Source organism: Lutra lutra, chromosome 8 (assembly GCF_902655055.1).
Source record: "Lutra lutra chromosome 8, mLutLut1.2, whole genome shotgun sequence".
Taxonomy (NCBI): Eukaryota; Metazoa; Chordata; class Mammalia; order Carnivora; family Mustelidae; genus Lutra; species Lutra lutra.
Genome location: NC_062285.1, coordinates 114,005,762 through 114,066,709, shown reverse-complemented (window position 1 = coordinate 114,066,709; position 60,948 = coordinate 114,005,762). Strand labels below are relative to the sequence as shown.

Below are 60,948 nucleotides of genomic sequence, written 5' to 3'. Positions count from 1 at the left end.
AAACGGAAACGCAGGATAAATGTGTGCCAGGACCCAAGCCGTAGCCAGCCGTCTCCGCCCCTGAGCCAGCCCTCTTTCCACTGGTCTCTGCTGCCTCCTTTACTTTGTATTTTAGTTCAAGACAGTAAACATATTTCAAAAACCATCAGGCTTTCAAATAATCATATGTTCAGTGGGGAAAAAAAAAGGAATATCATTCTTTATGTACAATAGGACTAGAACAGTAGTACATAATGCATTGAGAGAAGACTTTGGGTAGGGGCCTTAGGAAATGCTTTTTCTTCTTTTTTCCAGACTTTCTTAAATAATGACATATTAACTTCTATAATAAAATAAAACTCTCTTGTTAAGCATTCTAAGTTCATTGAAGCAGCTGCCTTACCTGGTCATGACAATCCCACTTCCCTTTGCCGGAAACTCACTTCCTCGCTTCCCTTATAGCTCAGATTGGCCCATGTGCTGCTGTCCTGGCTAATGGGGTGGAAGGGGACGTCTTCTGGTGGCTCAGGATTTTCAGGACCTGCAGTCTGAAACATAGTTCTATGAAAATGTCAAGCAAAATTCTGGAGGCAGAATTTTATCTTCTAATCTTGAGGGAACAGACCCTGAACCCAGTTTTAGATACCCCAGTAAAGAATGTCCTGTGGAGGGGCGCCTGGGTGGCTCAGTGGGTTAAGCCGCTGCCTTCGGCTCAGGTCATGATCCCAGGTCCTGGGTTCGAGCCCCACATCGGGCTTACTGCTCAGCAGGGAGCCTGCTTCCTCCTCTCTCTCTGCCTGCCTCTCTGCTTACTTGTGATTTCTGTCAAATAAATAAATAAATAAATAAATAAAAGAATGTCCTGTGGTTTATGTAATTATGTTTTCTATTACTTGCAGCCAAAAAAGTGAACATTTGAACATTTGAACATATGAACATTTACATTTTCTTTCAGTTAATCCATGTAAACACATTATCCAGAGTTCAAGGGTTTTTTTGTTTTTGTTTTTAACTTCCTTTCTCAATACTATCTAAGTAAATTGAAATGAGAGTCAATATTTCCAATAATCTCATCCAGTGAGAAGGGGCTGTCAGGAGATGAATAGAAGGCTCTATGCCATATTCCGTTTAAGAGAATGCAGATAATCATTCGTTTTAATTCAGGTCATAGGTTTGGTTCTAACAAGCCTTGGGTTTCATGGGGCTGATTAAGTAGGGAAATCTTTCCATCGATCATTCCGAAAATGGAAAGAAAATGGACATTTGATTTCCTATAAGTATTCGCATGAGGTAAGTCACCCTGCGGATAAAACGGACACAGGCTGGAAGGCAGAGCTGCGAGAACAACCAGTGTCCTGAGGCCCCACTACCTTCAGGTGGTTCCCTTCAGCCTCCCGAATGGCTCACACAGCCTTGGGGAAGAAGAAAACCAGGAGAAACACAAATGTCACTGGAGGACGCGGAATCAGTGTTAAATGAGAGGGAAAGCCTTCCATGGCCAAAGATGTCCGCAAAATACCAAATTACACAAAATGCAGGCATCTGTAAAACATTTACAAACTAACGCATACTCTAAGTGTCCTGGAAGTTTGTCAACTATACTTAACAACAACAACAACAACAAAAACTACTTAAAATAAGGGAATAAGTAACTGTCCAGGGAGGAGCTAGTGTAGGAAGCATGATATAGACTTCTTTAATCCAAGGACCAGATGGGGTTTGGGTTTCGTTTTCATAGAACACAAATTTTTTTGAGGAACACGGTTTGGGAAGCTCTGCTGAGTCATTCATTTTCAGGTTTTACACCTTGGTGAGTGAAATAGCGCACAAGAGAAGACAGGAAGCAGAATTTCTTCCTTCCCAGACCTACCCAAGAGCTCTCAGAACTGCCAAGACTTGCTTAAAGGGAACTGTGCCATGCTGGCTGTGAGCTGTCCTCTCTCTCCCCTGGAGCTTCTAGAAGCATCCTCGTGTTCTGACTTGGCAGTTCTACTAGATACCAGGCAAATCGCACACATGTACATATACACGGTAGATAGATGCTCCCTATCTATATCTTATATAGAATAACATAGATATAGATATTTGCCATTTGTTTTATGGCGATCGTGAACATTCTCATTTTAAGAATAATGGTAAGTAACCTAATGACTCTTGCTTTCCAAGACTCTTTAACATTTCTCTTTTTTTACTTTTTATTTTGGAATAATTTCAAAAGTTGAAAGAGTAACATGAAGCCATATACTTTTATTGTTAAGATTTTATTTTTGAGTAATCTCTTCACCGAAGGTGGGGCTAGAACTTACAGCCCTAAAATCAAGAGTTGAGAGCTCCATCGACTGAGCCATCCAGGCGCCCCAAAGCCATATCCTTTTTATCCAGGTTTCCAGAGTGCTAACATTTTGCCACTTTTGCTTTATTATCATCTATGGATCTATCATTCTTTCTATATCTATCATCTATCCACCCATCTTCTATCCATCTATCCTCTATCATCTGTCCCCCCCACATCTATTTTCCAGAAACAAGAGTTGCAGACACGACACCCAATCCCACTAGAAATGCTAGTGTGTATTTACAAGAAGACAAGAACATTTCCTCTATAACCACAGTTCAGCCATCAGACAAAGGAAGCTCACACACAGAACCACCATATAATCCACCTACCCCATCTGGATTTCACCTGTTGTTCTGCTACGTACAGAAAAACACTTTTTTAGTCTTCTGGATCCGGTCCACCATTATGTGTCACATTTCCTTTTGATGGCTCTGTAGTATTCCTCAATCATTCTTTATCTTTCATGACTTCAATGTTCTTGAAGATGTCACACCTTTTTTTTTTTTTTTTTTTTTTTTTGGTAGAATTTCCCTGAGTTTGGTTTTGTAGACTGGGTTTCTTTATGATACTATATGCATTTTGCCAGGAATATCATGGAAGTGGTGCCGTTACTCTGTGCGTGTCATACCGAAGGACATGTAATGTCAATCTGTCCCATTATTGACAATGCTCTTCTTGATCTCTGGTCAGGATTGGGCAGGTATAATCTTTTTATTTTAAGATTTTATTTATTTGACAGAGAGAGATCACAAGTAGGCAGAGAGGCAGAGATAGAAAGAGGAGGAAGCAGACTCCCTGCCAAGCAGAGAGCCCCTTGTGGGACTCGATCCCAGGGTCGGGCAGGTATATTTAAAACAACAGACGAGGTTAAATGCTGCCATTCCGGTGTAAAGGTGCCTTTGCTCCAGCCCTGCAGGAGAAGATGAGAGAAGAAAAGAACACGGGCTGAAAAAAAAAGCACAAGAAAGTGTGCTGAGGACAACCAGGTTTTCTCGTTCAAGAATTTCCTTGATCGTGAAGGAGAAGAAAAATAGAGTTTCCCTTTTTCTCCCTGCTAACAAAAAGGGGTGTGTTCTGGTTGACACATTCAGGAAGTTTCAAGTTTTCTGTTAAACAGATTATAAGACATGTTTTTGCCATATCAAACCATGAGATTATTCTGGGTCATGTTTTTACTGCTGACTCAGTCATCCATTTGCATGAATCAGTTTTAACCTCCAAATTCATCCAGTATAATCCCAACATTAATAGTGCATATGTTACAAATGGATCAGAGAAATGCCAGCTCGGGGCTGGAATTTGAATTCTGGAGCAGCTGTTTCAAAGGTAAGTGGTATGTTGTGCGCAGAAGAATCCTCAGAACTGCCGTGGGGTTAGGGGGGTGGGGCGGGCAGCACGCCAGAGCAGGGGTCTGGGGCAGCAATCTGGTTAAAACAGGGATGGCTGTAATCTTGCCATTTGCGACGACGTGGATGGAACTAGAGGGTATCATGCTTAGCGAAATAAGTCAATCGGAGAAAGACAACTATCATATGATCTCCCTGATATGAGGGAGAGGAGATGCAATATGGGGGGTTAAGGGGGTAGGAGAAGAATAAATGTAACAAGATGGGATTGGGAGGGAGACAAACCATAAGTGACTCTTAATCTCACAAAACAAACTGAGGGTTGATGGGGGGAGGGGGGTTGGGAGAGGGTGGTGGGGTTATGGACATTGGGGAGGGTATGTGCTGTGGTGAGTGCTGTGAAGTGTGTAAACCTGGCGATTCGCAGACCTGTACCCCTGGGGATAAAAATATATGTTTATAAAGGGAAAAAAAAAAAAAAACAGGGATGGCTGGGGGTTGTTTTAAACGTAGGTCATAGGCAGCGCACTTTTAAAGCTTAAATTTTGTACACAGGTCCAAAAGGTAGTAAAATTGTCTAAATATGCTTTTTTATCCACCTTATATACTACTGAGAAAATGTCTATTACATATATCAAACAAGAGGATTATTTTTACTTGTAGTGAATGGCACAAGTCAATATGATCAACAGAGATTATGAGGTTCTTCCTGGTAAATTGCAGTTTCTCCAACTAGCCAGTCGCCATTATTTGAGCCCAACCAGTTGGTAGGTCATGATCCAAGCAAGTCTCAGAGCAAATAGGTCAAACATATGCCTACAGGGGCACCTGGAGGGCTTGGTCGGTAGAGCAGATGACTCTTGATCCCAGGGTTGTGAGTTTAAGCCCCATGTTGGGCATCGAGTTTACTTAAAACACAAACAACAAAATCAACAGATGCACACATTTTAGCTAGCTAATGCAAGGCAGGAGCCCTCATGGCTCTGGACAGCTCCCTAGCTGCGGCCATACAGGTCAACCAGCATTTTACCAGACAATCATCTTACCTGGGGTCCGCTTCCTGACACACCCACAGGAGGATTGCCTGGGTAACATCTGAGTGAGACCAGGCAGGAAGGGTCATCTGTGGAGTGGAAGGACCCCGGGCTTAAGAAACTCCAGATCTGAGTGGGCGTGTGCAGCTGACCCCCGGAGCGTGTCACCCGTGCAAGGTCAATGGGTCCTGTTTCACCGCTGCTCACTCACAATTTCCCTACAAACATTGTTTCTAACACTCTTATGTTCATCAACTACCCTTAACTGTTGACCCACAGAAGCATGCTCCCTACGCTAAGTAACCAACCCCAAGGTGCTGATTTCAATTAGGACTCCTCACATCTAATTAATCTCCCCTTGCATTGATTTGAGTTAATGCCCCCCCAACAAAGGGCCTATATTATTTTAAAATAGATTACAAATAAAAATATCACATCATTTTTGGTGGAAGTGGTTTTAGTGGTCATGGTGTGGCTGGTGGGGGCTATAGGTAAGAACGTCCCCAGCCTGCGTCATGAGCAGGGTTAAGTTCCTTCTGTGTAAGGAAGCTCAGGGGAGGCTGAGGCTGCAGGACACCTTGAGTCACAGACACACTACAGGTGCCACGTAGCACAGAGACATGGGCACATCCCCATGTTGTTGCTTTCTCATTACAAATCTCTCACTCTGCTTTTTACGGAAAAGTCAGAAAACACAGCCAACAAAAAGAATCAGCAGTCCATTATCCAATTTGGTGGGGGTTTTCAATTTTAAAACAGAGATAACATAGGTAGATGCAAATTAATATTTTTTTTTTACAAACATGGAAGCTATCCTTTTTTTCTAAATATATGGTCAATAGTTTTTGATAGCAATGTATGCCTTTGAAAGGCTGCACTAATTAATAAATTGGTTAAATATAACCAGTCTGCTGTTGTGAGTCTCTTAGATCACGTCTAAATTTTTGCTCTTACAGACAGCCCTGCCAAAGAATTCCTGGCAAAGTTCCTTGATCATTTTCTTGTCTTTCTTTCTTTCTAAGTGCTCTCTACACCCTACACGGGGCTTGAACTCACGACCCCAAGATCAAGAGTTGCATGCCCTACGGACTGAGCCAGCCAACTAAGCCAACCCTGATCATTTTCTTAACAAAAATTCCTGGAAGTGATGTTGCCAAGTGAAAGAGCATGCATATTTCAGTTGTCATTCTTTCTTTAATTCCTTGTCCTTAACGAGTATCTGTTTATCTTCTTAATACTTGCTTCCTGTTTCAGTGAGAAATAGATGCGACCAGATCTTTCCACTGCCCTCACCACTATATCTACCCACCTTGCAATATGGCCATAAGCCCCGCCCTCCCTTCTCTTGCAGGAGACCTGGCCTCCCAGGGGGGCAGAGTTGGGATACCTCTTCATTGTTTAAAATCAGTCCTTTGGGGATCTCTGGTCTCATAGCCTTAATATAGATGTGTTGACAAACTCACAGACAAATGTCACTCCAGTCCCAGGCTCCTTCTCCTACCTTCCCCCCGCACCCCAAATCCTACTACCCCTTGACACTGCAAATCTAGCATGCCCCAAACGGAATCCCCAGTCTTCCTCCACATCTCCTCCTCCTACCGAGGTCCCTATCTCAGTCAGTGGCAACTCCAACGAGGCCAGAAAGCTCAGAGCCTTGCTTGATCTCTCAGACTACCCATGCAAACCTGCAGCAAATCCCATCAGGCACACTGTCAGAATAATTCTGGTCTCACACCACAGTCACCATCGCCCTGCTCTGAGCCCCCAGAACGTCTTGCCTGGATGAGTGAAAGAGCCTCGCAGCTGGTCTTCTTGTTTCTGCCCTTGATACCCTGCACCATCAGAGGGATACCATTAAAGAATGTGCCAGATGCTAAGTCTTCTGCTCAAAATCAGACAATGCTTTCCATGTCAGGATAGAACCATACTTCTTGTAAAGACCTTTGAAATCTCACATAATCAGTCCCCTTGCCTTGCTAACCTCAGGTCCTGTTACTTCCCCTGCCGTGCCTACTCTCCCCCTACTCAGGCCTTTGCAATGCTGTTCCTTCTGCATGAAAAGCATTCTCCCCTGACACTGAAAGCCTTCCTTTCTCACTTCCTTTCAGTCTTTGCTTAAACACCACTTTTCTCTGAGGCCTTTCTTGACACTTACTCATAAGTCACTCCCTCCCTGGTACCCTTGCTGGACTTCTCTATTTTTCTCCAAATCACTACATATTTTATGCATTTCCTTTGTTGCCTAGATCCCCTCATTAGAATCTAAGTGCCATGAGATTGGCTGCTGTGTCTCCTGTGCTTGGAACAACCCCCAGCATGGGACAGGTGCTCTATAAATGTTTAGTGAATACAGTTTTCAAAAAGAAAATTAAAAAGTAAAATCAGAGAATTTGGGGGGAGGGGCACCCATAAATTTAAAATGGCATATTAGCCATGAAAAGGAAGGGAGTGCTGCCATTTTTTTAAAACAGGGATGGACCTTGAGGCCATTCTGCTAAGTGAAATAAGTCCAATGGAGAAAAACAAATGCTGTATGAGATCACTTACAAGGGGAATCTAAATATACTGACAGAGAGACACCTGGTGGCTCAGTTGGTTAAGCATCTGCCCTTGGCTCAGGTCATGATCTCTGGGTCCCGAGATGGAGCCGCGCATCACACTCCCTGTCCAGCAGGGAGTCTGCTTTTCCCTCTGCCTCTGCAGCTCCCTCCACTCCTGCCCTCTCTCTCAAATAAATAAAACCTTTAAAAATAATAATAATTTAAAAATAAAAATGCTGATAGAAGAGGGAGTAGAGGGTAGTTACAGGGACTAGTGGGCGGGGGAAGTGGGGAGATGTTGGTCAAAAGGCAGAACTTCCAGTTATAAGTTCTGGGGATCTGAGTGCAGCATGGTGATTCTAGCTAATAATACTGTGGTGTATACTTGAAAGTTGCTAAGAGAACAGATCTTGAATGTTCTCGCTCCCAGAAAGAAATGGTAATTATGTAACATGATGATGTTAGTTCAAGTTCTAGTGATAATCAGTTTGCAAAATATATATTTATATGTCATTTTGCAAATCAACACGTTGTACACCTTAAATTTATATAGTGCTTTAGATCAAGTAGATCTCAATAAAGCCAGGGGGAAAAATCACCCATAACCACACTATCCAGAGAACCATCATTTAAATGCATACAAACACCATTCTTTTTCCTAGACATAGTTTTAAAGCCTGCTTTAAAATTATTTGTATGCGTATAATTTAAATTTTAAATACATAGCCGCATATAGCCTTTTAGAAATACCAGTCTTGCTGGGGGTTTATGAGGGTCCCTTTTGACATCTTCTCCTCCAAAACTTGATCTTATCAGATTTTTTTTATGTATAATCCAACCAATATAAGTTTGACTCTGATCTTAAAGTTTTTCTCAGCTGATGGCTTTCAGTGGCTTCCTGGGTTCCCCTGTCACTTTAATCGCTTGTCGCTATACACACACGCAATGCCTTTGTCCCTAATAATTATAAGGATCCAAGGGAATGAAAATTGAACACTCTTGCCAGAGAAAATTTTCAGAATTTGAAAATCTAACTTGCTAAAACTGAAGGAGCCTGATAGTTTGAGTCAGGATGCATGGGTTAGGATGCCTGAATTAGCCAAATATGGACAAGAGCTATTATTTCCTAGTGGATATTTAGGCAACCGTCATAAACCATAGCTGTGTCGTCAATGACTATGCATCGTATGCCTCCAGAGGATGCCACTTACACTGACCGCACGGTGAGGTCGCCCCCTGGAGTTGGACAATGTGATACCCTCCGCAATGGAGCACCTCACTCTCCTTGCCTGGGTCTCCTAGAACCCGTTACACCTATTACTCCATTGTTGTATAAACTGGCTGTTTTCTTGTTCCTCACCCCTCTGAGGAGAAGGATCATGTCATGCTCAGCTGTATCCCCAACTATTAAACACATAGTAGACATTTAATCAAACTTTTTTGAATAAAATGAATGGAGCCAGAAACTGCTGGCCATGGTTTTTTGTTTTGTTTTGTTTTGTTTTTTTAAATCTGGCTCAACCTCCAACAAGCCTATGATCTTGGGCAAAACATAACATCTCTGGCTTCAGCTTACTCATCTGTGACAAGAAAGACGTGGCACTCTCAAATGTCCTTCTGTACCTCTCTCTAGAAGTCATTCGTCTGTAGAAGCCTGGGTCTTCCCCAAAAGTCCTTGCCTGCACTTGTCAGTAGCAACACGGCAGCTGCAAGGGTGCTGGTCTTTTGCACAAGATGTGAGAGCAAAAGTGTGGAGCTCTCTGTAAGATGCCCTTTGGGCCAGATGATGGGTTTGAACTTATATTTTGCTGGGACTGAACCTAAAGGGCCATTTAGAGGCGAATTTCTCTGGTAATGCTGTCCTGGTTGGGAAACACAGGCATTGCCCTCTGAATAAATCAACATATGTTAAGAAATACTTTTCTCCTTCTGGTTCCCTTCCTGTTGGCCTGTTGCCTTTAAATATGGGGAAAGATGGTAGAAGTACAGAAAAGCACATTATGCTTTCCCACTGATGCAGCATCATTGAGTGCGATGGTCAAGAAAGAATTCTTGAGACTTTTTGGTGCAAAAACGCGCTTTAACTATAGCACAGGGACAGGACCTGTGGGCAGAAAGAGCTGCGCTGTGATTGTGCGGGGTGACTGATTATATATTTGGGGGAAGTCTCTGAAAGGATTCCTCTACAATCGAGAAAACTTCCTGGGTCTTGGTGGTCTGGCTCCTGTGGCATTAAGTTTGCTTTTAGTCTCTAGCAAAGCATTAACTCTAAGGCAGCTGTGAGTCCCTTGAGGAACGTCCCACTTGACAGGTCTTGGATATTCATTAATGGCCTGCCAGTTGTAAAGAAATTTAATTTTACCTGCATTTCTCTTGCCCTGGTTCTCCTCATCACCACTACCCAGGCTATGTTATCGAGAGGGAGGAAAAATCACACAAGACTGAAGCAGTTCATCGCAGGAATGGAAACGCATGGCCGCTGCCACCTACGTCTCTCTCCTCTGTCAGAGAGATCACCTCAGGGGGGAGCGCCGCCTACCCTGTTCCAGTCCTCAGTGAGTTTTTAGAGCCTTCCAGGAGAGAAAATATGAGCCAGTGCCCTGGGTTTGTTATGTAATCAACCCCCAGTCAGTCAGAACGGTGGTGGGGAGGGGTGGCGTCTGAAGGCAGACTTTGACAATCGTACCTCCTGTAGCCTTTGTAACTATCTTGCTGGGTTAGGTGTTAACGTCTCTAAAGTGCTGAGGCAGGGAGCAAAAGCCAATTAGAAAACGTTATGGGCATTCCGGGAGTGTTCGCACACAAGTTCTAATGTGTTTGAAAGGGATTACTTGACCTGGGGACGGTGAAGTTCAACTGGATAAGGAAATACTCTTCTCTGCCTTTCTCCCCCTCACGATGCAGGCCTTGGCTGGGCACCTGGCTTTATCGCACTGCCTCCCAGGAAGCGTCTGCCTGTTAGAAGATCTCACCGGGGTTTGGAAAGTCCAGTTGGGGAACTTAAAACAGGCCATCAGTTTAATTTTCGCACTGAATACGACTTAGGCCTTGCCAGCGAACCATCAGGAGCAAAGGTTTCCGAGTATTACGTGGTCGTTCCGAAAGCCCTGGTTTCATGGCCAAAATTCCCACCTGGCTCCAGGAGTTTTCTTTCTTCTTTCCAGAGGCGGGCTAGCTCCCGGCTGCTTCTGCCCCAGTGCTCCGGTGGAAAGCTGCCTCCTCTGTCCTTTTAAAGCCATAACCTTGAAATGGCAGCTTTGAAGCAGCAAAACCTGTAAAACTTGTTTGGTATTTCCTCTCTCCCGAGCTCCCTCTCCGTGTCTTTCTTCTTTCTTTTTTAATGAGTTTGCCCTGTTGTTGTTGTTCTACCTCTCCTCCCTCCTCCACCCTTGACCCCAGGCAGTGGGAAAAGGGGTTAGGATTTAACCATCCGTGAACAATGGCAATTTTGCAGTCTTGGAATGTGGAGGTCGTTTTCTGTAAAGGTCAAATAGGAGGCCAGAGGCAATACCCACAGCTTGTGCCTGACCCTCCCTCTGGAGCCATCCAACCTGCCTCCTGGGAAGCAGAGGAACTCCACAAAGCTCTCAAAGGTTTGTAAGATGTGCCCACGAGGTATTTCTAAATTTTAATAAAATTAAATGGCTCAAGAGACAACAGTGACCACCCAATATTTGCCGTGTTTGACATAGCTAGCAATCACATCAACATCAAGGGGGCATTTAAAAAAAGATGACTTTGTTTCTGTAAGATGATGATTAAAACTTCTATTCCAGAGTTGCTCAGTGAATTTTTTATTATCCAATGAAATCGTGATGGAATTACTGGGGCAGAGATTTTGAATATAAAAGGCAAATTATCATCGCAAAGTTTAAGAATATGAAATAGCAGAAAGATGGTATTTGATGAGGACCGTGGAACTTCTATGTAAGTGATCTGGATGGTTCCTTTATGCAAGCAGCCCATATTTGCTTTGAGTCAAGGGCATGTTTGTCTGCCTGGGTCTCAGGTCACAGCAGAGAGCACCATGCGTCTTTCCACGGCCACACAATCTTGCTAGTGCTGGAGGACAGAGCGCACCCGGGCTGACCAGTGAGTCAGCAGTGTCCCCCACTATTTAGAAACACTCTTTAGCGTTTCAGCAAACAATAGGGACAACAGCAGACCCCTAGGGAAGAAGGCAAATTAAGTAGAATCTCTGGTCCCTAGAAAAGGTTGTAATTCATTTGCACAAAAAGAAACCACCTTCAGGGGTGCCTGGGTGGCTCAGTCATTAAGCATCTGCCCTGGGCTGGCTCAGGTCATGATCCCAGAGTTGTGGGATCGAGCCCTGGATCAGGATCCCTGCTCAGCAAGAAGCCTGCTTCTCCCTCTCCCGCTCCCCCTGCTTGTGTTCCCTCTCTCACTGTATCTCTCTCTGTCAAATAAATAAATAAAATCTTTAAAAAAAAAAAAAAAAAGAACCCACCTCAGAGAACTCATCAGCCGCAAGTAGAAGATTTCTAAGACACCCAAGCACGGGGGTCGGAGAGGGGGATCTCGGGTCCCGTCGTATCTGTCTCTGACCTCCACCACCGCTCATACAAACCGGCGTGCCTCTCCCCACCTCCCCTCACCTAGGTAACTTCCATGTATGCCAGCTTTTCCAGGAAACCTGACACCCCAGAAAATGACGGTCTTTGTGCTTCTGCCCGTCTCTCTCCACGCTTCCCCTTAGTGCCCTTTATGGGGCTATCCTTTGTGTGTGGACTGTGACCTCCATGAGGGCAGTGCCTGGGGACTTACTCATCACGGAGTCCCAGGACTGAGCCTGGTGCCGAGCATAGGAAAAACCCAGCAATGATCAGAGCGCAAATCAATGGACAAACAACTGCTGAGGGTTTGCAATGACAAGGAAGAACGACGGGGTAATCAGGGGACACTTCTCAGAGGAGTTGAGTGCTGAGGAAAATTTTAAGGGTGTGGAGCATTTATGGCAAATGTCAGTAGCTGTGTCGTGTCACTCTCAGAGACCACTGTCCAGGGCATTAAAGAGAAGAGGATCAATCCACAAAAGAGGAGGGTATTTGGAGGACTTGAAAGTACTTTGTATTGTGGATTTGATGAGCAGACCGTGTAATTCTTTCTGCTACTGCAGGAGAGGGTGAGCCACTGCCAGTGTGCCCTGATCAGATTCTCACCAGAGAGTCTATATTCGGCTTATTTAAATCCCTCTGTGCTTTCAGTTTAATGCAGCATTTCCTTCGTTTCCTGCCGGAAATCCTTATGCATATTTCAGCAGTGGCTGTGGATGGCTTCTCTGCTCTAGTAAACCCATCTGCATAGAGGTCCAAGCCGATTCAAGTTTTTCCTTAAGGATGCACTTTCTTCATCCACGAGCAACTTTAATCTCACATTTACTATGACTCAAGCATCATTTCTCATGTACTCTCATGTCACGAAAGCCTTACTTGAGTCCTGCGATCACAAGGGCACCGTCAGGAAAAGGAAATGAGCAGGGTTGTGAAGGAGAACACGCTGTACCTTTTTAAACATTAACCATTGTTCAGGTCTGCAGACCTGGCTGCTAAAGGAAATGATGGGAATCAGGAATTAAATGAAAATAAGATCCGACCTATGGAAAATTTTAGAGTTCTCAGATCTGCCTTGATTTGCTAAAGTTTTATTTTATGTATATTATATGTAATATACATATATATAACACACATATAATATATATGTTACTTGTAATATATAACATATGTAATATATACTATCTGTAACATATATAACACATATATAATACATATGTTATCTGTAATGTAAATAACATATATATAATTTACATATTGAAGAAATAAAAGTATAACTGAATTGACCTCGTCTCTGAAAATAGCTCTGTCTGACCTATGTCATGTTCCGAAGAGTAAAGTCATTCCGTGTGACAGCATTCAAGCTTGGATGACATCATGGCATTAGAACATTACTATGGAAAGGGCTTTTGTTCCATGAGGAAGTTTGCTTTAGGAATTAGAAGGAATTTGATAATCTTCGCTATTTGCCAGCATAGCCTGGGCATATATGGGTCCCCATTGACTTCTATAATTCAAGGAGCACTTCTGGTGCTGTTTTGATTTTCTTTATTTTTTCTATAAATGTGCATCATGGAAACCAGTATTTAGATTATTCTATCAGCCATGTGATGGCTGCAGTCGTCATCATTGTTGTCTATTCTGTGCTGGGTACCATGCACGTGATTTCGATGCATTGGTTCATAGAACTTGGGGCTTACTTCTGTTACTGTACTTCTCAAGGTGAACTAAAATATGTCGTCTAAGCATCTGCCTCCACGCTATCCGCCTCCATTAACAGTCTCCTGAACACAGAGCCTGTATCTTCTTCATTCCAGTATCCTAGCACCATACACATCTGGGACACTCAGTAAATGTGTGTTACACAAAGAGAAACAACCAAGGTAACAAAATCATAGTGTTTCCAGGCTCTTAGACTATACTTTCAGGGATCATTTCTATAGTTTGTTTCCAGGCTCTTAAAAAAATTGTTTTTATATAGGGTTGTACTGCTTTGATACAGTGGTATTTTTAACAACAAAATCTGGAAGCAAACTATTTTCAAGCTATAGGGGAATAGTTAAGTACAAATAACAGCGCAACTAGTCTGTGATATTAGAGTGACTTTAGAAATAAAAATTTCTGGAGAGAAACCTGGCAACCCTGAAAAACTTGTGGAAACCTCAGGTAAAATGTACTCAGCTATACATACAGTTTATATACAGGTGGTATAAAGGCAACCCTGTGAAAGAAGGAATATTATTTGTAGAGATGGAAAAAGTACCTGAAAAAAAAAAACCACCAAAATTCTGATAGCAGTCAAAGTTGAATAATTATAGGTGCTTTTTTCTTCTTCACATTTTTTATTTAACTTTTTTTTTTAAAGATTTTATTTATTTATTTGACAGAGAGAAATCACAAGTAAGCAGAGAGGCAGGCAGAGAGAGAGGAGGAAGCAGGCTCCCTGCTGAGCAGAAAGCCCGATGTGGGGCTCGAACCCAGGACCTGGGATCATGACCTGAGCCGAAGGCAGCGGCTTAACCCAATGAGCCACCCAGGCGCCCCTTTTTTTAACTTTTATATTAAAAATATAAACACAGGTTTTTCTTCCATTTTTTGTAAACACAGTTTTAAAAGAAAAAACAGCAAGGTTATCATGGGTTAATGAGGTAACGGTTGATATATATTTAGCTGGTCCTCACGGCCACAATCTGTCACCATAAACATGTATACCTGTCTGATTAAAAAGTTTTCCGAAATAATACAGCAAGGACACGTGGCAATAAAACCTTTAAAATCCATGTCTGTCCCCCACCCACCCCGAGGGGCTCAAAAGAACCTTCTGGGTCAAATGTATCAACATCTCTGTAAAATCCCTCAAGATCAAGTTTGGTCTAAATGACAGCTTACATGACAGCTGTCACGGTCACATTACAATGCAGAACCTGGAAAATAACACCACCAAGAGTCTGGTTGTTTAATCCAATCTGGTTGGGTTTATAGGGAAATAGGAGATCTAAGCAAGACAGAAACACACTTACCGAGAAGGTGGCCACTATTCAGAAATATAAAGGCCTGTGTGTTGGGAGAGCTTCGCCTTCTGAGCCCCCATCAAGGTTTCAGGTCAGAATTTCTCCAGTCTTTGCCCCTTCGGGGGGGTCTCTGCATTGAGGGTTCTTTTCCCTTCACTCCACCCGGCCACTTGCATTTTATTTTATTTTACTTCATTGTATTGTATTAATTTATTTAAAATATATATTGCTTTGCTTCTTTCTCCCCACTACTCTTAGGTTTCCCAGGCACCATGCTCCAGGCTTATTTGTTCCCACAGTTCTACAGAAAACAGTGACATTGTTCACAGCAAGGTGTCCTGTTAGCGGGTAGTCCCTGTCTGGGTTGGAACAGCCCTTTCTTGTGTGTACTTCATGTAGTTCCTGAATTCAGTTGCCCTTCGTTGTCCAACAGGAGAGTTGCCCAATTTTTGGTGGGATAAAACTGGACCTTCCCACTGAGTAACAACAAAATAATAATAAATAAACGTACACCCTAAGGAAGCAGTTGCTTGGTTCTGCACAAATCCTAAGAGATTATTTGCACCCTTAGGATTAATGACAATGAATTAGCAGAATTCCTGATCCTATTAGAAATGCTAATCTCGTGAGAACAGAGAGCGCCATTTGCCTTGCGGAAGGGGCTGAGCTGTCCTGTGCCTATCTCCGTTGTCCTGGCTGCGTGAGAAACAAAGAGAAAGGAAAGGGAAAACAATCTTTGTTCAGCACCTACTGTATTCCAAACTTGGGCAATGGGCTCTTGCATACTCCCGGTGGTTAATCTTCACAGCAATCCATCAAAGCAGGATAATGACCAGTCTTGTTCCTGATGAAAAACCTGAAGATCAGTGAGATTAAGTCACCTGAGCTGGGCCACACAGCTAGGAAGGGGCGAACTTGGATGTGCGGACTTGAACTCAGGATTTTATGAGTCCAAAGTCTGTCATATCCTCATGGTAGCAGTTGCAGAAATTGGTTAGATAGCTGGCGGCAACATCTCAGGCTATTAAAGACCAAAAAGCAAGGTACAAGTTGACTCTGCAAGGCTGACCCCAGTCCCCTGATGTCACAGACTCCAGGACTCACTCTCACACTGACTGGATGGCACGTAGCAAGATGAGAAGTCATATTATCCCTGATAGACTCAAGGAACTCATGACCTTAGGAATCAGGACTTAGGGCCGCTGCCCTAATTCAGACTGACTGACGTGTCATTTGAGTAGTGGCTGGCCCAACGAGTAGAGGACCAATGGAGCCATTCTTTTTTTTTTTTCTTTTTTTTTCTTTTTCAGTCTTCCAAGATTCATTGTTTATGCACCACACCCAGTCAATGGAGCCATTCTTTATCCTTACCCATTATTACTATTCTTGGTTTGGGAATTCTACCATTAATGAAATCATTGGATGAGGCCCAAAATGCCAGGTGCTTGGGTGGAAAAGCAAAGTGAGAGTTCTGGAACAGAAACTTCACCTTTACCGCATGAACCCTCACCTTGTGTTCAGTCCTATATCTGTGTATCAGTTTTCCTCTTGGTCAAATATCAGTAATGATGGGAGACTGGGAATAGGAGTTGAAGCCAACCAGAAGTGGAAACCTGAAATGGACTCAAATGACTGGTTTTGCAGAGCCATGAGCCAAACTAACTTTTAACCTTTATTTTTTAATAAACATTTAATTTTAGAATAATTTTGGAGTTATAGAAAAATTGTGAAGATGGTACAGTGATTTCCCATATCCCCCATGCCTGGTTTCCCCTACTGTTAACATCTTTCATCAAACATGGCACATTTGTCACAGCTGCTGAATCAAAAAGAATACACCATTATCTACTGAAACCCATAGTTTATTCAGACTTAGTTTTTACCTGGTGTCCTTTTCTGATCTGGGATCCCATCTAGGACACCACATTACCTCAGTTGTCATGAGCATCTTTTGGCTTCTCTAGACCTCAGACTCTCTTTGTTTCTGATGACCTTGACAGTTTGAGGATTACTGGTTAGGTAATTTACAGGATGCTTTTCACTGGGTTGCTGGGTGCAAACTATAGGGTGTCTGATGTCTTTCTCATGGTTTGACAAGGATTATGGATTAGGGGGAGGACGTCTACAGAGGTAAAGCCGCCATCTCTTCGTATCAAGAGTCCATGACCTAGCGCTGTTGACCTAACATGGATGTCTAAAGAAAATAAATCACGTGGTCAGCCAGTCTGAACCGGAGCTGGACCTGTACCTTTTCTAAAATGACCCAACTGGTGCAAAATCGAAAGGAACCGATGTTTCATTCAGTCCAAGCCCCTGGTGGTACAGTTTATACAAGCTCCTTTTGCGACAAGATTTGGAGTCCCTAAGAAAAAACGACTATCTTAAATACAGAATGTAGCCAGGATGCCACGTAGGAGTGAACACTGTTGGTACAGAGCACCTGCTGTGGACCCCGCTGTTTAACCTCCAGGACTCCAGTCCCTAGAACACATTAGCAATGAACCAGACTCCCACATTTCCTGCCTCCTTTTACTTGGAAACATTTCCTAACGGTGGGGCTGCTCTCAGGAGCCTGTGCTATTACCTTGTAGGGAAGGCACGGGCAGATTCACTTTTCATTTGTGTTGCATAAGGACATGATCATCATTTCAATGATTTAATCCTGATTAAATTTAGCTGTCAGCTTTAAAGTTCTCTGAGAAGCTTTCAGACTAAGGAAGGGAAGGGGCAAGCCGGCAGGTTCTCTGCAATCACTCAGAAGGCTGTCCGTCCTGAGCCTGCTGGGAATGGACTGTCCCACCCAGCAGCCCTGTGGAAGGAGGGAGCCCTGCGCTGCCTGTTACTTTTACACTGTTTACATTTTTCTTTTTAAGATTTTATTTATTTATTTGACGGTGGGCGGGGAGGGAGTGCACAAGCAGGGAGAGCTGCAGAGGGAAAGGGAGAAACAGGCTCCCCGCTGAGCAGGGAACCCCATGTGGGCTCCATCCCGGGACCCCAGGATCATGACCTGAGCCAAAGGCAGATGCTTAACCGACTGAGCCACCCAGGCTCTTTTTCTGCTCTTTCTGTTTTTCCTTTCTTGGCCAAGCCATCTTGTGTTTTTCCTCCTTTTGTGCCCTCCCCCTCTGTCTCCAGCCTCGGGCTTTCACTGAACACAGAAGGACTCTTCCCCACCCCACCCGCCCCGGTGCCTTTCCGGTGCTTTCCTCCGCCATCTTGCGGTTAGGGAGTGTGAGGAGTGAAGAGTGAGGAGGTGGGACAGGAGTTGGGATGCAACAGCTCAGCCTTCCTCCCAGGAGAGGGCCCATCTAGGGTAGTACACACAGTGCCACAGGCCTCCTCCCACACCCCTCTGTGTGTGTGTGTGTGTGTGTGTGTGCGCACGTGTGTGTGTTTTGAAATAGTTGCAGGGGCGCATTGCATGTCAGTGTTTGCATCTCGTGCTTTCTGTGTGCTCACCATGTGGAAAACTAAGCAGAACTACAGAATAACTTGAAAAGAGATCCTAGGAATCCTTGGAGGGGATTGTAGCCATTATGGATAGCCCTGCCATCCACTTATCAGCATCCTAAGAGGATGTGTAAGGTGTTTTTCATCAGGCCCATGGACTCCAGGCTTGATCGATGATCAGGACAGATCTTAGATGTTACACAATCACCAACTGCTTTGATCTCCCTACTAGTCAGAATACCTAGCTGGATAAATGGCATTAGTCTAAGCATAGTTTCCTGGACAAATGGTTAAAATTGATAATGTCCTACATTTTTTTTTTTTTAGAAGCACAGTTGTTTCAGATCAATGGGGCTAATCTTGTGGAAACAACTAATACTAAGCCTTTTTATAAGACAAAGAGCTTTTGTGTTTACAGGTTCAGATTTGGGAGGTAAAATGAGTTTTCTGGGAACTAAAAATGTTCCTTTTAGAGCTAATGGATTGTTAACATCCAGCATGGTTATTGAGCTCTTTTTAAAAAAAAAAAAAAGGGAAGAAAAGGAAGACAGCCCCAACAACAAAAATAATAGAATCTGCATTATCACCATCAGCTTATTACAAGTTAACTTTCTGCTTATGAGTTCTTCAACGATGACTCCCCTGACAGCTTGAGAAAAACGCATGCTCTTATGAAACAGATAACCCTTCTCTCCAAGCTTGCTCTTCTCAGAACACATCCAAGTGGGATCGGGACTCCTGTTGGAAAACGGCTCCTTTACGATTGTTTAGAAGTGTTTCTTATAATTGAATCAATGCCCTCATCATTAGATTCTTGAGTGGACGGCATGGACTCAACTGTCCAAAGATATTCCTCTGTTGGAGGCAAATACCGAAGACTCATTCTAGATTTTCTTTCGTTGGGAGAAGTCCCGTGAAAGCAAAATCTCACTTGGCTGATGAGGACCTGTTGTGTGACTTGAAGAAGACCCTTCCTCCACCAGGACCTCTTGTGCTTTGTGCCTAAAGTAGGGAGTTGGGTGAAGGTCTGCCTTGAGTAGTCTGTGCCCTTAGTTAGAACAGTGATCAGGAAAGAGGCTCCTGTGGTCAGATAGCCCCAGGGTCAGCCCCTGGCTCTACCCTACATAGATTTTATGAATGAGCACACAGTTCACCTTTGGGGCCCCAATTTCCTCCTCTGTAAAACTGTTGTAATAATAGTTCCTACACGAACAGGTTGGGATAAAGGTTAAATGAGAGAATTACATAAAACACTCAGCCTAGGCGCTGGCTTACAATAGGGGTTAGATAAACTTAATCTTTCATTAGCAGAGGACGTATTATCCTTATATGTGCTGCCAAAGGGAGCACAGTAGAGGCTGTGTTATCACAACAAAGGTTTATCTGTGCGCGGTTTCTATCCTACTCTCATTAAATTAATCAATGTTATAGGGATGGAAGAATCAAGCCAATGGGTCATGGAGGGCCAAGACTCTCACTGTTACAAATCTGGAGGAAGGGTTGCTGGGATTAATATGACAGTCCCTAGTGTATGACGCAGAACAGTATTTGAGCTTGTAATGTCCTCTCTGGATTGCTCTATGACCATCCCTGCTGGGAAGGCCAGTGCCCCACTGGCAATGCGGTTCTTTTCCTCAGTTGTTTCTGAGCCAGGCAGAGAAAGCTTGAAAAGAACAATTTTTGACTAACGATGGCAGCAGATTATGGGGGTATATACTTTCTAGGAATGTGTGCACAGCGGGGGACGTGTTCTGTGTCCCAAATCAAAATATCGTGTCTAGTCCCGATCAAACCCACAGTAGCAGAGGACTTTGTGCCAGATGAGAAAGATGGCGATGAGACAGACAGAAAAGAAGTGCGGATGGTTACGTGGGCTGGAAGAGGGGACAGCCGGGCTGCAGGCACCCTGAAGCTAGCTGGGAACGATGGGAAAGCCAAGTGAGCCTCAGTCTCATCTGTGAAATCAGGGTAATATGGCGCCACCCTCCTTTCAGGACCAAATGGAAGGGTTTTGCACAAATCACAGAGCATTCTACAAAGGCAAGGAACTTGCTAGATTCCAAATGGGCAAAACAAAGAAATACTGAAATATGTCAGTGGAAGTAAGACCTTTCCTGAAAGATTTTCTTTCTTTGAACTTGGAATCAACAGTTTCCTGACAGTTTTCTGGCCTGAAGTGTTTGTCCTGACTGCTCCTTCACAAAAAGAACCATTTCTAGGAAAGTCAGGATGTCAGGCTCCCCTTAACCTGCTGGTTAGACTCAGGGGCTGCCCCGGCACCGAGCGGGTCTGAAATTGTGTTTGGTTCCATCTCCCTCCATTGGATTAGAAACTCCTCAGGGGTAAGCAGGGGTAAGCCCCTTACCTACCTCGTTTGCCACTGCCTGGTACAGATTATTGTGCTTGGCACTTAGTAAGTACTCAACAGATGTTGACAGAAATATATACAGAGACGCTGGATGCTGAAGTGGCACCTGCAGTGAAAATAAATTTTAAAAAGAAGAAATTTCAACCAGTTGAGGAGGGAGGGATCTGGTAAATGTTTCCGGAACCTCCTCTCCTATGGATGCCTTCCCCCTCCCTCCCTAAACTCCGTGAAGAGAAGGCTGGTTATTGCTAATTTAGGATACTTCGCAAACGAAAACTGAAAATAACTCCAAAAGCATGTGACATCTTAGGGATACAAAATGCCATCGCCAGGAGATGTTGCTTATAGGAAAGTAGAATACGGTCTCTTTTCCAGTCGCTGTTGTGCAGAAACAGTGGTTCCAGCTGACTGAAATTGCTGCCTCAAAGAAGGACTGAGGAGCTTCCGGGAACTGTAGGCCCCTAATGGAGGGTTGTGGTTTGAAAAGGTTCCCACGCAGTGATTTTTTAAATGCCTATTGACCTAACTGCAGTGGCTGCTTTCCCATCATAATCTGTTACATAATTACCATGCAACTTTGGCTCTGCCTCTTACAAGACTGATTTAAACTTACCCACCTAGATCAGCACCACTGACCTTCCGCTAGAATCTGTGGGGTTTATTGGAATTACACTGGCAGAAGTAGAGAATCTGGGGATTTCAACCAGATTAATCCTGGGAGAATGGGGCTCCTTTGCCTTCCCAGGCTTGTGGGGATTGTCACAAAGCCAACATATGGGATTTGAATGGCTTGAGAAAAAATTGAACTTGGTGCCTTAGTAAATGTTTGACCCCAAGTGACTCCTTCCACCTTCCAAATTTTAACCTTCAGCATTGCATAGTGGAACCTGTAGCGTTTGAGAAGCTATTTTAGTCTGAATTCTGTGATGGAAATAACAGAAGCTAAATCTGGATATCTTCAATAAACAAATGAATTTATTAGAAGGATATAGAGTAGCTCATAGAACAGGAGAATCCGAAGATCTGCTTCATGAGAGTTTAGGAGAAGCTCTAGGAATTCCAGGATTAGGGATAATGTAGGTTTCCTTGGCCATTGCTACCAGAGTAAATAATCTGGGACCATTCTGAATTTTTGTGTTACTTCTCTTGACATCAGAATTCCAGGTCAGGAGTATCTGACAGACCTACTTTCAATCACGTATGCATCCTCCCCTTGGTGGGATTAAGGGGAGGCACCATGATTGAAAGGCAATTCTCCTATCAGGGAAGAGTCCTTCTCCAAAGAAAAACCAAGCCTCTCTGTCTTCAGGCTACTGTGGCTCCCCTCTGGCAGGGGAAGACATGGTGTAGTTCTGCAGGGAGAGGTGTGGAGGTGGCTCATACTATTTTTAGCTCACTGTCATCCAGCTCTACTTCATACCTTCTCTCTCCTCCAAACCATGAATTAGCACACTCGGCATTCCCACACCAGGATAACATACGCTCTTCCCCAGGAACAATCTGCCATGTGTGAGCAGCTTAGAATTGGGGAGAACAAGAAAAGTGGGCAGGAGGAGTTATATTGGAGATAGATGAGGGGGATCATGCCCTCCTTTTGAGCTGTTGAGCTGATTTTATATCTCCTCAGCTCAACACATTTTTTAAAATTATTGTTATTATTATTTAATTTGAGAGAAACTTAAATTATCTTTCTACCGCAGTACCTTGAGTTTTTGGTGATTTCCTAAATGAGAAGAGAAAACAAAAATACAGTCATAGTCAATGTTTCCTTAATTCCTTTTTCTAGAACCGACCTCAGTATAATTTTTATCATATCACATAATTAATTATACTATACCTAATTTGACATGTTCTTTTATTGGTAAGATAAACCAAAAAAGAATGAGCATTCCAGAGGAGAGGAAAAAAGTTATTGAGCAGAGCCCCTCCCCCACCCCGACCCCACCAGGCAACGTGCTCATTTGAATGGTTGCTGACTCTCCCATCCTAGATCTACTCTGTCCTGGGGTTTTCATATGAGTGACCTCTCTGCTGGTAGTAGCTAGCAATTTATAAAACACTCAGGACTTCATCCCATGTATCCTGGAGTGAAACAAAAAACAATGCCACACACTAGAGAAGAAATCTCTTCCAATGTCATGCCTCTGCAGGTTCTAGTTTGGGGAATAGCCGATTCTGTAGCTTTAGAAATATATATGGGCTTGTTTCTCCCTTAAACCCACTTAAATTTTTTTTTAAATTTTTTATTTATTCATGTGAGAGAAAGAGTGGGAGGGTAAGGTAGAGAGACTCTGCAGCGGGACTCCATGCTGAGAGCAGAGCCTAACGTGGGGCTCGATCCCATGATCCATGAGACCATGACCTGAGCCAAAAACAAGAGTCTGATACTCAACTGACTGAACCACCCAGGCACCCTTATCATTTTTTAAACTTTGGTATGTTGTATGTAGTTCAGTGAAAAGTTAATAATTGAGTTTGATTCATGTTAGAGCCCATCATTACGTTCATTCTGCTTTTTTCTCCTTTTCCTTTCAGTTCAAATTACCTAGTCTAGCACTGCAAATTTCTCTCATGCCTGTCACTGTAAGCCACCAAAGCAGAATGGAGCTGATGTACCCTGAACACCTGTCACATGACAAGCATTTTGACAAGTGTTTTTGCATATATTATTTCATTTACCCTTGTAATATCTTCAGTGAACATATGTGTAACCCAAGATCCAGAGCAGTTTAAAAAAAAAAGTATCCAGGGTCACAAAGCTAGTAAATCGGTAGGTTCATATTGGAACCTACATCTGTTTGATTTCAAAACACATTCTTTCCATTCACTGTTTTATGTCAAGTAAGATAGGGAGATATCAGCTTATCAAGAATGACTAAGCATCCCAGGAAGAAATGCATGTTAGGGGTTCCTGAAGATCAAATGGTGACAGAAAATATGGTAGAATGGGAGCAGAAAGAATCTTGTATTTGGCATATAGTCTCTTGGTTCTCTCTCTCTCCCTTTGGGAACACCGAGGGGTTGAGTGGACTGAGTACTACTGAGTTCAGTGTTGAGAGGTTAGGTTAGAAAGAAGGATCACCGAAGGCTGGGGGACAATAAAGTAATTCCAGAAGCTGATAGACTAGACAAAACAAAGCTTTCATTTAAATGGACATTAATTCATTCTTTCATACAATGTACAATGAATATTTACTGTGTGCATCTGTGAGAGGCCAGGCATACAAAGATGAGTAAGACATGGTTCTTCCTTCAATGACTTCAGCGTCTATTGTTAAAGAGAGGTAAGTTAACAAGCTTACATCTTGTTAATTTATAAGTTAACAAAAGGATAATAGATACACTTCCATTGCCCTTGGGTGCCCCTTCTATAATCAACATATAGTAGGCACATGCTGATTTTTGATCATTCATTATCTACTCCCTTTAAAATTTTTTTTAAAGATTTCATTTATTTATTTGAGAGAGAGAGAGATCACAAGTAGGCAGAGAGGCAGGCAGAGAGAGCGGGGGGAAGCAGGCTCCCTGCTGAGCAGAGAGCCTGATGTGGGGCTCAATCCCAGGACCCTGAGATCATGACCTAAGCCAAAGGCAGAGGCTTAACCAACTGAGCCACCCAGGCACCCCTCCATTTAAAATTTTTTAAAAAGATGTTTATTTATTTATTTGAGAGAGAGAGAACATAAATGAGGGGAGAGGGAGAGGGAGAAGCAGACTCCCAGCTGAGCAGGGAGCCTGACATGCGACTTGATCCCAGAGCACTGGGATCATGACCTGAGCCAAAAGCAGACACTTAAATGACTGAGCCACCCAGGCACCCATATCTACTCCATTCTGATTTCCTTTTGAAGGATAATATCTCCCTCATTGGAAAGTGTGTTGAGACTGTTAAATCTAGGTGCCCTGAGCCCTCTACTCACCCACAAATAGCCACCTGACCAACTTGGAACAAATGTTCACTCTTTAGAATCAAAATATTGAAAAAAGGAGAGAGGGCATCTGGGTGGCTCAGTCAGTTAAGCGTCTCCTTTGGCTCAGGTCATGATCCTGGAGTCCCAGGACTGAGTCCCACCATCGGGCTCCCTGCTTGGCGAGGAGTCTGCTTCTCCCTCTTACCTCTCCCCTCTCATGCTCTCTTTCTCTCTCTCAAATATATAAAATTAAATAAATCTTAAAAAAAAAAAAAGAGGATAGAAAGCTAGGAAACAATTCCCCAGAAATGATGGAGGATCATTCATTTTGGGGCAGGGCACTGACAACGCTGTTGAATAGCTCCTACACCTATCCTGTCCCACCCCCAGCACTTTCTATCAATTTCTGAGTCATCTTGTCTATTCTGAGGGTTGAATGAAATACTCCCAATAAATTCCCATTATTAAATAATAAAAGATCCCCTTGATGAGGTATGGGTGGTAGGGGGAAAATGGAAAGCAGGAAGACCAGTTAAGAGACTGCCAAAGAAATTCAAGTGAAAGATGGTTAACAGAATGAACTCAGTGGCTGGAGGAATGGAGAAGGTGAAGATGGATTCCAGACTCAAAGGAGATAGAGTGAGTGGGACTTGGTGACTACTGGATGTGGAAAGCCAGGAATATGAAGAGTAGGATGAGGAGTTTTTCAGTGAAACAGAGTAGGACAGCTCCCCTCACCTCTTTTCTGTTGGTCTCGAGGGTATATTCTGAGTCAGCCTTGGTTTTGGCAGCATTTTCTTACTTGCTAAGGCTGTCTTCTTCCCACTCCACCCTCCCAGCCTCAGGATGAATATCATTTCCTCCTAAAAAAGGTCCTCCCCATTATCTAGAAATCTTGGCAAGGACACCAAATTCCTCTTTTCATCTGATCGCCTCAGCCCTGTAGGTACATGTGCAGTTGGTTCTTAGAAACAGTCCTGGACAGCACGTAGTAGTCCAACATCAACAAGCAAACTCTAATGATGACTATATGTCACAAGCATACCTACTACATTTGTGATCCCATTTATATGCTCATCTCTGCAACCACAACCCACGCAGTTCACACAGCCTCACCGATGGGGATTCCCAGAGTGCTCTGCGCTTACAGGCTTTGCTACAGAGGAAGGGTATTCATGTGTTTGCGGTCATGTGGAAAGAATCCAACAGCACTCAAGTGTACAGAGTTGGACTCGATGGACTGTCCTGTCCCTTCCAAAGGGACAGGCAGACAGCGACCTTTGTGAGTCAGTGCCCTCTCTGACTGTCTGTCCTTTGCACTAGTCTTTTGGACCAATAAATATTGTGACACCCATAGCTACAACCTCTTATCTGCAGGAAAATAAGCTGGTAGGTAAGACGTGTGAGACACACAATATCTACGAGACATAGAAAGTCCTAGAAAGCCCCTAAGCCCTGGATTTGGGGAGGCTCACTTTTGAGATGGAAAAGACGAATCGATAATAGCTCTAGCTGGATCTTTCTCTAGTTTCTCTTATTGGAAGATACCTTGGAACTTGAGTACCTTCAAAAAAAGAAAGGTACCTAGCATTTTCGCAAACATATTGCTAGTACTTGAAATATCCCATTATTTCCTGGGCAATCTTCTGAAAAATAAAAGCAAGGTATTGGTGTGTTCTAGTAAGTTTTGGATGCCCAGCATTTTCAAAACCGTGCTATTGAATAGCTCCCATATTTAATGCTGTCTAAGTAAACACTACGCTATAGACGCTCTCTGATTATAAAGGAAATCTTGATGGATGGGAGAAGCAAAAGAACAACATCCCATGTACAATTTCTGCTGTAAGGCGATTTCTGCTGGATGATTAGATTATTGTATTTGTTACAGCTTGATCACCTGTGTTTCATTTCAAATAAATTTTCTTCGGTCTCTTTGCCAACAAAGCGCATTTGAGAGAAATGCCTCAAAATCAATTTATGCCACTTCACCAGTTTTATGCATTTTAAATTTAAGGAAACAACAATTAGGATATTTGCAATGATGAAAAGAACTCTATTAAGCTGCCACAAATGTCAAAAGTTCCTGGCTATGCTAACACTTATGTAATTGTTCTGGAAACCCCACGCACCGGAATAGACCTACAACACTAGGCATGACTCACCGAATATTTCTATGCACATAGAAATTTAGAGCATCTCTCTAAAATGCTCTCCAGTTGGGATTTATTTTTTTCAAAGGAAAAAAAAAAGACAAAATATGGTACATCAAATCCCAAAGTTCTTTCTGTAATTTTTTCGGGAAACACTGCCTCAGATGAGAGCATTGGAAGACGTTGCTGTTGTCACTAATAAAGCAGCCAGATGGGCTAGCATTAGGACGGGTTGAAACGTTGCAATCTTTCCTGAAATAAATAAATAAATAAATAAAACGAAACATAAAACCCCCCCGAAGACATGTGGGCTCTCCAATTTCCAAATGGTCCCCATTTCCTCTTGTGACTTTATTCCCAAGTTTGTTTTTTGGAAAGTTGTGGCTGGTAGCGTACGACTGGTGTCCTCATCCCCTGAGTGATGTCAAGGAAAATGGGTCATGACACAAACAGCTTAGCAGGACAGACAGGCTTGCGCCCACAAAGCCAAGGCTCACCGGTACCATATATTCTGATGGTTTCTATTGGACACCTTGTGCAAGTCCAAATTCTTATGGGGATTTACAAAAGCTTATGGCATACCTGTGTCCCCCAAAGCTGATGTTTGGTGGTACTTTGAATATCGAGTGCATGCACTCATCATCAGCGATAGTCATGCAATTGGGCATTCACTCAGTGGTGAGGCAAACCAGTTTTGTGGATGGGAACGTTTCAGGGGACCGTTCCCCCAGGCAGGTGGGGCAGGTTGTAGACGGGAGTTTTTGTTGAGGCAGGAAAGAGGCAGGTCAGCCATTTGCAGACCGTTGGCAGGCCGCCCCAAAGAAGGTGAAGAGGAAAATCTTGTGGGCAATCACCTTGGATGGACCAAACAGCTCAGAGCGAGGCCCCCAGCCAAGGACAGGGCTTCAGAAGAAACCCCAAGCGCTGGGGAGGGCCGAAAAGAATGGGCAGAATTCCGGTTTTAGAGAAACTTAGAGGTGAAATGTGGAAGAAAGAACGGGCAAACTCAGTTGCTAGGACTGGCACACCAGGCGGAATCTGTAGCAGGAATAAGGCAGACACCTTCCAGCTGCCAGTGAAACAGGAGCTCAGAACAGACTCGAAAGGCCAGCGGACCAACGGATGAGTGAGGTGAGCTACTTGTGTTTCTACCCCCCAAGAGCAGACCTGGGCCAATACCTGGGCAGGCGAAAGGTCGAGCCTGAAGCAGGGCAGGGCCCCAGGCAGGTGGGAGGCACCGCCCACACCAAAGTCCTCGTGGCCCCCAGCCCTTTTGTTTTCACAACTTCAGTCCCATATTTTTCTTTCCTTCCTTCCTTCTTCCTTCCTTCCTTCTCCTTCTTTTTCTTAAATCTTTTAAGATATACTCTCTCAGTAGCTTCCCCCCGCTTCTATTAAAAAAGGTTTTATTTATTTGACAGAAAGCACAAGCAGGGAGAGCGGTAGGCAGAGGGAGAAGCAGGCTTCCCATGGAGCAGGGAGCCCAACATAGGACTCCATCCCAAGACCCCCGGATCATAACCTGAGCAGAAGGCAGATGCTTAACTGACTAAGCAGCTCAGGCGTCCCTCTCGCAGCAACTTTCAAATATACAATACAATATTATTACCTGTGGTCTGGAAGTTTGTGCCCTTTTGGCAAGCTGTTTTGTTACCTAAAATTCACAGCCCAAACTCCTCAGACTGACTATCTTTCATGGTTCCAGTTCTGAGAGCATCTTCTACACACAAATGGCTAACAGACACAGAAATAGATGTTCATCCTCATTAGCCATCAGGGAGATAAAAATCAAAACCACATTGAGATACCACCTTCCACCAGTTAGAATGGCAAAATTGACAAGGCAAGGAACAACAAATGTTGAAGAGGATATGGAGAAACGGGAACCCTCTTAGGCTGTTGGCAGGAATGCAAGCTAGAACAGCCACTTTGGAAAATAGTGTGGAGGTTCCTCAAAAATTAAAAATAGAGCTACCCTATGATCAAGCAACTGCACTACTGGACATTTATCCCAAAGGTACAGATGTAATGAAAAGAAGGGCCATATGCACCCAGTGTTCATAACAGCAATGTCCATAATAGCCTAAACATGGAAAGAGCCAAGATGCCCTTCAACAGACGAATGGATAAAGATGTGGTCCATATACACAATGGAATATTACTCAGCCATCAGAAAGGATGAATACCCAACTTTTGCATCAACATGGATGGGACTGGAGGAGATTATGCTAAGTGAAATAAGTCAAGCAGAGAAAGTCAATTATCATATGGTTTCACTTACTTGTGGAACATAAGGAATAGCATGGAGGATATCAGGAAAAGGAAAAAATGAAGAAGGGGAGAGGTACCATAAGATACTATGGACTCTGAGAAATAAACTGAGTTTTTTTTTTTTTTTAAGATTTTATTTATTTATTTGACAGAGATCACAGGTAGACAGAGAGGCAGGCAGAGACAGAGGAAGGGAAGCAGGCTCCCTGCTGAGCAGAGAGCCGGACGCGGGGCTTGATCCCAGGACCATGGGAACATGACCTGAGCTGAAGGCAGAGGCTTTAACCCACTGAGCCACCCAGGTGCCCCCAAACTGAGGGTTTTTATGGGTAAGCCTGGTGGTGGGTATTAAGGACGGCACGGATTGCATGGAGCACGCAAACAATGAATCATGGAACACTACATCAAAAACTAATGATGTACTGTATGGTGACTAACATAATACAATAAAACAAAACAAAAGAAAACAAAGAGCATCTTCTGTGTGAAGCCCTTCCTGGCTCCTCTGGGTTCCAGGAGCACTTCACACAACTTTCTGTTGTGACACTTAACATACTTTATCTTGTCCTGTTTTCCTTTACTCGTTTCTCTCCCAACTAGCCTTCCAATTTCTTGCCAAATGAGTCCTGGCATCTCCTGAGCCCGGCAAGTGCTCAATAAATATTTGATGATAAATAAATAGGGTGAACAAGTGTTTATTAAATTCAGCTCAATCAACTGATAGAGAAGGTAATGAATGAATTTATGGTTAATAATTCTATCGATTGACAAAAAATGTAAAATATTAACCGTAGTAACACTTGTGCACTGTTTGCTGACTGTCCTGGGCTTCTGTGCTCAGTCCTTCATGTAGATTATCTCATTTCATCTTCACAACCACCCAGGATGTAAGTGCTATTATAACACCCATTATACAGATAAGAAAATGGAGGCATTATGCTAACATCTTTAGGAACTCAATCTGATCCGGGGTATGTATATTCTACTTAGCAATAGAATTCCTCATTCCTTGGGCCTTCCACTTGCCACTGGGGATGTGGGGGCTGTTGGGGGTTGGGAAGAAGGTGTGATCAGGCTCTGCTTATCTCTCTGCTCCCCTCCTTCTTCCCCATGTCTTCCACTTGCAAGCAGATGATGTCCCATGCAGTCCTACTTCTCCTTTGATTTCTTTCCCTTGTTAGCTGTAAGGTGTAGAATGCGGCCGAAACTGAAGCGAAAGTATAAGGAGTTTTCTTCCGCATCTGGTATTTATATATCTGTCCTGTGAGGACCACACAGGACTTTACATACCTTACTCTCTTCCGTCCTTAACCTATCCCAGGAAGCAGGTGTCCTCATCCCTCAAGGTACATGGGAACCGCCTGAGATCTCCTAGAGGTTTAGCAACTTGCCTCACGTCCCCAAATCTAGAAGCAGAGCCAGGATTTGAACCTCCAATTTCATACAACACAGCAAAGAGCCATAGATCACCTCTTTTTGGATGCTCACATCCCCTTCCCACACAGCATGTGGCCACCAATACCATTTAGTGTTGAGGACATGCCTATAGTCACCGTCTCTGGCTATGGGTCAGGGTCTCCTTTAAAGTATGCCGTGGAGGCAGTTTTTTAATAGACCCATTTAAAAAGTCCCAGGGCTCGCGGTGGCAGTACATACACTAAAACTGAAGCCGTCCAGGGAAGATTAGCGTGCCCCTGGGCAGGATGGTACACAAACTCATGAAACGTCCATGTTTTTCCAAGGAGGGCACTTGCTGTGATCAGCTCCAGGTCTCACTTGGAAGTGCTGAATCACGACACTCTCCCCCTGAAACTGACATTACACCATACGTTAACGAAGTGGAATTTAAATACAAGCTGTAAAAAAAAGTCACGAAGATCCAATTCATTGGTGTAAAATTAGTGACAATTCCGAGACCAAAGCCACAGATGACAGTGGGTATGAGGAGCAGCATCTCCAGTTAGAAAAATCCCCCATCTCTCTCCTGACTCCTGCCCTTTCTCCTTCAGCTCCCTGGCAGCTCCCGCCCTCCCAGTTTACACACAGTCATTTCTGTTGACCTGTTCGTGATGCGTGCTGATAACCTCTTACGAAATGATGCCCCAGTGGGAGAGAGGAGACCCAGAGTCCACGCCCGCACTGTTTGCTTTGTGAAATTCCAGACTGTTTAATCGGCTCTACCTCATCCTAAGAACTCCGGATTCTACTTTTCTTAATGACTTTCCCCTCCTTAAATGCCTACACAGTTATCTTTGAAGAAGGAGAGAAAAAATAGATGAATCACTTGCAGGAAACGGGGGGCAGAGACATGTGGTTGGAACGGCAGATGGCTGTGTGTGTGGGCACATAGCTGTCTCTGTTGTTCCTTCCACCACCCTCTGGAGATGAAGCCTTTGGAAGAGGACATTCATTCCAGCGTGCGGGACGGCGCCCGCTTTCAGGTGCTGACATGCAAACCCACATCCACACGGATTCCTCTCAGACATCGCAACTCCGGGGAGAGTGGAAAACTCAGGCTCTGGTCCAGGCTGGACAATGTAGCCTCTCCTCCAAGTTTTCACATTAAACCTTCTAAAGATAAAGTAATAAACTACATATAATTAGTGGCAACGAATTTCTTATGCTGTCTTCTTCGTCCTGCGGGATATGAAGTAAGTATGTGAATATTCTCCCTATGTCACAGCGCAAGTTCCCGACTGACCGCACAGGGCGTTGGCAGAAGCCTGTAGGGTAGCTGGAGGGAGATTTGCACTCAGATAAAATAGGCATTAAGCAGGAAAACACAAACTGTTCTCGGTGGGGTTTTTGGTGGGGGGGGCGTGAAAAGGTCATAAAAGTATGACGATCTCAGGGACAAGGGTCCATGTGTTGTCCCCTGTCAACAGGTTAGCTTCTTGCCATATGTACTGAGATGTCACCAACGGTCGTTGTTTCACTTGGAAAACTGAAGTAAGTTTCTAGAGTCCCAAGGATTCAAGAGAACACGCAGTTTGATAACCTTTTCTTCAAAAGGCTTTATAGAAGCCCCCCCTGTTACTTCTACATAAATAGCCAAGGGTTGTCCGGATGCATATGCCGGGTAAGTAATTGTTATTTTATTTTCAGATGTATGAAGCTCACTTCCCTGACAGACTCTTAAGAAACTTCAGTCACTGCCATCTGCCCTCCCTACCCTAGACCCCTGCCACAGGACCTTGTGAGCACACCAATGTGTCCACTTTTTCCTGGGTGCGTTAGGAGTTTTGGTAAAATATGCATCTAGAAGTTGAAATATAGTCCTGAGCACAGATTACCTACTATTTGGAACAAAGCCTTGTGGTTAAGAGCATGTTTAAAATTAATGAACACTCCTTTAAAAAGGTTATAATAAAAACATCATCTGATTAAGAATGAGTAAACTCCATCCAGAAACCAATCTGAAGAGCCATAAAAAATATTTCATCAATCATAAATCCCATTAATAATAGAATTTCTACCTCTATACTCATTATGATTTGATGACTCATTTATCTGAAAGTCATTCATCTTAACCTTCACGAAGACACTAATTCTTGAATCCTAAAATGCTTTAAAATTATCTCCCATAATTTTAAAACAGGATCATACTGGACTGATTTTTGTGCCTCTCAACATTCCCCAGCCCCACCTGATTCCCAGGCTTCAGCCTCCTCCTGAATGGACGGACTGAGGAGGGTACAGCTTCAGAGCGACCACATCTCACCTGCTCTAGCAGCGGCCAGGGCTTCCAAGGGCTGGGTCTGAGCTGATGAGGCCCCTGGACCTTAAGGATAGTCAGTCCCCTCCCATGTTTTCCAGGCAGTTCAGCATCATCTCCTTCCTGATGAACTGCTTCAAGGTGACCTGTAGGACAAGCAAGGAAATTTGCATATTTCCTTGTGAAGTTACTACCGGTTCCTTCACACGCCACCTGGTACCCGCATTCCTTCCTTCCTGGCTTCTCTCTCTTTCTCTCGCTTTTGGAAGCCTTGGGATGGCACCTTCCAACACACAGTCTTAGCAAGAGATCTTTCCCTCAGGTTTTATTTTCTAGACAATTTGACGAAGACAACGATTTTTTTTTTTTTAAATCACATGTCGTATCTTCATCTGGCCTCCTGCCTACAGTCTGTTTTCTTCCCAGTTAGAAGGATGAATGGAGATCTGTAATCCCTGTTAAGGTTAACCAGAGCTGTCCCAGTTAAGTGTCCTCGGGTTGAGAATATGTTTCCTAAATCTCACCTAACTTTCCTCTAAGTGAGTTTTGTTCTCACTGCAGTGGGACTGGACATGGTAGCTCTTTTCTTGGATTGACTGCTTCCGCCTGGCTTGGTGTGGAGAACCAGGACAACAGATAGTGGCTTGTCCTACATCCCCCACCCCCCCTGCTATTTACAAATCCACTTCCTGATCTCCATTTTATTATCTCCAGTGCTATCTTCTACATTCCTGGTGTCCTTACCTCCTGTTTCACTTACAGTGAATTCCTGTTACATACTTGTGATAAGGCCATTTCAAAGTAATACTCAAAATCCTTTTGACTCGGGATATTCCATTTGTGTAAAATATGTTGTTTTTAAAAAAAAATTTTTTTTTAATTTATTTGACAGACAGAGATCACAAGTAGGCAGAGAGGCAGGAAGAGAGAGAGGAAGGAAAGCAGGCTCCCTGCTGAGCAGAGAGCCCGATGTGGGGCTCGATCCCAGGACTCTGGGATCATGACCTGAGCCGAAAGCAGAGGCTTTAACCCACTGAGCCACCCAGGCGCCCCTAAAATATGTATCTTTTAATCAGCAGCTGAAGAGCATCAGCTACCAGGAGCAGTGGATGTGTGGGGACTGTAAATAAGACCCTGCCATGTCACGAGTCTTCCCCAGACTGAAAAGGAGAAGTCAAGGGACTTTTTCACATTTCTGTTTAATGGGCCAGATCATCTCTCTTGGAGAGGACTGGGGGTGAGGAGAAACACTTTTAGATATTTGGTCATATCATTCTTTCCTTTCCACTTGGGCGGGAGGCAGGTACTGTGAATGCTTGGAGAGTCCATTAAGCCTGTTATTTTAATGAGTTAAAATTCCTTAGAAGGTTTGCATAGATAATAATGGCTAAGGCAGAGCTTAAGACAAACAATCTGTCTGGGATTAAAACAAAACAAAAAACCAGGGCTCCTTAACCCTGCACAATTCTAAGGAGTGAGAGCAGTTTTAATTACAGCATGAGATTTAGAATGAGTTGAGAAGAAGTAGTCAGGCACCACTGAGTTTTATAACAAAATGTGCTTTGAGTTTATCAAGTGCCTCTAGATGTTTTCTGTTCGAAACTAATGATTGAGGGCACCTGGGTGGCTCAGTCTGTTGAGCTGCTATCTTTGGCTCAGGTTATGATCGGGGGTCCTGGGATCAAGCCCCCTATTCGCTCCCTGCTCAGTGGGGAGTCTGCTTTTCCTGCTTCTCCTTCTGCCGCTCCCTTGCCCATTCTCTCTCTGTCTCTCTCTGACAAATAAATAAAATTAAAAAAAAATTATCCTGCAGATATACTCATGTGTAAAGGGGATAAGTGTGTAAAAGACTGTATTCATTGCAGTCAGTGCTTGCAATAGTATAATAGATTCTGCACAACCTCAACATCCATCAACAGTAAGACTAGGTAAATATATGATGTGTGCCCACACAAGGGAATACTACCGAGCCATTAACACGGATGAGGAAGCTCTACATTTTTTGATATGAACCCATCTCCGAAAAAAATGAAAAAAAAAAAAGTGGAAGCCACAGACTAGGAGAAAATATTTGCAAAAGACACATCTGGTAAAGGACTGTTACTGAACTATTGAAACTCACTGGTAAGAAAAATGAACCAACCTGTGGTGAAAAAAATCCAGCTGCATCCCTGTGTGTTTAGTCTGCCACGATTTTGTAATAAGAACATCAATAATACTAAATCTATCACTTACATATGCGTAGGCTCTCTCTGGGCAGATCCACAAAAACTAGTTAACAGCGGTTGCTTCTAGAACTAGGTGGCTAGGTGAGCCTACCTCTACTATATGCCACTTCTTTCCTTCTGAATCTTATTCCATGCACAAGTTCTCATCTGTCCATATGTTAACTCAATAATGCCTTATCCTTTGAGAAGAAAAAACTCTGTAACACGTGTAGACATTTAAAACCTGGCTCTCATCTAATGCATGGGAAAACTGCATTCTGTAATTCCAAGTCTGCTGACAGTGGCATACACATTGTTGTTTGTTTTGTTTTTTTCAATAGACTTTTATTTTTTAGAGCAGCTTTAGGTGTATAGTGAAACTGACCAGGAAGCACGGCGATTTTTTTTTTTTTAATCCATCCCATCCCCACACATGCACAGCCTCCCCATTATCTACATCCAGCCCCAGCATGGTTCATTTATCCTGAGGAGCTTACATCAAAACATCATTATCACCCAAAGATCATAGTTTACATAAGGATTCATTCTTGATGGTATACAGTCTATGGATTTTGACAAATGTATAATGACGTGTCTTCACCATTACAATATCATACACAAGAATTTCACAGCTGTAAAGATCCCCTGTGTTCCTCCAGTTCATCATTCTCTCCCACTAACCTTGGGTAGTCACTTGATATATATATATTTTTTTATCTCCACAGTTTTGCCTTTTCAAGAGTGTCCTATAGTTGGAATCACAGACAATGTAGCCTTTTCTGATTGGCTTCTATCATTTAGCAGTATGCTAAGTTTCTTCCATGTCCTTTCATAGCCTGATAGCTCATTTCTTTTTAGTGCTAAATAGTCCATTGGATGAATTAGTTTGTTCATCCATTCACCGACTCAAGGACACCTTCGTTGCTTCCAAAGTTTTGGCAATTCTGAATGAAGCCACTATAAATGTCAGCGTGTGGGTTTTTGTGTGAACATGTTTTCAACTTTTGGGGTAAATACCAAGGAGCATGATTGCCGGATCATACGACAAGAGTATGTTTAATTTTGTTAAGAAGCTGCAAACTGTCTTCCAGAGTGATTGCACCATTTTGCATTCCTACTATCAAGATGTGAGAGTTCCTGTTGCTCCACATCCTCACCAGCTCTTGGTGTTGTCAGTGTTCTAGATCTGGGCCATTCTAAGAGGTTGATAGTGGTATCTCACTGTTAATTCAATTCACATTTCCCTGATGACATTGGAGGTGAAGAATCTTTTCATATGCCATCTGTAGACCTTCTTTGGTAGGTGCCCATTAAAATCTTTGGCCCATTTTTTAATCAGGTTGGTTCATTTTTCTTACCAGTGAATTTCAATAGTTCAGTAACAGTCCTTTACCAGATGTGTCTTTTGCAAATATTTTCTCTTAGTCTGTGGCTTCCACATTTTTTTTTTAAAGAAGTGAATGTTATCTTTGAAGACAGCAACAGATACTAAATTTCAAATGGCCATGTTCATAACAAATGGATAAATCTTCATTATTTTCGCTTTATAACTGATTCTTTGTTGTCAGTACAGCCACGTTTCTAGATGTTTCTTGGAGCCTTTGTAACAAAGCAATCTAACAAGTAGTGGAGGAGCAGGTATAAATGTAGACTGTGATACTGTGGTATTTTAACTGCCCTTAAAATATGATCTAACTTGCATGAGGATTAAAAATTCTTTGTCTTCTGTAATTTGTAATCTCTCAATTTCTTCATGATGAATTTTGCCAGTAACTTTTCCAAGAAGTTCACGTTGAGAGAGAATTAAAGAATTAGAATAATTTACTGTACCAGAGCAAGTATTTCGTTAGAGAGAACTTATCATTTAATACTTAGGTGAAGGTACATCAGGAAGTAGTACATATTTCTTCTCTTTATGTGTTCCTGGCAGGTCTCCTCACTCTATCTCTCTGAAACTACTTTGTTGTCATATATAAAGTGAAGGACTCTGGATGGATGGACTATTAGTCAGTCACGTAACATGACGATCCTTTTGGATATAGAACTTTGAACTGTTCTCATAGCATGCTGGATGTTACCTTTGTAATATTCTCTCTCATGTCACAGTCCCACTTATGTTAGCTTTTGGAGGGGCGTGTCCCCACGTGGCTTATCATTTTATCCCCCAGAATATCTTGCATCAACTCAGCAGGCATATCGAGCATCGATTTTTTTTTTTTTAAAGGTAGAAGACAAAGTGATTTTGGCAAAATTTAAAGCATTTTCAGTCTATAGTGCTTTCTGGGATAGACACCTCCGTGTTACTTTTCCAGAGAAGCAAGGGTTCTGATGTGGTCCCGGGCGGTGAACTGGAGATGTAGCTGTGAGAAAGGGCCAGGTGGCAGATGGAAAAGGCATGACCAGGTGCCCTTTGCTCTGGCCAGAAGGTGAGCACAATCGGAAAGCCTTATCCCAACTCTTAAGGGACCATGTGTAACTCTATCTCTGAAAATCGGGTGCTCCCCACCCCCACTGCCGCAATAGGAAACATAGGAATAACACTCCTTACATTCTTGTTTGTAATGAAAAACAATGGGGTGTCAGGCTTTCTCTACAAAATGTCACTTTTGCAGCCCAACATGTTGCCTTGGCATTTTCATCCTAAAGCTGATGGACCCTTTTATCAGAAATACCACTTCCTGGGTGGTGAGCACCTGTCATTTCCGCCGCCTCCTCCCTCCGTGCAGTGTTTCTGATGCTTTCTGCTTCTCTGTGGGGCTGCAAATGTTTTTTTTTAAGTAGGCTCCACGACAGGGCTTGAACTCACAGCTCTGAGATTAAGACCTGAGCTGAGATCAAGAGTCAGATGCGTAATCAACTGAGCCACCCAGGCGCCTGGGAGGCTGGAATTTTTATAACAAAAAGCAAGAGGCAAAAGGCAGTTTCTCTCCTGCAGCGGAATTATACCACTGGCATTTAGAATAACATTGCCCCCTCTTTCCTGGCTACAATTATAAGCATCTCACATACCTCCCTATGTGAGGTAAGGTAAGTATTTTGTCATCTTCTATTAATAGGGAGGGATTCTGAGTCACAGAAGGGCTAAGTGATTTTTCTAGCCCCAGAAATAAGAGGAATAAAACGAAGCAGGATGATGAATACGTTATTTTAGGAACGTGCTGGTATAGCATCATTTTCCTGGACAATTGCAACTGCTTCTTAATTGGCTTTCCTGCCCCTGGTTTTTCTCTCCCCTGAAGTCTACTCACCTCTTTGTTATCAGAATCATATTCTGAAATCTTGTCACACTCTTGTATAAATACCTTTGATGACTTCTCGCTGCCTAATGAAAAATTCAAAACTCCTTAGCATAGCATCCAAAGTCCATTTCCATCTGGCTTTAACTACTTTTCTTATATTCTTTGCCGCTCTGTGCCCTTCATACGGTTGTCAGGCATGTGCATGGCTCCAGACCTTTGCTTCATGCCACCTGTCTATCTAGCCTAGAGTGCCTTTCTTCTCCTGCCTCTCTGGGATGAGGGAGAGGGGAAATCTGCTTATCCATGGGGATCTAACTCAGATACTGTCTTCTCTGGGAAGCTTCGCAACATCCGAAGCCCGTGAACCATTTCCTCCTTTTGCTCCCTCCCATGGCGCTTCCTTTTTGTCACAATGATCATATTTATTGTTACTTCTAGCATGAGTCTAACCTACCCAGTCAGACCTCCTTTTTATGACGGCACGGCCTGACGCTGACTGATTTCCACACGACCTAGCAATCATTTTCAGTTCCAGACACACGGCTGATGGGTGCTCAAGAACGTGATGTTGTTTTCAAGAGAAACCTTCTTTTAGGCAAATCCACAGGCAGTTTTGGGTACAGTTTCAGGCCTTGTGAAAAGAAATCAGGGTGTATGCCAATTCAAGCATTGAGCTTTCGGGGAAGAGCAGGTTAGTGATGTTTAACACTGCATTCTTCTGTTACGAAGTTCTGATGTTTATGGGGAGAGCATGATGTTTGATTCTGGGGAACCATTGAAAACATTTCTATACTTCCTAACTAGAGCTGATGGGAGAGCAACCTGGCTGTCTGGGATATCATTCCCAGCTTTCCAAAGTCTGGCCCACCTCTATGAGCCATGCCTGGCTGCTGGATTACAAGACAGTTGCCTGGGCCCCTCTCTAGACATTCTGAATCAGATTCCTTGAGTTAGAGACCTCTGAGGCCTCTGGATTGTGAGCAAGTACCTCCGAGGTGTTTATGAACCCTTGAGAGCCCTGGTCTGGCTGGAGACCTCTCCCTAGGCAAGGGGACTGATGGGGGACGGTGTGGGGACCCGTGTAATCCAGTGGTTCTCAGCTCAGGTGGCATATGAGAATTCCCTAAGGGATTTCTGAGCCCTACCAATACCTAGGACTTCCCCACCCCACCCCTGCCTTTACATCATTTAAATCGTAACTACTGAAGATGGGATTTAGGCATCTATGTTTTTTGCAACCTTGCATCTGAACCAGATTGGTGGCAGAGTAAATGTCACGCTCCTCTGACAAAACTCAAGGTCTCTAGTGGTTAGAGACCACTAACGTTGCTCTCAACCTCACTCTCACTATAGAAGGAAGTCTCGTACCAAAATTTTTTGAAGATTTTATTTGAGAGAGAGAGAAAAAAAAAGAGAGAGAAAGAGAGTGAGCACCAGCATGGGGGGAAGGGTGGAGGGAGAGGGAGAAGCAGGCTCCCCGCTGAGTAGTGAATCCTATGCGGGATTGGAGCCTACTGCATCGAAGGCCGGTGTGTAACCCACTGAGCCACCCAGGTGCCTGCCAAATTTAACAAGTAAAAAATATATATATGTTTTAGCGGCTAAGTACAGTTATGGAAACTGCATGTGGCTGAGAAAGGTCTTTCTCTCTACCCTCAGTGCTTTGATTCATAGCACCCTGCACGAAAGGGGCCGTCCTAAAGGAAAGGCAGCAATGTTCCAAAATCAAAATGAGCAGTTTTGTGATCTCATGGGGGCAGGATCCTCGGTGAAATGGGGCTGGAGGAAGGTCACAGGGTGCAGGGCTGGAGGCTGCATGGTCACACATGGTCACACTTCACATGGTCACACTTCCCCCGATAATCAGCAACTTGAGCAATAGAAATAATTTTCTTTAGAAATAATTTTTAAGCACCTCTTACACTAAAGGGAAACAACAGCAATAACAAAAGCAAACTCCTCTGGTCACTAAGCAGAAAGTGTTGCTACATATTAAAGAATGTCCCAGATATTATCCATTCCTAAAGCGTTAGAGAGCAGCAGAGTTAGTCTAACTCTAACTTACAGAGTTAGTCCAAAGTAAATTACCATAAGGACAATAGAGCAGAAGTCAGAGAAATCCCATTATAAAGGCTTTTCCCCTGGGAACTGGTTAGGCAAAACATCAGAGAGAAGAAAGGGGGTAAATGGAGGCCATGACTTAGTAAGCATTTAGACTTCAGGGGTTTGGGTCAAGAATCTAAAAGTTTGGGTGCCTGGGTGGCTCAGTTGGTTAAGCGTCTGCCTTTGGCTCAGGTGATGATCCCAGGGTCCTGGGTTCAAGTGCAGCATCGGGCTCCTTGCTCGGCAGGAAGCCTGCTTCTCCCTCTCCCACTCTCCCTGCTTGTGTTCCCTCTCTCTGTCAAAAAAAAAAAAAAAAAAAAAAAAAAGAATCTAAAAGTTCTGGTAGGTCCAGAAAAACCTGATGGGAATACACCAAAAGATGCACACTTGTCAGATGGTTAACAAAAATAACCTTTAAATCATACATGTGCAAAAATCACTGCAGAAACTGTGCTAAGCAGCTGGTCTGTTTACTTAGGGCCAGGGGTGTTTCCATGATGTATCCTCTAGCAGAGCATCCTTCCCCCCACAGAGGGAAGACTCCTTTCATATCACAGGACAGTGGCTCTCTTACCAGGCTGCCACCCACCCCCTTTTCCTCCCGCATCTGAAAAGCTCCTGCTGGGCAGGAAATCAGAGGAAGGAAGGAACTTCCCATAAGATGAGGCTTCTTTCTTACTTTTAAAAAATTTTTAAAGATTTTATTTATTTGAGAGAGAGCGCATAAGTGTGCAGGAGCAGGGGTGGGAGGATGGAGGGACAGAGGGAGATGAGCATGAGGTACGATGGGGGGAGTCCATCCCAGGACCCTGAGATCATGACCTAAGTCCAAGTCAGATGCTAAAAAGACTGAACCGTCCAGGAGCCCCAAGATGAGGTTTCTTAGATGCAAGGAGGTCTTAAAATCTTAAGGATCCAGTGTATAAACAGGGCTGCCATCAGAGACAGAGAAACCAGATCACTGAGAGATGGTGGTTCTATCGTTTGGGCCAGTAAACTCCCAAGTCCCCTCTTGTAGCACAGGAAGTTAACAGGACTGGCTTGAGGGGTACCTGCGTGGCTCAGTCCAGGTTTAGAATCAGACTCTTGATTTTTGTCATGATCACAGGGTCCTGGGTTGGAGTCCCACATTGGGCTGCTTTACTCTCTGTCTGCCTACATGTGATCTCTCTCTGTCAAATAAATAAATAAAATCTTAAAAAAAAAAAACACCCATAACTCTGTGTGTGTTGATAATAAAAACAGGTAACTATCAATGAATTATTATTGACTCAGGATTGTTCCTGCCCCTTTACAAATAGAAGTCATCTATTACAATTACCCTATAATACAGTATCCCCATTTTACAGATGAGGGCACTGAGGCATGGGGAGGTTATGTGATTTCCCCAAGAGGCACGTGATTAGAAAACTGCTGAGTCAGGATTAGAATCCTGCTTGGTCTGACTCTGGAATTCCCAGTCTTGAGCAGCAAAATAAAATTTAACAAGTTAGGGAGAAGCTGCAATTTTATAACTCGTTGAATTTCTAATAGGCTGCACAGGGTACATGCTTGAGGGCTATTCCTACCGATTAGGGAGCAAAACATACTTACTCGAGAGGCTTTCAAAGAGATGTTAAGTTTGGATTCCCGCATAATTACCGGACACCTGAGACCAGGCTTCCCCACTAGAAAACTACGGTAATGGTGTATCTGCTCAGCAGAGTTATCGTGGCAGTAGTTAGATTTGACACATACAAAGCTGGATGTAAAACAGATTGTAGCCATTGTGTTTATCTGTTGGTGTGACAGTATATCCAAGTATATCTTTTGTAATTAAGGCACCAAATGGCCTATAGCAGTTCTGCTTATGGAGTCTGGAAGCCCCTGGGGTTCCCTCAGTGTATTTTGGAGGATCCGTGGGTTCTAAATTCAACAATTAAGCTAAAGCATGCCTTGTATTGTGGACACACATACACATTTTCACTGATTGCTGAGGCAAAGGGGCTGACAGAAAATAGTACCTACTTAGAAAAATAATTCGTTGTCTTACACAACAGCCATTTGCATTCTCACATCTGGGTAAATAAAGGAACACAAGAGGAGGAGAAAAGGCACCAGAGGAATGGTGGCCCACACAAGGAGGCAGAAGGCAAATCTTCTGTGTGGAGAGACAGCATGGGTAATGCCCAGGGAGCATCCATGATGCTCATGATGTGACTGGGGAGCTTCTGGAAGGATGACTGCAGGTAGTTTCCTTGCCTTCCTGGAAGGCAATGTAAGCCTAATCTCCCACTGAAGATATTGCTGGGCATTGGGAATAATACAGTGGGAAACAAGGTGTTATTGTACCGTTTCCAAACAACAACAGTAACAAAAAAATAGTAAGTGAGCTTAGCTGTACTTGGAGATGCCAGCTTCCTGAAGACTTCCTACATATACATTTACGTATGCTTTCAGATTTCTTACTTTTTGAAAATAAAAGATACGAGGAAAGAATTAATGAATGTTTTCCCACTGGAACGAAAGGGACAAAACCATCTGAAAGAAAGAAGAGATAAACTTTAGTATCTTTAAATGAATTTCTTTGCTGGACTGTCCAGCTTCAAAAGAAAATTCTAGGGCACCTGGGTGGCTCAGTCAGTTAAGCATCTGCCTTCGGCTCAGGTCATGATCCCAGGGTCCTCAGATCAAGCCCCACATTGATCCCAGAGTCCTGGGATGAAGGCCCACATCGAGCCCAGTAAGAAGCCTTAGCTTCCTCCTCTCCCTCTGCCTCTCCCCCTGCTTGTGCTCTCTCTCACTCACTCTCAAATAAATAAAATCTTAAAAATAGAGAAAATTCTAGATGATGTCTCTATGGTTTCCTGAATGTACATTAATGGGCATTTCATCAGGTGATGGGAAACAAAAACGCAAGAAAGTTGATGAAGCCCATAGTTTTTAAAAGCTTAGCCCGATCAGGGCCAAGGTCTGAATTTCACAATAGTTTCTACTTTTCTTCAGGTCCTATCATTCTGGCAAGGTGTGAGAGTGCCATCTTGTTTATAGGAAAGCTCCAACCACTCCCTAGACATGACCGTGGCTGCATCATTCTGGCTGTGCTGCTGTCTAGCTCCGTGTTAGTTGCTGTCTATCCTGGCCTGTCTCTCCACCAGCCCCCACATTGTTTGGGAAAATCGTTAGCCTGCACTTAATAAATTAGACCCTGTAGCTCCTCACGAAGGGGCAAGCTGTTCAACTGCAAACCAGGGGCTCATATTTGAAACTCCCTTTGGTGTTCCCTCTGCACAGCCTAAAATGTGAAACACATGTTTCTTACTGACAGTCCTCGGGGCCTCTTGGGTTCCACGATTCCTGCTGTTCAGACATAACTTCGAGGCACCTGCCAGAAGAGCTCAGCTTGAGTTTTGTGAACCCCATCTGCCCTTTAAGTCAGACTATGTCAGACACATTTCTCAACCGCACTGAAATTCTGTTCTGAGATGTAGCTGCTCAGAAAGCCCCTGGCTGTCACTTTTGAGGGCTCCCTGGGACTTCTGAGAGGGAATCCTGAATATGTCACAAGACTACATTTTAAGTCAGACCTTCCAAAACACTCTCTCCTTATTAATGGAAAACCGTTGAACTACTTTCACATGATGTGTTAATAAAAGTTATTGTATTCACAGAGATTACTCCAAGAGGATTAAAGGTCATGCTAACTCTTTTGGGTCCTAGTAAATTGCAAGTGTCCTCCAACACAGGAAAATTTCTGTGGAGTTGAAATGCTTCTCCAATAGGCGAGCAAACATTCATAAACAAAAGACTTAACTTTTAAGGAGCTTTCCAGGGAGAAACACCTAATGAAAGAAGGAAGAATTGAAACACGGGTGCTTGGTGTATGCACAGAAATATATATACACAGAGAAGTTAGGATGTATAACGTTGATTCTGCACACTTATGAGGAGTAAGGGATGACCTGCTTCGCTCTCCAGTCTGGAAAGTTCTCTGGATAGGAATGATACCCTCAGCAGGGACCTGGGGCCTCCGGAAATGAGAAGGTCCGTAGTCCTTCCTGATGCTAGCTAGAACTCTTCTGAGCTTTTTTCCTTAAAACCCCGGGCAACAGGCCCAGGATAATGAGGTTCGAGGCAAGATCACCAGCAACAGGGAGTCAGCTTTCTGCAGGAAGGAGGCAGTGAGTTTTAAAAACCTCATCTTTTGGGAGAGGGGGGTGGGGTTATGGACATTGGGGAGGGTATGTGCTATGGTGAATGCTGTGAAGTGTGTAAACCTGGAGATTCACAGACCCGTACCCCTGGGGATAAAAATACATTATATGTTTATAAAAAATAAATAAATAAAAACCTCATCTTTTGAATCTGTGTCTTACACTTTTTGTGCATCTCTAATTCTCCTTGTTCTCTGAAGAAGGGGTAACTATTCCTAATTTTACATACTGCTGAATACTCTTCTTTGCTTTGTTTTTCTCCACAGCACTTTTACTTCCTAATATGCTCTATAATTATTTTGTTTATTGTCTGTCTTCACTAGAACGTAAGCTTTGGCGGTTCGGAGGGGGGGTGGGTATTCTTGTGCGTTTTATTCCCTCCTGATTTCCTGGAACCTAGAATAAATAAGTGAAGGAAGGAAGGGAGGGAGGGAGGAAGGAAGGAAGGAAGGAAGGAATGGAGGCCCAGAAAAGCTAAGTGATTTTCCCTTATCCAACTACTAGCAAGTGGCAGAGCCAAGGTTGGAACCCAGGCCCACGTGCTGTGCTGATGCACTAGATTATAATGGCAGTGGTTAGGATTAAAACCTAAGATGAACTCTCAAGAAGAGAAATAATGAAGCATTTAGTGAATGGTTGACTAAGAGAGGTGCGCGCAGAGAAAATCACCAGATTTAAAGGAGCGGGGAAGTAAGTCTAACTTGTGGTCTTTGACATTTATGGGGACAGTGCAACAGAATATGTGAAGCTTGAAAAGCCCTGGTGGTTAAAATTCAAAACACAGAACTCAATCCTTCAAGTTTTGGCGGGGAACCGTGCAGTGCATGGTCTCCCTGATACCTTATAAGATGTGTATGTGGTAATCCCTAATGGTCTGAACAGGGTCTGGCCTCAAATCCCACCCCCACTGTTTGTTACTGAGTGACCTCATGCAAATTCCTTAATCTCTGTGAATGTGGATAATTTACATGGGATTTCTGAAGACCAAAATTATGCATGTAAATACAGAAATCTAGAGAAAGCCTTCCATGTAGTAAATGCCCAATTTAGGTATTATTTCTACTCCAATAATTTGGTGTGGCTGGAGAAGAGGGTGTTGAAAGGGGTCCCGTTAGGGAGAAGTCAGAAGGGTAGCTGGGTACAATGCCCTAACTATGTTAAAGGACTTTGACCTTGGTCTGTAACAGCACCTACTGTGACAGCTGAATTGGGACGGCTTAAACTGCCTAGGGCAGTTCCTCCGAGGGCTTCTCTGCAGTCTGGGGAGTTCTAGGTGGGCTGTTAGGCCTCATAGGGCATCTAGATAAGGACCCAGAACAGTGTGCAGTTCGGCAATTCGGAACAATAAAAACATCATTCTAGAGCACTTCACCCATTCCACCATCACAGAGCTCCTACGAAGAGATTATTTTCATTATCTTCATTATGGCACGTGGAAGACGAAGTTCACAACGGATTTAACCAAGGACACACGCTTAGGATGGGACAGGGGCACAATTTCAACGGCCACCCCGTTCCAGGGGCCCCTTAGGCTTCACTTCTTAGAACGGAGGGGTCTGAATGCCATTTGATAAAATGTGCTGAGAAGGACCGACATTCCGTTTCTGCAGGGTTCAGAAGCATGGGTCAAACTAACTGTCTCTATCTTCAGGTTTGAGAACAACTGCGAAAATCCCTCCAAATTTGTGCATAGGCTCAGGTAAGTGCACTTTCAAAATAGCGAAGTAACAACGGATTTCCCTCCCTGTCTCTTCTGTTAGAGATCACGGGCTGAAGGATCTTGGTCTTCGCAGCTTCCCTGCAGGGTGCCCTGGCTCGGGGTGGGAACGCCTGTAACAGGTGGGGGCGGATCGGAGGCGTCAACTCCAGCGCAGGCCTCCTCCAGTTGGAACTAGATGATATCCAGTGAAATATGGGGATTTTGTTCCAAGGGATGCCCAAAAAAGGCTCGGGGAGAGCGCGCGGCAACCCCCACCTTCGTCAAACACGCTCCTCCAGGGCGGCCTGCTTGCAGCCGAGCTCCAAAATTGGCAACCTGGGCCTCGCTGCCGCCTTTTTTTAGCCTACATTCCCCAAACCAGGGAAGAGGCGGGTGACTAAAAATGCAAATTGGAGCCAGGGCGTCAGTAGGCAGACCCGAGGGTGCGGGGCGTCTGGCTGGGGGAGACCCCGCGACCTCAGGTGCCCTCTGCTCTACTCTCGGTGGGCGCCGGGGGAAGACGCTCCCCGCCGAGCCGCTGCCCCCGCTTCCGCCTCCCCGGCGGCGGTGGGACAATGCGCGGCCTCTTTTCCGCCGGGGGTTAGGGAGGGGACGCCGGATTAGGGCCCGCGCTTTCCGGCCGCAGCCCCCGCCCCTGGCCCCAGCACCGCGCCGGCCGCACACAGGTGGTTTTCCGCTCGGGAGGGGCAGGCCACGGCACTTTTATATAACAATAGAGCTCTGCGCGCCGGGAATGCGCCTTCTCGCCGCCGCGGCCCCCGCCCGGCCACGCCTCCATCCGGTTCCCGGCCGGCCCGCCCCGCGGCGCCTCGGCGGAACCCGGCGCGCGGGCCTGGCCGGCACTTTCCCAGTTACCTGCTGGCCCTGCAAGGCGTCGGAGACGTTCCCTGCGCCCCCAGCCCTCCCTTCAAGCCACGGGGTCTCGGCAGGCACTTCTCCTCGCTCTTCACCCACCCCAGGACGAGACGGAACCCAGAGTCGCGCGCTTGGCTCCGCACTCCTCCGCAGGGTCGCCCCACGACCCGCACCAGCCGAGTTAGGAGGCGGGGGCGGCAGGGCGCTAGTCAAGGAGCGCACCGCGCAGGCGCGGCTGGTGCTCCGCAAGTGCCCGCCGACCCGCAGGGGAGGGGGTTGCGGGGGTGGGACAGAAGGCTCCCCTCTTCTCGGGTCTCTCTCTGCAACGCGACCAATCGCGGAGCCTGCCCGAGCCCCCGCAAGCCTTGCGTGCGGTCTTCCCCACGCCTAGCGTCTGGTGGGGACAGCCCGCCAGGCTCCCGCGCGCCCTAAATGCACCTAGCCCTGGCAGTCCCGCCAGACCTGCTCCTCAGTCGGAAGCCGAGCTTGCTGCCCAGAAATGATTAACGAGCGCAACCCCCCAGCGCGCAGTGGGTGACCGCGGAAAGGCGGGGGGGAGGGGGAGGACTTGGATCCCCGGAACAATGGCTCATAACGCCCCAGGCTGCTGGAGAGGAATAAAAGCATCGGACTGTCCAACCAGTTTGTTTCTGCAGGCTCCACTGTTTAAAAACAAAATAATTTAAATGCTATTTAAAAAACCCTTTCTTCCAATTATCTGGACAACCAGGCATTTGTTTGTTTGCTTGCTGTAAAATGTTTCAACAAAATCCTAGTTTGTTTCGAAAGATGTTGGATTAGCATTTAACACCTCATCGGTCACTAAAGCGCAGGCAGTTCACCAGCCCCAACACAGCCTCAGCTAAAAGAACATCAGAGCAAACAGAGCTGGGCTTTTTAAACTGGCAAACAAATGCCACACACCGCCTAAGGAGGGCGGAGAAGGGGGGTTAAGGCGAACTCCAGTCCAAATGAGTTTAAAGGGAATAAAAAGGGGGAAAAAGCACAAGTTCTCTTAAAGCTAGCTTGCGAGCGCAGGCGTCACGAACAAGGGCTTTTGTGCCTGCTAATTGCACCATTTGTGCGCAAAAGTTCCGACGCGAAGTGTGAACTCTCAACAGAAGGAAACATGAGACAACTGAAGTGCCCCGGTTTCTGTGCCCTGCTCCTCCTCCGCCGCCGCCTCCTCTTCTTTCTCCTTCCTCCCGCCGAGCCCGCTGTTGCAGCTTGTTTGCACTGGGGCTTATCCGGAGCGGAAATTCCTTTCCGTTTTTGTGAATGACAAACTCATTAACAATTCATCAACACAACCTGTTCCAGCCGGCCCGTCCCCACGGCAACAGCCCCTTCCGCAGCACGCTCATTGGCTGGCCGAGAGAATGTATCCATTGAGACGCTCGCTGTTTGTATCCATTGAGGAGCTGCCTCGCGCAGGGGGTGTGCGAGGGCTGAGTCCAAGGGACAGTGAGCAAATCGAGGTTTGAATAATTCGAGGAGAAAGACGCCGGGCGGATTTGAGGTGCAGCCTTAAAGGGAGGGATTAGGAGCCGCTGGACTTTTTTTTTTTTTTTTTTTTTCTTTCCTTCCCTCCTCTGTTAGTAGCAGGGAGTCCGAATTAATTGGATTTCATTCACTGGGGAGGAACAAAACTGTCTGGGCAGCTTCATTCAGAGATTCATTGACACCAAGAGCGAGCGACTGCAGCCGGGAGCAGAGGGAACCGCCGGCTTCACTTCTGTCTCGCTTTCCCCAACCGCTAACCCGGTCTGGGAAGGGCAAGGTGGAATTAAACCCCCGCTCGGAGAGCGGCAGCTTCGTGCGGCGCGCTCGGCCTATGCCTGCCCGGAGGGGCGTCTGGTAGGCACCCGCCCTCTCCGGTAGCGCGACCCCCATGATAGATACGCTCAGACCCGTGCCTTTCGCGTCGGAAATGGCGATCAGCAAGACCGTGGCGTGGCTCAACGAGCAGTTGGAGCTGGGCAACGAGCGGCTGCTGCTGATGGACTGCCGGCCGCAGGAGCTCTATGAGTCGTCGCACATCGAGTCGGCCATCAACGTGGCCATCCCGGGCATCATGCTGCGGCGCCTGCAAAAGGGCAACCTGCCCGTGCGCGCGCTCTTCACGCGTGGCGAGGACCGCGACCGCTTCACCCGGCGCTGCGGCACTGACACGGTAGTACTCTACGACGAGAGTAGCAGCGACTGGAACGAGAACACTGGCGGCGAGTCGGTGCTTGGACTGCTGCTCAAGAAGCTCAAGGACGAGGGCTGCCGGGCGTTCTACCTGGAAGGTACGCGCCGGGCGGGGGGAGCCCCGCGCGCGGGGCCGGGCGGGGGTCGCGGCGCTGTGGGTGCGGGCGAGGCACGCGGACTGCAAGCGCCCCTGGTGCTTCCGAGTCGCGCTGCCGGGCCGGGGGCCCTCCGCCCGCTCCGGGCTGCGAACCTCGGGCGTCCAGCACCCGCGAGCAGGCTCGCGCAGAATCCACCAGCTTCCGGCCGCAGGCACGGGTTGTTTCTTTTTAACGAGGTCTCCTCCTGCCTCCCCGTGATATTCTCTGCCCGTCCTTGCTTCCTATCGTTCGATTTTGAATTACGATTTGCAGGACAGCAGAGGTCATTGGGGGTGCAGATTGCATCCCCTAGCCACTCACATTATTTTGATAAGTTGCCATTTTGTGCATTTCCGGATTTAAAAGATTAAGGGTTTCCAGGGAAGGCGGGCCTGTTCGTTCACTCCCAAGGGTACCCATTTAAGTGTCTTTCTCTTATAATTGGTTCTGGGTGTAGGGGGTTTCGTAGGGTGCTGTGGTGTTTCCTGCGCCAGGCTGCGGCTCTCACAAGCTGTGAAAACTACTACGGGATCTCAGGTTACACGATTGCTTTTCTCGTCCTGGCAGGTGGCTTCAGTAAGTTCCAAGCCGAGTTCGCCCTGCACTGCGAGACCAATCTAGACGGGTCGTGTAGCAGCAGCTCGCCACCGTTGCCAGTGCTGGGGCTCGGGGGCCTGCGGATCAGCTCCGACTCCTCCTCGGATATTGAGTCTGACCTTGACCGAGACCCCAATAGCGCAACGGACTCGGATGGCAGCCCGCTGTCCAACAGCCAGCCTTCCTTCCCCGTGGAGATTTTGCCCTTTCTCTATTTGGGCTGTGCCAAGGACTCCACTAACCTGGACGTGTTGGAGGAGTTCGGCATCAAGTACATCTTGAACGTCACCCCCAATTTGCCGAATCTCTTCGAGAACGCAGGAGAGTTTAAATACAAGCAGATCCCGATCTCGGATCACTGGAGTCAAAATCTGTCCCAGTTTTTCCCCGAGGCTATTTCTTTCATAGGTGAGACTAACATACAGTCCTTCCTCAGACTTTTAAACGCAAAATTCTTAGCCATTCCTAGAATGTAAGCTGTTAATCACTCTCGTTGCTTGCTAGCCTGCTGGAGTGCAGGTCTCTACTGTTACAAGGGGGTTCTTAATTCTGGTTTATCTTCTCACCAAGGAAAGAAAAAGTGCATTTTGACATGGCTGCAGACCACAGGTGTATTTGAAACGGGGTTTCCTGTGTCTTTGAATTCAGTCATTTGAAAGCAGGCCCTACATGATCAGACAACAGAATTTTCTCAGTGTTTGGACTTGGGGGCAGCTAGCTGGAAGTACTCACTACTGACAGGAATTTTAGCATTGCTTTATAATTTTTAAAAGATCTGGGAGTTTTTATAGGACATGGGTTAGTTGTTGGAAAGCGCTCTGAATGCTAGATGTTGTAATCCAGTTGAATGTTACTGTGATACGGGTTAGCAGTGAGACAGTGCGGGTAACCTGAACCCAGCAGGAAGGACTGTGGGCTGGAAGCCTGGAGAAGCGAATCTCCAGGCATTGTAATGCATTTCCTATTACAAAGGAACTCATTTTCAGGCCATGTCGACATCCTGTTCCTCCTAATGGGCTGTCCCCTGTGACATCCCTCTCTCTTTTAAAATGCCTGAATACCTCTATTGTTAGCTGCACAACAGTTGGAGAATAATTTAATAGACCCTTGCAGTCTGCTTGTCTGTATAAAAGGCATTCAGGACCATATTGCAGGGTTTTTGGGATTCACATGCTGAGGCAAAGAATGCACACATTAAGGATTTTTTTTGTTGTTGTTGTTGGCAGAAACTTAATACAAAAGCTCCCTTTTCAGAAAATATCTGAAATATGTAATTGTACCCAGTGTACATGTTTTATCGCAACGATACATTTGCTGCTGCCTGTGGGGCTCCACTGCCACACACGATTCTTTTTTCTTTCCATCGTCCTCATCGTCTTTTTTTTTTTAAATTCAGTTTTTAGACTGATCATTCACAAAGAGTGGGTTTTGGTTCTACTGAAATTTTGCTTTTCCTTTTTGTGTTTACAGATGAAGCCCGGGGCAAAAACTGTGGTGTCTTGGTGCATTGCCTGGCTGGCATTAGCCGCTCGGTCACCGTCACTGTGGCTTATCTCATGCAGAAGCTCAATCTGTCAATGAACGATGCTTATGACATTGTCAAGATGAAGAAATCCAACATCTCCCCCAACTTCAACTTCATGGGCCAGCTGCTGGACTTCGAGAGGACGCTTGGACTCAGCAGCCCCTGTGACAACCGGGTCCCTGCGCAGCAGCTCTATTTCACGACACCCTCGAACCAGAATGTCTACCAGGTGGACTCCCTGCAGTCCACGTGAAAGGCCCCAGGCCCCTTGGTGGGATGGGTCTGTTCCTTCAGCCGTGTCTCCTGGCAGCATCAGCTGGGCTGCTTTCTTTATATGTGGTCCCAGGGGTCCAGTTGTCTGTATTAGACAAGGTTCCCACATGTGGAATTGGTCATTACAATGGGAGAGATTTGCTCCACTCTTGTTGGAAGAACAGAACATGCCGCGTAGATCCAGGCCATAGGTTTGCTCCATACCTTCGTGTACAGCCTACCCATGCAGGGACTGGAATTTGAGGGTTTCCAGGTAGATAGGGTAGGACCAAATGGTAGGGGTAGGAGCGTGTGTTCTTTAGGGCCTTGTGTGACTGTTTCCTTTTGCATCTGGAACTGACTCTATATTGTCTTCAGTGAAGACTGATTCAATTTTGCATATAGAGGAGCCAAAGAGAGGTTTCAGCTCTGTATTTGTAGTATCAGTTTGCAAAAAATAAAAAATACAAAACAAAAATAAATAATAATAAAGTGAATCTGATACTCCATTTGATTATTGTAAATATTTGATCTTCAATCACTTGACAGTGTTTGTTTGAACTGTGTGTTTTTTCTTTGATGGGTTTAAAAGAAATCATCCAAAGGGAGAAAGAGCAGTATACCACTTAAAACAAAAAAATAGAAATGTTTGCTCTTTCCTAATCCAAAGGATATATTTGCAGCATGCTCGACTTCACCAACTCTGATATTTTCATGGACGCTGTTATCACTGAGACCTTGGTATGGTGCAGCCTTTAATCTCTTTCATAATCTTCCTTGTGATTTTTTTTTTTTTCTCTTAATGTAGTTTGACTATGCCTTACCTTTGTAAATATTTTGGCTTGTGTTGTCTCAAAGGGGTATCTTGGAAAGACACCAAAATCATGGGCTCACTTTTTTTTTTTTAAACTTCAGCTGTGCTAAACAGTATATTACCTCTGTACAAAATTCTTCAGGGAGTATCACCTCAAATGCAATACTTTGGGTTGGTTTCTTTCCTTTTTAAAAAAAAGAAATTTGTATAAAACTGGAAGTGTGTGTGTGAGCATGGGTCCCCGTCTGATGGGTGAAGTAAGTGCACATGATTGTGAAAAGGGAGAGTTCGGTTGCTCCATATGTTAGTGGTGTAAAGTTTTGAGCTGAAATTTATTATAAGAATGTAAAACCTTAAATTATTAATAAATAACTATTTTGGCTATTGAATGTGTATTTTTTTTTTTTTTTACATCTCTCCTTCATCGTACCTACACGTGAAATGATACTTCTACGGAATCTTTGAGTGGGGGAGTGCCAGTGCCTTGTAAAGTCCTGTAGAAACAGTGGGGCAGAGTTCCCATGTTTTTAGCAACTCCAGGAATGTTCAGGTGGCTTTGGCTTCAAATAAAGATGACATCATAGAATAAACTGCCTGTATCATGTGTCCCAACAATCCTTTATGAGTTCAGTTACAGCTTCTTTAAGGAAAATAGAAATGCTCTTGAAGAAAAATGCCAAAGAGCACAGCTTGCTCAGGTATAAGGTTTGGCTGTTCATGACTGGTCATAAATGGGGGTACCTGAATAAGAAGACAGTGTTAACCTCTCTCCTTCCCTGCCAGGGTCTCCTACACAGTAATACACATGCCAGGGAGGACAGAGGGATAATTACCTTCCCAGTTTGTTCCGTGGCAATGCTACCTTCAAATTATCCTGGTGTCAGAATACCTAATGAATCAGGAATGATGATACCGCCCCCCCCCCCCCCCCCCGCCACTTGCCTTTCTTATATACATGGCAAGGCAGAGCCAAATTTCTCACTGAGCCTGGATGTGGATTTTAAAATCTCACATTAGCACTTGAGATCACACTTTGCCAGTCCCGTTCTAATGTGCTTTGTGCTTCACTGGTTTAGCATGTGGGTAAGAAACCACTATCGAACCTTATGTCAAGGTTGTTTAGAACAGTTCCTTTCAAGATAAAGGCTTCATACCCTGTCATTTTTCTTGGGACATCCCCTCTCCTTGTCCCAAGTTTAAGAATACACACACCAAAATAAAAGGCAGGTGTATGAAATCAAAAGAACTAGAACATACCTATATTCCAGGCTCTTTTCAAATGACCGGAATCCCTTTACCTGCCCGGAGGAGAAAGAGGAGCTTTTCACCCACAGGGCTCAAGTTCAGATGCCAAAGGGATGGTTTAGGGATCTACGTTCTAGGAGGCAAATGGCTCTGATTTTAGAGCAATCCTATCAAACCGTCCAGAGTGACTTCGAGCAACTAAGCGTGCATAAAAAGCAAACAGAAACAGTGCAGAAAAAGACCAACTCAGTTTTTCTCGTTTGGGTGCACCAAGTCAGTCAGAGCTCAGAAAGGAGAAGTGGGTTGCCATTCAACTTGGCTGCTGTTAATCCAGTTCTGAACGGTTTCCGCTCCTGGCATTCCCTAAACTGCCTGTTCAAAGTGGGGATTTGCAAGCAGCGCTTGCAATTTCCTGTCCAGCTGCAGCTCAAGTAGCTGCGTGCTTTCCTCCCCCACCCTCCCCTTTCTTTTCTCTGATTTCTTTTCTCTTTCCTTCTTTCTTTCTTTTTTTCTTTACTCCGGGCGGTGGGTAATTTTAGTGCGTTTCCTCTTTGCGGATTATCATCTCCTTTCCTCCTGGAACCTGCATACATCGGGTTCCTACTGCTGGGCTCCAGCCGACAGCTGGCCTTCCCAGCACTTCCTCTCGTTTCACTGTGGGTTTGTTGTTTGTCAGTCCACTTCTGAAATTAATAATGTTTTCTGGCCTAGTGCCACAAGCCATTACCACGAAGGGGAAGTAACACGTATGAATAGCAGGAAGCCATGCAGGGTCACAGTGTGAGCTCAACCTGTGGGGGGAGCATAATTGAGCCTGGCCCATTCAGCAAGTGTCTGACAGCGATTTGGGGAGAAGGAGCTCCCCGCATTGAAGCGGCTCAAGCTGTGGAAAAAAAAAACAACTTTCCAATAAATTGGTGGCAAATGGTCTTTGTCATCAGTGTGAATGAAGGAGCGGGAGCAAGAAGAGTTTAGGCCCCCATAAAGTTGCAGTGTTTGGGAATTCTCCCCCCCCCCCCCCCCGCACTCCCCCTTTCTGGCATATTGTTTCATAAGGCTGGTAACAGAGGGGTGCCTGCTTCCCTCTATGGCCACAAAAGGACTCATATTAAATGGGTGGTTTTTACGGTTCACTCGGGCCAGAAGATTCAAAGAGCTATTCTCTCGCTTTCTTTTTCTTCTCTGGAAGGTGGAAGGTTGTAACTGACAGCGTGGGCCCCCACCTCGCCCTGCGCCTGCCTTTCTCCTGGCCTTACCTCCAGCCCTCCGGCTCCTTTGTGCCTGCAGGGGGCTGGGGAAGGCAATCATTTTGCATCTTGGAGTTGGGCTCGCTTCCTGAATGGAGCCCGGCTGGTTACCAGGGCAACCTTCCCCAGCAGCTGCGGCTCCCCAGCCAGCCCCCCTCCTCACCTGCTGTCCCCGTTAGTGGCTTCCTTAGGTCTCTTCCTCAGGAGAAAGCCTTACTGCTCCTGGCCTTCTGCAGGGGCTGGGACATGCCTTTCCAGAGAGGAGCTCATCTTCGGGGTTCCTTGGGGGCTCTAGGACACTTAGGGAATGCATGGGTTTATGGGATCAACTAGTCTTAAGATTAAAAATCAGACAGAGAAAGGGTTATCTGGGGATAGAAAGATAAGCACAGCCTCTAAAGGAGTGAACATTGGAGACTGGCCCCCAAGCCAACAATTAGGAGGCTTGAACTCTGACTCGTGCTTTCTTGCCCATGCACCGGATAGCCGTGGGCCAGTCTTCCGGCCTCACTGGTTTCTTCTTTCTTGTCTGTAAAATGAGAGCCTTCCCCTGTCATTCCAAGATTCTCTTATAATTCCAGCCTTCTGGTCATGGATTGGCGACACTGGTTTGATGACAAAATGAGGTAGAGAGCAGGAGGAACAGGTGACATCTATGGAAGGTATCGGATACTGAACTCTGTGCACAATATCAGCTCATTTCATGCTCAGAAGAGCCCTGTGGCGTGGTTCCTATTACCATCCTTAGGTTGCAGGGAGGAAACTGAGACAGAGAGAGACCAACAGCACCTGAAGTCATCTAATGGGAAGTGGTAGAACTGAGCTTGGACGCTTCTTCTCTTCTTGTTATAAATAGCAGTCTTTGCTCGTCTTTACAAGGTCTCTTGATGTCGACTAGGAAGTGGTGACCCTGTTTTATAACTGAGGAAGTGAAGGAAGCAGAGATTAAGTGACCTGCTAAATCAAACCCAAATTCAACATTAAAATCATGAGAGAGCCACAGAGCCCACACGGCTATGTCACCAGAGAGATGTGGCGTCCACCTGGAGGCTTCCATCTTCTCTCTCTGTGGAGGACTTGCTCTATCTTGGGGCCCATGAGCACATAAATTACAAAACAGATTTTCCTAAGGCTCTCTAGCATGGCTAGCCTGCTGTCCAACTGGCCCGGACCCCTGGCCCACCTACCCTTTCAGGATTACACAGTGAGCTGACACCAAAGAAATTCACTTCCTCACTTTGCTGGTTGGAGGGGGGTGGCACACGCACCCTCTCTCTCACACACACACACACACACACACACACAGATGATGGAGAGGTTGAGTGAGAAAGAGAGAGAGAGGGAGGGAGGAAGAGACAGAGAGAGGGAGGGGGAGAGGGGGAGAGAGAGAAGGAGAGAGAGGAGAGAAAGAGGGAGAGTGCGGAGGAGGCAGAAGAGATGGGGAAGGAGGGAGCGAGAGAGGGAGAGAACATTCAGCAAGGTCTGCAGACGAGGAGAGGCAAATTAGAAATCAGTGGAGAAGTGAAACACAGCATGGGCACATTATTCGGTAGCTGGCTGTTAAGTATTCTCGAAAATTCATCTTAAAAAATCATTCTTTGGATTAAACTGCTTCAAAAGAATTACTTTGGGTATACATTTGTTGGTAGGTGCTCACACAGTAATAATCATTTCCCAGAAGATCCTGCAGACTTTCAAATACCCTTACTTCTCCTGTGTTCTTACCACAACTGGCCCTGAATCAATCTCATTCTGGAGTTGGGATCCTCAAACTTCTTTAAAGTCCAGAACTGATTTCCTAAGAGTATTTAGGGGCACAGAATAAAGTTCAAACAATTCACAAATATTTATCCAGGCCTTGATCTGTGTTGTACTGATTCGATGAAACAAGGTTAAAATAAACGGCAATGAAGACTTACCAACCAAGCCCTTGAAGGCTGAAGGTAATCTCATTTTCTTTCTTTTTGGGGGCAGGGTGGGGGTGGTGGGGAGGGACAGAGGGAGAGGAAGAGAGAGATTGGCAAACAGATTCCATGCCCAGCGCGGAGCCGACACAGGGCTAGATCTCACAACCTTGGGATCGTGACCTGAGCCAAAACCAAGAGCTGGATGCTTAACTGACTGGGCGCCCCCCACCCGCAGGCACCCCGGCAATGCCACACTTCTAAGCGTGATTGCTTAATCTCTCTGCTCGTGCCCCAGATCAAAGCAGAACCCCCAAGGAACTATGGGACAGGTTCTTGTATGTCCTTACGTGCTACAGTAGTCAAAATAACATTTGAGACATGGTATTTTATATAGGAGAGGATTAATAGGCCACATGTATGCAATTTGGCCCACCCACCTCCCTGTTTTGTCATAGAAAATATTTTTCGAGAACGTATATATTGCCAAAGCTTCTTAGTGAGGAGAAGTTCTGGACCACCTTATCTTCAAAAATGAACCCTCGGACACACAAAGGAAGAAAGAGAAAATATCATTCTTGACTTGATAACATCTTAAAAAGCATCAAGCAAGTATGAGAAAAGTTGCTTCTCCTAAGCTAGAATTCCCTCTTTCCTGCTTTTGGAGACAACCTAAATATTTATTAGATTAAGCATTTTTCATTAGGTCCAGTGTAATTCCTACAGCAAATATGAACAGGAGAAGGAAGAAAGAGGAGAGGGAACAGAAGGGGATTTGGGGGGAGCCCATAGCTCCCAGGACAATTAGAGCTAACCAACTGAGCCACCTAGGTGCCCCTTAGCAGAAATGCCCCTTGACCTTATGTTCCAGTCATTATTGCTATATTAAAAGCCACCCCAAAACTTAGTGGCCTCAAACCATGACAATCATTTATTTTGTTCCTAAGTCTGCCTTTGAGCAGACCTCTGCAGAGAAGGCTGATCTCTGTTCAGTGTCTTATTATCTAGACAGCTCTACGGTGGGCCAGAGGCTCCATTTCCAAGATGGCTCTTTCCCATGGCTGGCAAGTGGGTGCTGGCTGTCCGCTAGCGCTCAGCCAGGGGTTAGGGCCGGGGACTCTGGTTCCTCTCCACGTGGCCTAAATTTTCTCACAGTACGGTGTCCAAGTTCCGTAGGTGAAACTCCAAGTGTGAGTGAGAGTCAGGTGGAAACGGCATTGACTTTTAGAATGTAGGCTCAACGGTTACTTGGGCTGTATGCCAAGATCTACCACCATTCAAAGAGAGGAGACGCAGGAGGGGCAGGATTCTGGAGGAGCGCATGGGACGGGAAATACTGTTGCAGCCTTTTGGGGGAAACACAGTCTGTCACATCTTACATGGAAACTCTTTGAATGTAAGACCATAAGAAGCAATAGTGAGGCCCCAAATTAGTCTCAGGGCCCCATCTTAAAAACATTATAATTGTTGATAACTGCTGAAATGATTTTTCCAATCCAGCCCTTTTTCATCTGCCTCTGACATTTGCAACAGAGCAATACCAAAATAATCACTAAGACGGATTCATAAGGGGCGCCTGGGTGGCTCAGTGGGTTGGGCCTCTGCCTTCAGCTCAGGTCATGATCTCAGGGTCTTGGGATCAAGCCCCGTGTCGGGCTCTCTGCTCAGCGGGGAGCCTTCTCCCCGCCCCCCGCCACACTGCCTGCCTCTCTGCTTACTTGTGATCTCTCTCTCTGTCCAAAAAATAAATAAATAAAAAATAAAAAATCTTTTTAAAAAAGGACTGATCCATAAAATAAAATATAATATAGTTTTCAAAAAGAATACTCGTGTTTTCATTTCGGAAGAGAAAATGTTATGTTTGAGATAAATCCACCAAAGTTATCGAGTGCTGTGAAGTTCATTGTTTTCAAGCCAAACAGTACTCTAGAGTATTTCATAATATTCCATTACAGTAGACCATTCCTACTTTCACAGGCATTTGGGTTTTTTCCATTTTTAACTACTATGAGCAATACTGCTAAGAAGACTTCGGTGCATGTACCCTGATGTACATGTGCACATGTTTCCTTGGGGTATAAAGGAAGTAAAATAGGCATAGACCGTGTAGATCCCCACCTTCAGAGAATGATGAGTTGTTTTCAGGGTGGCTGTGCCAATTCGTGTTACTAGCAACAGTATTTGAATTTCCATATTGTTCCATATTTTTGTCAACACTTGATACTCTCAGGCTTTTTAGCTTTTGCTTATTTGGTGGATGTGAAATGATTATTTACTATGATTTAGATTTTTACCCTCTGATTCCTCAAGAGCGTGAGTCCGTGTCTTATGTGGATTGGCCAAAGGATATTTTATTTTGTTTAGTGTCTATTCAAATCTTTTGCCAAGGTTTCAATTGAGTTATTTATGGGTTTGTTTGTTTGTTTGCTTGTTTTTTGTATTGATATAAGGAGTGCTTTGATAGTCTAAAGATGGGTCTTTTATTGATTACCTGCACTGAAAATATCAGTGCAATGCTTTTCAAACTTTGTTCCTCTGTTCCTCCTCAGGGAAGGGTATAGCTGCATTCTGAGGCAGGTCGTACCCTCTATAATTCTAAAGGGTGCCAATCAGGAAGACAATGACAAAAACACATCGCCAACGTGCAAAATCTTACATGGATGTCTTAGAGGCCCGTGGCTTTTATATCAAGGGACTTGTGGCTAAAAATGTGTGAAAACTACTGATTGAAACTATTAATACTCATGAAAACAGCGTCAGAGAGATTGAGTTGAAAGGAGCTATGTTTGATGATTTAGACTAAGTGTGGAGCTGGTGTAGAAATGTTTTGGGGTGGACTAAATCTTGGAAAGTTTGGAAGATAGGGTGGTTTTTCACAGAGGAGCGAAAAGGATGCCAGAGTTGTAGGTGATGAATTGTGTCTAGTTTTGGAAGAGGAAAAGACAAATTCCTTAGAAGGCCTGGCAAAAGTATTTCTCAAGGTATAGAACAGAGAGGAAAGAAATGAGAATGCTCAGGGCTACGGGGGATGACATTTAAAGAGGATTTGCAGAGTGTAGAAATACTTGGGGTTTTGGTCAGCCTCGCCTCTCAGTTACATCCGGAACTGGAAACACTCCAGTTCTTCCTTCCTGTGAGTCTTTCTTCTGTGTGTCTCCTTGACTACTCACACAGAAAACTTCTCTTCAGACACTTCTGGTCACTAAATGTGTGGAGGTTTTTCCCACATAAAGCAATTCTCTCTGATGCCAGCTGGGCATCCTACAATTTAATTCAACTCTAACGCCATGTACCTGGAGGTGGTGTCCGAGCCCACAGGTTAAGTACTCAGTCCCCCAAGATTGCTGCCACCCTATTTCAGATGTCCTCAGCAAATAATGGGTCCCCAGGTTACACACAACTTCTGTTCAACTTGGCTACAAACCAGAGGTTCCCATAACCCTCTCCTCAGGTTTCATTAATTTGGTAGATAAGCTCACAGAACTCAGGGAAACACGTTTACCAGTTATGAAAGGATCTGTTAAAGGATACAGACAAATGAAGAACTACACAGCCAAATGAAGATGCAGACAGGGCAAGATCTGGAAGGGTCCCAAGTGCAGAAGCTTTGGTAACCATGGAGCTGCGATGTGTCATACTCCCAGCAGGGATGTGTTCACCTGCCTGGAAGCTCTCTGAACCCGAAACTATTGGGATTTTTTATAGAAGCTTCATCACACAGGCATGACGGATCATTAACTCCTTTTTTTTTTTTTTTTTTAGTCCTTCTCCCTTGTCAGGGGAATGGGAGATAGAACTAAAAATTCTAGGCTTCTAATCATGACTTGTTCCTTCAAGGGAGCAGCCCTCACCCAGCAGCCATCCAGGATCCCACCCAGAGTCAGCTCATTAGAATGAAAGACACTTCTATTACCCAGAAAATTACAAGGGTTTCAGGATTCCTGTGTCAGGAACTGGGACAGAGACCAATACAGCTTATTAATCGCAGTATCACACATCTGGTCACAGAATCCTATAGTTTCAGGGAGAA

General features: G+C 44.8%; 1 protein-coding gene, 1 long non-coding RNA gene and 1 pseudogene across 2 annotated transcripts; 2 read left to right on the top strand and 1 right to left on the bottom strand.

Moving 5' to 3' along the window:
- The first annotated feature begins 13,720 nt into the window (after positions 1–13,720).
- LOC125108013 (uncharacterized) lies at positions 13,721–13,814 on the top strand (annotated as a pseudogene).
- Positions 13,815–20,619: 6,805 nt separating this feature from the next.
- On the bottom strand, positions 20,620–26,946 carry LOC125107287 (uncharacterized). The gene is made up of 3 exons (XR_007129503.1): positions 26,714–26,946; positions 23,837–23,908; positions 20,620–20,746 (listed from the first exon to the last, which is right to left on the bottom strand). It is a non-coding gene; the product is annotated as an uncharacterized LOC125107287 (long non-coding RNA).
- Positions 26,947–48,188: 21,242 nt separating this feature from the next.
- DUSP6 (dual specificity phosphatase 6) lies at positions 48,189–52,911 on the top strand. Its single transcript, XM_047742235.1, has 3 exons — positions 48,189–49,295; positions 49,902–50,339; positions 51,402–52,911. Exons 1-3 carry the CDS (start codon positions 48,896–48,898, stop codon positions 51,707–51,709), a joined length of 1,146 nt encoding a protein of 381 aa, XP_047598191.1. The 5' UTR covers positions 48,189–48,895; the 3' UTR covers positions 51,710–52,911.
- The last annotated feature ends 8,037 nt before the right edge of the window (positions 52,912–60,948 follow it).

What these genes read in the sequence shown, in the direction of transcription:
- DUSP6 (XM_047742235.1), top strand. Translation starts at nt 48,896, where the DNA reads ATGATAGATACGCTCAGACCCGTGCCTTTCGCGTCGGAAATGGCGATC. An exon ending in CCGGGCGTTCTACCTGGAAG is followed by an intron (nt 49,296 to 49,901) that starts GTACGCGCCGGG and finishes TCGTCCTGGCAG; the next exon opens with GTGGCTTCAGTAAGTTCCAA. An exon ending in CGAGGCTATTTCTTTCATAG is followed by an intron (nt 50,340 to 51,401) that starts GTGAGACTAACA and finishes TTGTGTTTACAG; the next exon opens with ATGAAGCCCGGGGCAAAAAC.